Source organism: Coptis chinensis, chromosome 6, assembly GCF_015680905.1.
Source record: "Coptis chinensis isolate HL-2020 chromosome 6, ASM1568090v1, whole genome shotgun sequence".
NCBI lineage: Eukaryota > Viridiplantae > Streptophyta > Magnoliopsida > Ranunculales > Ranunculaceae > Coptis > Coptis chinensis.
Genome location: NC_141461.1, coordinates 6,578,341 through 6,646,923, shown reverse-complemented (window position 1 = coordinate 6,646,923; position 68,583 = coordinate 6,578,341). Strand labels below are relative to the sequence as shown.

General features: G+C 37.9%; 2 protein-coding genes and 1 long non-coding RNA gene across 3 annotated transcripts; all 3 read right to left on the bottom strand.

Annotated features, from left to right (window-relative positions):
- Positions 1-718: 718 nt before the first annotated feature.
- On the bottom strand, positions 719-2,893 carry LOC147491125 (uncharacterized). Its single transcript, XM_086567186.1, has 2 exons — positions 1,852-2,893; positions 719-1,084 (listed from the first exon to the last, which is right to left on the bottom strand). Exons 1-2 carry the CDS (start codon positions 2,833-2,835, stop codon positions 719-721), a joined length of 1,350 nt encoding a protein of 449 aa, XP_086423312.1. The 5' UTR covers positions 2,836-2,893.
- Positions 2,894-8,041: 5,148 nt separating this feature from the next.
- LOC147491124 (uncharacterized) lies at positions 8,042-10,782 on the bottom strand. Its single transcript, XR_015199691.1, has 2 exons — positions 10,617-10,782; positions 8,042-9,029 (listed from the first exon to the last, which is right to left on the bottom strand). It is a non-coding gene; the product is annotated as an uncharacterized LOC147491124 (long non-coding RNA).
- A 17,725-nt stretch (positions 10,783-28,507) lies between these two features.
- LOC147491123 (uncharacterized) lies at positions 28,508-29,656 on the bottom strand. Its single transcript, XM_086567185.1, has one exon. It carries the CDS (start codon positions 29,654-29,656, stop codon positions 28,508-28,510), a length of 1,149 nt encoding a protein of 382 aa, XP_086423311.1.
- Between the last annotated feature and the right edge of the window lie 38,927 nt (positions 29,657-68,583).

Sequence of the window (68,583 nt, the reverse complement as noted above, 5' to 3'; positions counted from 1 at the left end):
TGACAACCAAGTGTGCCTTGTACTTGTCCACGCTGCCATCTGCATTCAACTTGGTCTTATAGACCCACTTAACCCCAATTGATTTATGGCCTTTGGGAAGATCAATCAATTCCCAAGTATTATTTTTTTCAATTGCAGCAATCTCTGCATCCATAGCTTGCTGCCAAATAGGATCATTTGCCGCATCTTGAAAGGAAATGGGATCACAATCTGCAAATAATGCATAATGAACAAGTGGATCCATCTCGCAATAAGCCATTTTGCTCATTTCATAGTCTGCCGTCCAGATTGGTAGGCTCCTATTAGCGTTGAGACCTTGCTGCTATCGGAGATTCAGTTGTGTGTCTTGATTTGAAGGACTTCTTTGACGTGATAGAGAAGATATCGATTGGCTGCTTTGGGTTCCCATTATAAAAGTCCGGAAGGACTTGGTGAGCTTGAGAAGGTAATGTGTGGTGAGTGTTCTTCACCAACAAGAGGTTGAAGCGGGAGCTTCACTCCATCATCAAAACTCACGGAATGTCTTGCCTCGCACTTGTGAGAGACCACCTCCATGTCCTTTCTTCATCAAAAATCACATCACGGTTGATGAGAAGCTTCTTAGAAATTGGGTTATATAACTTATACCCTTTGGACTGCTCACTAACCCCAAGGAAAACACACTTCTGACCTTTATCATTCAATTTTTTTCTTTTTTCATCCGGTACATGTGCAAATGCTACGCACCCAAAGATTCGTAAGTGATCAACACTTGGTTTGCGTCCACTCCATGCTTCAAAGTGTCATCATTTACTGGACAGCTTTTTGTAGGACTCATATTCAAGATGTGAATACTCCACAAAACTGTTTCAGGCCAGAAAGTCTTGGGAACACCTGATGTGTTCAACATACTGCGCACCATGTCTAAAATTGTGCGATTTTTCCTCTCTACAACACCGTTTTGTTGCGGTGTATAGGCTGTAGTGAGTTGCCTCTTGATGCCATTTATCTCACAGAAATTGGCAAAGGCATGAGAAGTATATTCGCCACCACGATCAGATCGAAGAACTTTGATGGGAAGTCCGGCTTCTTTTTTAACAAGGGCCTTATATTGTTGAAATATGGAAAAAGCTTATGATTTTTCCTGCAAGCAGTAAACCCATGTTTTCCGAGTGAAATCGTCAATAAAAGTAATAAAGTACCTTTTATTGCCATTAGAACACGGATCAATCGGCCCACAAATATCAGTATGAATCAACTCCAAAGCCTTTTTGGCTCTCCAAGCTTTCCCCTTCGGAAATGGATCTCGGTGTTGTTTACTAACAACACAACTTTCACAAACTTATGAGGCATGATCAATCTGTGGAAGACTAGTCACCATACATTTATGTTGTAGAGTCCTTAAACCACTGAAATTTAAATGACCATACCGAAGATGCCATATCCAGCTTTTGACTTTCACCATGGCAGAAAAACAAGGAATATCACTCTTGATATACATAGGAAACATTCGGTTTGTTGTCATAGGAACCTCAACAATCAACCCTTTTGTCGCAAGCACAAGACGTCACATTCCTTCCTTGATAATAATCTGATAACCTTTTTCTTGCAACTGTCCAACGCTCAATAAATTGTTTTTCAAACCTGGGACATAAAAGACATTTGAAATAATTTGCTGAGAATTATTTGAAGTTTTGATATTCACAGTACCTCTTCCCATTACAGCAATAGTAGAGTTATCTCCAAACTTGATAGCGGCATGAAAAGAATCGTCCATGTTAGAAAATATGGATTTATCACCACACATATGGTTGCTGGACCAGTATCCAAGTACCACATATTTTGATGAGATGCTTTTGTGGTATTGCAAACCATAAGAAGAGAAATATCATCTTCTTTTTCAGCAAAATTGGATGATTCACCTGTTTCAATATTCAATTTAGCCCAACCATAATCTAATTGATAATGTCCATACCTTCCACAATGATAACATTCGATCTCTAACTTATCAATCGGCTTTGAATGCTGCTCACTTCTACGATAATGGCCACGACCTCTGTAATGGCCACATCCTCTGCCTCTCCCTCTAGTTTCAGTAGTAGTATTATCTCTTGAATTTTGATGAGGAGAATGATTACTTCGGTTACCTCTTCCTCTTCCACGACCGCGTCTTGGATTTCTGAAAGATGGAGTGGAAACAATGAGTTGTGGTTGCAGTGCTTGTTCTATTGGTACATGTTGATTCATTTGTTGCTCATGAACTATCAATGAACTCATCAACTCATCAATGGAAAGTGCATCCAGATCTTTGTACTCCTCAATGGAACAAACCACATAATCGAACTTTGACATCATTGAACAAAGAATCTTCTCGATTATAGTGATGTCTTCCATTTTCTCTCCATATATTCGCATCTTGTTTGCAATGGGCATGACTTTGGAGAAATAATCAGAAACAGACTCTGTCGATTGCATACAAAGAGTCTCAAATTCTCCACGAAGTGCTTGCAAATGTGCACGTTTTACCTTTGCAGTACCTTGATACTTCTTCTTCATTGCATCCCAAATTTTCTTGGAGGTATCTTTGCTAAGAATTGTCTCCAAAATCGAACGATCAATGGCTTGGAAAAGGTAATTCTTCACCTTTAAATCCTTAAGACGTTGTTCTTCCAACGTCTTCTTTTGAGCGTCTGTTAACGCCCGAAATGCAGCTTCACTCGCTGGTTCGGCTAATCCAGTTTCAACTAGATGCCAATATTCCTTTGATCGAAGGAAATTCTCCATTAGCATGCTCCAATGGTCATAATGACCATCGAAACGAGGAATGGAAGGTTGAAGGAAACTCTCTGTAGTCATCTCTCAAACAAGTAGTAGACTCTCCACTTCACTCTTTTTCTACAGAGAAGAGCTTCGGCTCTAATTGTTTAAATATGGTGGCTCTGATACCACTGTTAATCTAAGAAAAAGATATGGCAAAAGAACTTGATTATTCAATAAAGTCTTTGGTTCTTATAACCAAATAAAAGCTAACTGCTTAATAAGGGAAATAACTAAACGTAGTGGACCACTATACAAACAACTACTAGGACTCAGTTACATAACACAAAACAACTCAACTTAACTAAGACATGTAGCATAATAATACTTCAATCTTCCCTCTTCCAAGTTGAAGATTCCTATTGCATGTCATATGCTCCGCATACAACACCGACTCCAGTTGGAGTGGTCATCTGTAAAGTAGATACAATTTGACTTGCATTCAGGAAAGTTAGAAGCCGACACCGATCGACATGGAGGAATTGTTGTCAAGAAACAATGCATGCCCATCTAAGCTGTCAACCTCAATCCACCCGTCTCGAATGTTATCCAGTTTGAATACTAGCCTACGAATCTAAAAGTTTCGTGCGCTTTTTCCTCCTTTGTCCAATCCCTCTGCCTTACAATTTCCAACTAGTCCCCAGACAATTCTGCAAGATACCTCATATATAGTTAACTCTGATGATGGTGGTTTTGGTGGCGGACTGGCGGCGACGAGATCTCTGACCATGGGAAGACGATGATAGATGTCAAAAGAGAAAACATTTCCGTTCTTGTCAAAGGAATAAATCTTGTCCCTATAGTATATAACATCCATAATGCCGCTGCATTGAATACCTCGTCTACTCAAATTGTTTTGGCGAGACTTGAAGAAGGGCAATCTGTTATCACGACCATATATAGCAATTGCTACATAATTTGGGTTCAATGTCGGATCAACAGACAGAACTGCCTTGGGTGAAAGAAAAATGCGGAAATTTTCAAACATGTCCAACATGTCATACTCATCAAAAGAAGGAAGACGATACGATAAAGTGTGGAAAGTCGGATTTCATTGTTGACTGACAAGAAGGATTGAATATGGAATAGAATACTGATTAGACTCAGAACTTCCAGTCCTTTAACTAGTACCAGCCATCAGTGGCACTGCCACTCGGGACGAAACGGTACCTCCCAACTGGGGGAACACGCTAAATTTTCTGTGGCAAACTGTAGAAACATTGTGTTAAACAATGATCTTTGAGGCTAAGATGAGTAAGATGAGTAGGAATCATTAGGAGAAAGCTGATGACGGTGCATAAATTTGTGGTTTTTTTGAGATAAACAGATCGCCAATAGGGACAACAGCACCAAAATGAATGAAGTCTTCGATATCGTCAAGCTTTTCAGCAATGACGATTAGAAGATGCTCTGGAAGCTTAAACCAATCAACATCAACCTCCCCATTCTCTACATTAAGCTGCTCCATCTAGCAAATGCTATGAAATACCTAACGAGATCAATACTAAACCCTTGTGAGAACTAGCCCTCATATATATCCTGTGGTGCTCTAGGGTTTATACTTTATACATGCATGGCTCTAGGGTTTCGAAAGCGAAAAACAATTAAAAAAGGTATTGAACTTTACAAATTTTGACAATATGGGGACTAATTTTTTTTTTTTTTTCTGTAAATTTGGATACCAAACTTTTTAATTTTTGCAATGTGGGGACATGTGTAATATGACATCTAAATTTCTCACACGGTGTTTCACAATTCGAATTAATTTATATGGTCATGAGGTTGTAGCATGGTTATGAGGTTGTAGAATGTTAACACGGTGTATAACAATGTATGTAACTTGTGAATTATGAAACACCATTGTGAGAAATTTAGACTATACACCATAGTACAAAATATCCCGATATATCGCGATATTGGGGGATATCTATCTAGATTTTAGAGAAAGATATATAAATATTACGATATGTTTAGAGATATATACGACTGCAAATATCGGCAATGTTTGCGATATTTGTGATATTTAGAGATATTTTGTGATATTTGGTGATATTTTGTGTATATAACAATTTTATTTAATATTTACCATTATATTTCAAATAAATATAAATAATGTATCATGATATATTAAGAAATATCCACAATATTCACGATATTTATCGATATTTTGGATATATTCACGATATTTGCATGTGAAACAATGTCAAATATCCCCAAAGAGGATATATCCACGATACATATCTAGAAATTGAATATCGATAAATACCAATATCCTGATATTTTATATTATGTGTCTATTAAAAAGTTTGGTCTCCAAATTGACCGAAAAAAAAGTTTAGTCCCCGTCAAAACTTATAAAGTTGGATACCTTTTTAGTCGTTTTTCGGTTCCGAAAGGTACTACACGCGCTTAAGTTTGACAAGATTAGGTCAAATTGGATTGTTGTCCCATTTTATTTCTTTAGAAAGTTTTATTTGTCGGCTCGTAATATCTTAGCGGAGCCTTGAAGAAATTGAAGGATGACTTGAATACCAGCCCTGGGCTGGGCGGTAGTATTGTTTACGAAATTGATAACTGTAGCAGTAATTTTTATTTGTGAAACCGTTTAATGTTGAGATGGTTTCATCGATTCCACATGTTCACACTACTATCGAACAGATGGTTTACACTACCGCTTATGCCTAATGCCTTACCTGAGGTGATTCTGCTTGTTCATATAAAATTGATGGTTTACAGTAGTACCGCCTTATGCCTTACCGCTTATAATGATGGCAGCTCATCTAATTAACCATGTGTTTTTTTTTCGTACAGCTCCTTTACAAAATGTTCGTAACCACTAACCAGTAACAGACCAGTGTCCAGTTAGAGGGGATGTAAACTGTATCTTGAATTCCTACCAGGAGCCTAATATTCGATACTTTTGGAGCCTCCCATTTATATAACAAGTTAACAACGGGGACCTCCATCATGCATAAGAAGCTCAGTCTATCTGATCTGAAATCAAACTTTACCGCCAAGTCGGCTAAAAGTTTGGCTCATTCCATGCTGCAGTAAGGCCGCACCATGAGATCTTACTCATAGAATTTAGCCACCTATGAATCCACTGCCAAGGCAAGTTTCAATTTCCCAAAGTACAAATTGCAGCATAAGAATAAGACTATCCAAATAGAATTCCAACCTTACTGATGGCACCAACTTCCCCCCCCCCCTCAAGATCCACCCTCTCCCCCCCCCCCAGATCCAACGGCTATAAGATGAATTTTCTTTTTCACATGAAGGAGCATACCGTTGGATCTTACAATATATTTTGAGGGGTGGAGGCTGGTTTCCCTAATTGCAACTAAATTTTTTAGTTGAAAAAATGGGTAATGGGGTTAGGCTGGCCCTTAGACCTGCATTAGAATCTCATATAGACCTGGCCTCCAACATCATTATTAGCAACAAGCTCTGCTACATAATCAGCACTCTTGTTTACTTCCCTATATTAATGACAATACCTGACATCTGACAATAATGAGGCTATGTTTCTTATAGCCATAACAAGATTACAGACCATGGTGCTTCCTCCAGCCCTTTTAGAATGTGGCATTGCCCTTTGAGAGTCAGAGCACACATGGATCTTCTTGAGGTTATTCTTGAAACATATGGAGAGACCCACCTTCAGTTCTTGGTATAGAACAGACCTTCTGTGTCCACTGCCTGCGTCGGTAAGGATCACTCTTCCTTCGCAGTCAATAGTTATTCCTCCATAACCAACTCTTTGCTCTGCCATGGACCCATCAGTAATAAGCATGACATATCCAGTTGGGGGCCGTTTCCATTTACAAAGGATAGGGATTTTACTCCTAAACAAGTTGTACTCATACATATTCAGTTTACCTATCCAGTTTCTAGTTGTACTCATACCTTTACCGAGGACCAGGAAAATATTCCTTGTTGATTTCTAAATACTCCACCAATTCCACCAATCAGAAAACAAGTGCGAATATATATGCCGGAACACCAGGTAACTTATATTGATGTTTTTAGTATATACTGATTTAAATACTTCCCCATATCCCTGGGGATGGCATTGAAGCTGAGTAGCTCGCAAGCAGTTCGCATTTGTGTTTTTTATAACCTAGAAACGTGAATTTCAAGCATAAGACCTTTGTGTATTTTCTCGAGTCTACCTAACTGATCTGAGTGCAAAACAGCAAACACTAAATTATTTAGAATTTGATAGAAATTACTACAATATCTATACAGAACTCATAAGTGCAACACAATTCATTATCAATTGATTTATAGAGGACTATCAATTCGAATCCAGTAAGAGAATTTTACAGTTTCATGAGAAATATTACACTTACAAATTTCTTTCGTAGGCAACATCTTATACAAACTCGGAAGGCAAAACTTATTCAGGTCCAATATAATTATATATACACGTAAAAAACATCTAAATTGCTACAAGTAACAAGAGGTTTCCAAAAACCGTATGCAGTACCATGACACATGAGGACTATAACGATTGTGCGACCCAGATGAGAGGTGAAACTAACTCCCAGAGTAAATTTCATGATAATGTAGTTCAATCTTCCCATTTTCTAAGTCAAATATTCCTGTGTCATATGGTCCGACTCTACTGTTAGGGAAAACGATACCAATCGATTCCCACTAAAATAGTTTGCATTTGGACAATCTACTACTCCACTTAAAAATCTAATCTTTCACTACAACCTATAACCACAAACCTAAACTATGAATATAACTTCGCAAACAAGCAATAGAAATATTAGAGAAAGTAAAACATATCACAACACAGATGTACCGTGGTTCGGCTAATGATGTCACTTCCATAAGAGATAATCATTTTATAAGTATGGGAAAGAAGATTACAATCACTCCTCTCAAGTCTCTCCACTTTACTAGATCACTCCTCTCATCTTACAAGCTTTTCTCTTTGCAAGGGTTTTATCTTAATTTTGATTACTCTCAAAATTGGGTTTCTATTCGGTTTTCCAAAACCTAATTTTAGTTTTTATAGTAATATGCAATTTCGCGGTTACTATAGAAATATAGAAGTCTGCAAGTTTAGGTATGAGCGCGGGCACACTCTCAGATAGACAAATGAGCGCGCGCGCGCGCCCTCTTATTTTTTCATCCAAATTTTCAGTAAACATGTTTCGTGAGAGGTTGGTAAAAAAAAAAAAAAATAAAAAATAAAATAAAATAAAATAAAATAAAATAAAAAAAAAAAAAAAAAAAAAAATACTATCTTCTTTTTCGCGGCAAGAGCGCTGGCGCACCTTGGGCCAGGCTAAATTGAGTGCGTGCACACTCCGACATATTCACACGAACAGTATCTGTTTCTCTCATCTTCTTCCTCATCCTCATGTGATGGATAACTCCAACATCTACCACTAAAACTTCTAAAGTAATCATCCGTAAAGTAGATACAGTTTGGATTGCACTTAGGAAAGCTAGAAGTCGACAGAGACATGGATAAATTGGTGCCAAGAAACAATCCATGCCCGTCTAAGCTCTTCACCTCAATCCACTCTTCTCGAACAGTTCAGTTTAAAGACTATGAATCCAAAGGTAGCGTACTTTACTAATCCATCCTCTATCAAATCCCTCTGCCTTACGATTTGCAACAATTCCCCAGACAATTCTGCAAGACACATCCAATCATATCTTGATGGCAGTGGTGGCGGGGAAGAGCTTTTTAACACCTTTAGACGACAATGACTGACATCAAAAGCAAAAACACTTCTCGCCTTGGCAACAACATAAAACTGGTCCCTATAGTATATACCACCCATAATGTCCTCAGCAGCCGTACAGTCTATACCATCCAATTCCATAACGTCCTCGTATCCCAGTTCAGTCCAAAATTCAAGACCAGACTTGAAAAAGGACAAACTATCATCTCTGCCATATATATAGCCATTACTAGATAGTTTGGATTCAATAACGGGTCAGCAGACAGAACTACCTTGGGTGTATCACATATACGAAGTTGTCACCAAAGCCATAATGTCGACAAAAACGCCACCGACATGTTAAACTGGGAAGTCGGATTTCGTTATTGACTGATAAGAAGGGATTGAATATGGAGACCTCATAATCAGTATTATCACCGTAGTCGCCCTTTTTCACTAGTACCAGCCATCCGTGGGTGGAACTTGGCACTCCCACTCGGGACGAATTGGTATCTCCAAGCTACGGCAGCAAAAGCTTTTCTGCAACTGTAGAAACACCGGAGTTAAACAAGTATCTTTGAGGCTAGGATCAGTAGGAATCAATAGGAGCGGAAATTGACGGTGCATAAGTGTGTGGTTTACGAGATGAACAGATCGCCAATAGGGACAAACAGCACCAAAGTGAATGAAGTCTTCAACCTCGTTGAGCTTTTCAGCAATAATCTCTACACTATATGATAGCCGGATTTTTAGGTGGAAAATTTCTCAACCAAAGTGTATTTGACAAAACCAGCACATGAACCATCTCTCAACCCATGGTGGTTTTATGATTTTAGGATGACCACACGTTCAAGTGCCATCTTCAAATTATTATAAACAACAGCCCTTGAGCAGCCAAAGAGAAAATTTTTACAATATTTGATTATTGCTTTTCCACTGTTTGTTTTTAACAATTTCAAGTTAAAGTTTATATTCTCTAAAAATAAAGAATCAATATAGAGTTCCATGACTTTGATTTTAATTGTCCAAACCAACATCAACAAAGAGATATGCAGAAAGATTGGTTATCTTTAATAGCAATTCTGTTTTTCTTTATATTTCAATTTTTGGTGGAAAATAATTTCTGGTAGGAAAAAGAAAACCAGAGCATATTCCTTTTCGGTTTAATTAAAAGTAATTTTAATAAAAGTAGCTAAATTGCTCAAATTATATTACAAATCCCAGCATAACTTAATGTTTTATTTGTATATTTTATTTTTAAATTATATTCTAATTAGCTCCTCTTTTTAAACAATTTACCAGTTTAAAAATTTGAAAAAATAATTTAGAAAACACCAAAATTATATTCAACCCCTTAATGTTTTTATATTATTTTTAAATTATAACCCCACCGGTTTAAAAATTTGAAAAACGGTTCTCATACTATACTCGTGTTGTTTGCATTAAGTGGCTAGAAGATGGGCCGGAAAATGGTTCAACCATGGTTCTGACTCAATGTTTATTTAGTAAATTTTTAATAATTACCAAATTCAACCTTATACCATCGTTTAGTTTGAGTTCAACTCCCCACATTATCAATTTTTTCAAAAAAAAAAAATTAAAGGATGATCCGGTTTAGAACTGAACCGGTTCGCCGGTTCCCACCTAGCAGATGTGATGAAAGAACCGAACCGAAAATTTATTCCGGAAAACCACTAAATCACTAAATCTGAGAACTAGCCTTTGCCTCAAACGTGTAACTGTGTATGTTTTTGTTTGTACATGTAAGATGATAAATGGACTTAAATGGTTGATTTGGATTGTTGCCCCGTTTATTTTGTACAAATGTTTTTCTGTGTGGCCTCGTACCGACTCAAGCTCTCTACAGCAGTAACCCCTCCTTAACTTCTCTGATACAGATTTCTGGGCAGACGGAAACATAGAAGTTGGTTTCTACGTTTTACTATCTCTGAGGTGGGGCAGCATCTAAAGCAAAATGTTATAAAGAAACAAAAAATGAAAAGAAAATAAGACCTTATTTGATTATTGGAAAACATCATTATAGATTTATAAAATGGATCTTGATTGAAAATTTAAACAACTCAAAGTTACAGTTCTAAACATTTTGCCAGTTTAACTATGGAGATAAAATACCTCACACTCTTTCTTTTTCCCCAATGCATATATGGCGGCTGCAAGTTGTTCATCGGCTTCTTTTCCTCCCCTGTTTTGTCAGCAAAGAGATTCACATTGTGATCGTCATCTTGTCCTCAGCTGAAGCCTGAAAAAAGAGTATTTTTCATCTCGAGCATATTTTTCTAAGAACCATTTTGTTGTATTTGTTGTTGTTTTGCAGTGTAAATTCGACAAAAGAAATTTCAACGATCGCGATATTTTCTTTTACCCCTGTCTATTAAAGACACTCTTCGAAGCTGAAACTAAAAAGCCAAAACTATTGTGTTTTATAGTTTCGACTTTTCTACAATGTTCTTTCACAAATGTATTTCAACATTAACAAACTTGTTTACGTGAAACCCAAGTATTCCTTGCAACACAACCCAAGTATTCCCTGGGTTGTTATAGGCGACTCCAATGCTTATTTATTTTTGGATGGCATGAGGATATCCCTAGACCCACCAACTCTCCCTTCAGGTTCTATAAGATGTGGATCATGAACTTGGCCAAAGAGTGTTGGGGACAGCCTATTGAAGGAAATAGTTTTTTTGTCCTTTCTCAAAAGCTCAAGAGACTGAAAAGAACTCTTAAGCACTGGAACAAGAATGTATTCGGGCAACTAGGCGCCAGAATAGAAGAAGAAACAAAGAAGCTAGAGAGCTTTCAACTCAATTTTGAGTTAGATACTGATAATGAAGCTCTTGCATCTGTGGTAGCGCAACAAGAATGTTTGGTGGAAGACTTACTGCATCAAGAGGAATTGTACTGGAAACAGAAGTCAAGAGAGATTAATTTTATACCAATATGGACAGAAACGCTAAATATTTTCATGTTGTAGCAAACATGAGGAGAGCCAAGTCTATGATCAAGGAAATCAAGAACCAGGATGGGGATCTGTTGAGAACACAACAAGAAATTGGAGAGTTTATAGTCCATCATTATGAAGGTAAATTCAAAAAGGAGGAGATTGATATAGATAACGGCCTGCTGCAGCTAGTGCCAAGTTCTATTACAGAAAATGAGAACGGAGATACTGGTAAAGTTTCCTACAAATGAAGAGATCCGGAAAGCAGACAGTGCTCCTGGACTAGATAGTTTCAGCGGCATATTTTTTCAGCATTGTTGGGAAGTGGTGAGTAAAGAGGTAACTGGTGCGGTCAGATACTTTTTCAAGAAAGGCAGAGTTCCCACTAGTTTTAACTCCAATTTTCTTATATTGGTGCCTAAGGAGAAAAATGCAACTCAGATTGGAAGATATAGGCCAATATGTCTATCCAACTTCTCTTATAAGGTGATTACAAGGATACTAGCCTCACGGCTTGTTCCTGTAACAGCTCGAGTGGTGTCAAAAGAGCAATATGGGTTTATAGCTAATAGAAACTCTCACCAAGCTATCGCACTGGCTTCTGAACTCATGAATGAGCTGAAAGTGAAAAGGCATGGTGGGAATGTTATCATTAAACTCGACATCTCTTAGGCATTCGACATGTTGCACTGGGAATTTATCTGGGCAGTTCTTAAGCAAATGGGGTTCTCTAAGCACCTGGGTCTCTTGAATTCAAGGAGCTCTAACAAATAATAGTATATCAGTGATGTTTAATGGCGGACCCAAAGGCTTTTTCTCAGCTGAAAGAGGTCTCAGGCAAGGAGACCCTCTTTCGCCTCTTCTTTTTGCACTGGCAGAAGATTGTTTAAGCAAAGGCATTGAATGGTTGGTCTGCAACAACAAAATTCAAAAGATGGTGGTACAAACTCATTACTCTAGTCCTACCCATCTGATGTTTGCTGATGATATCATTATATTCTGCAATGCTAACATCAAATACTTGAAGAATTTAGTGAAAATGTTGGACAGGTACCAAGCATCTTCAGGGCAGTACATTAACAAAGAAAAATGCAGAATCTTTCTCAGCCATATGACCAATCTAAGAAGAAGCTCCATTCGGAATACTTTAGGCATCAAGGAAGGGGAGCTGCCCGAGACCTATTTAGGCGTGCCTCTCATTACTGGAAGGATTACGAAAGTAACTCTTGCCCCTCTGGTGGATAAGATTAGAAGCAAAGCAGTAGGATGGTCAGGCAAATTGTTGTCTTTCCAAGGAAGAATAGTGCTTGCGAGGCATGTACTAAACAGCATACCTGTACACAATATGGCCATATACAAGTGGCCTTCATGGGTCATCAAGGAATATTGTGACAGCATCATTAGAAACTTTGTCTGGTCCGGAAATCCATCTAAGAAGAAGCTCATTACTCTAGTGTGGGATAAAACCAGCAAGCCTATAGAGGGAGGTGGCCTGGGGGTTAGAAGATTCAAAGACACCAACACAGCTATGCTCATGAAGTTAGGATGGGGTCTGCTCAATGATAACTGTTATTTATGCTAGGAGATACATATGGTGGTTAGCTGATTAGGTTAAAGTGATTGAGTGGTGTAGAAGAAGAAGAAGAAAAGATGGAGGCACAAGGAGAAGGTAGGGTTTTGAGTATATTTTACTATAACCTACAATACATATATTTATACTAGTAATCGACTTAACTAAAATAGTAACTACTTAAATAAGGTACAGTTTCACACTTATAGAATGTGTGAGACTGACACTACATACTTCAACACCCCCCTTCAAGCTGGAGCATAGATATCACTCATGCCCAGCTTGTTGCCAATATAATTCAAAACTGAATGAATCACTGGTTTGGTGAAGATATCAGCTAACTGATCTCGAGAAGCCACATAAGGAGTACTTATCTCCTTTGTTTCAACCTTATGTCTGACATAATGGCAATCTACCTTTATGTGCTTAGTTCTCTCATGAAATACTGGATTAGAAGCGATATGAATGGCTGCCTGATTGTCACAATGAAGAGGGATCGGTAGCTGTACCTCAAAATCTAACTCATGTAAAAGATTACGAATCCACATTAACTCACTAGTCCTTTGAGCCATAGCTCTATACTCAGCCTCTGCACTAGACTTTGATACAACTGTTTGCTTTTTACTCTTCCATGTCACCAAATTTCCACAAATGAAGGTACAATACCCAGTGGTAGATCGTCTATCTGAAACAGATCCTGCATAATCAGCATCTGAATATCCAACAACATCAAAATTCCCATTAGAACGATATACCAATCCACGACCGGGAGAACCTTTCAAATACCTCTCAATGCGAATAGCTGGTAGTGAGGAATCTGTGGTGCATGCATATACTGAGATACCACATTGACTGCAAATGAGATATTGGGGCGAGTGATAGTAGCATAGATCAGCTTTCCCACCAATCTATGGTATCCCTCAATATCGGCATACAACTCTCCAACATCTGACTGGAGTTTGTCGTTCGAATCCATAGGAGTCTCTATTGGGCGAGCTCCTAAATTACACCTCCATTTCGAAAGGTCTAATACATACTTTCTCTGTGAGAGATGAATTTCACCAGGGAACCTTATAACTTCAATCCCTAAGAAATATTTTAGTTCTCCTAGATCTTTGGTCTGGAACGGTCTTGAAAGATTGACTTTAAGTCGATCAATACCCTGTTTGTCAGACCCTGTGACAATGATATCATCAACATACACAACTAAGACAATAATCCCTTGCTGGGTCTTTCGATAAAACACGGAATGATCATATTCACACCTAGTCATTCCATTAGCCATCAAAACCAGGATAAACTTCGCAAACCAAGCTCTAGGAGACTGCTTGAGCTCATAAAGAGACTTTTTTAATCGACAGACTTTCCCCCCTTGAGCAACAAAACCAGGAGGTTGAACCATATAGATTTCCTCCAGAAGATCTCCATGTAAAAAGGCACTCTTCACATCCAACTGAAACAGAGGCCAGTGATGATGAACAACAAGAGAAATCACAATACACACAGAGGCTAGCTTTGCAACTGGAGAAAATGTCTCGGAGTAATTAATACCATAAGTCTGGGTAAAGCCTTTTGTAACCAGGTGAGCCTTTAAACGAGAAATAGTTCCATCCGGATTATGCTTAATAGTGAAAACTCACTTACAAGCAACCGCTTTCTTCCCAGAAGGAAGATCTGTAAGGACCTAAGTGTCATTAGAATACAAAGCACTCAACTCCTCGTCCATTGCTTCTTCCAGCCAGGATGGGATATAGCGTCCTTGTAGTTAGAAGGGACAAAGACAGACAACAAGAACGTGGCAAAAGACTTGAAAGATGGTGGTAAATGATCAGTGGAAACATACTGAGAAATAGAATACTGGACATACTTACTAGGAAGACACATACTGGCAGGTGGACGTTCAAGTTTTCGTAGGGCAATAGGAACATCGAGGTCAGATGGAATGACAATAGGATTCACAGACACAGTGGGAAGAGGTGAGGGCAGCGGAGCAGTTGAACTTTCGGCCTCAAACTCTCGAACTGCAGCTGAAGGTACTGGGCGCGCGCGCGCTCTGGTAAGGCCATCAATGGGCGCGGCACGCGCTCCATCTACTGGACCTTGAACATCAAATGGGGAGGCGCTCTGTAAAAGGCCATCGTGGTAGGCGGCACGTGCTCCATCTACTGGAACTCGAACATCAAAGAGGCGACACACAGCCTCTGTAAAAAAGCTATCGTAGGCGACAAAGCGCCCATCTAATCGAACTTGAACATCAGTTGCAGTAACCGGATTATTAGCTCCCTAATTTACACCAAGATCATATTCAACAACATCAGATGGTAGAACACAATCCTCAAATGGTTCAGAGGACATCTTCCCTTCTCAAAAGTAAAACGGGACATCTTCAAACAAAGTAACATCAGCACAGACAAATGATTTGCGTAGATGAGGACTATAACACTTGTACCCTTTCTATGTACATGAATACCCAAGGAAAACACACTTAATAGCACGAGAGTCTAATTTATTATGACCCGGCTGAAGATTATGAACAAAGCAGACACAACCAAAAATGCGAGGGGGAAGATGGAAAGAAGGTTGACCAGGAAAAAGAGCAGAGTGTGGTGTTTTTCCGCTAACAACACCTAGAGGGCATACGATTAATCAAGTATGTGGCGATGGGACTGCCTCGCCCAATAAAACTTTGGGAGATTTGTTTGAAACATTAAGCATCGGGCGACTTCAAGAATGGGTCTGTTCTTTCTCTCAGCAACCCCATTTTGTTGAGGTGTATCCACACAGGAGGTTTGATGTGTAATGTCATGGTCATCTAAAAAACTCTTGAATATTGTAGAGGTATAGTCTTTGGCATTATCAGTTCGAAAAACATGCATGTGTGCAGAATACCGATTAGTAATCTCAGCATATAATTTTTGAAAAATAGAGAATACTTGAGAACGATTTTCCATAATATATACCCAACAAACACGAAAGAAATCATCTATAAATGTAATAAAATACTTGGCTCCAAAAGGCCGGACATCTACAACCCGGACATGGACTGGAAAGCGAAAGGGAGCACTAGAACACTTATTTAACCTATTTTTGTAAGTAGCACGACGATGTTTAGCTAACTCACAAACTTCACAACTTAAAGACTGAATACTAGAAGAAATACTGGGAACTAAACTTTGCAAACTAGCCAGAGGAAGATAACCAAGACGTCTATGCCATTGAACAGGAGAGACTGAGACTGTGAGAGCCTACTTCTAGTGAGAGTGCTCATAATCATCTTGAAAATAATAGATTCCCCCGTGCTCATACCCCCCACCAACTAGTGTCTTTGTATGTAGATCCTAAAACACAACATGAGTGAAAGAAAACATGACATTACAGTGAAGAGATTGGATGAGATAATGAACAGACAATAGATTAAAGGGGAAATTTTGAATAAGCAAGACAGAGACAAGTGATATATTACGAGTTAACTGAATAGTACCCCGACCAAGAATACTAGCCTTAGCCCCATTTGCTAATGTGACATATGATGGTGTGTGAGTATACTCAAGATTAGAAAACAACTGGGGATTACCTGTCATATGATCAAAAGCTCTTGAGTCAATAACCCAAGAGTTGTTACCACTTGTATGAAAACATGTTTTACGTTAATCGGCTAGGGTCGCAGTGGGGTGGTCGGATGAACTCGATGAACTGACTGGAATAGCTTGTATCCGCTTCATCAGGGCTACAAAGTCTTCTTGAACTCGTTGAAAATCAGTCACTTTCTAATCAACTACTATGACATTGTTGGCTTTGTGCAAAGGTGGGTGTCCTATTATATCCCAACAAAAATTAGAACTATGATTTGTGCGCCCGCAATACTCACAAGGATCAAACCGCCAATACCACGACCACAGCCACTCCCTTGGTTACGACCCCTTCTACCCCCTCTACCTCCATTACCACGACCAGAGAAGAGATTGTTATTGATGCTTGGAGGGATCAATAAAGCCGCACTATCATTGTGCCTTGGAGGAGGTGCAGTAATACGAGACAGACGAGAGTAAGCTTCAAACAGAGTAGGGAGCTTAGATTCAGCTTGAACTTGGGCTTTCACATTAGCAAACTCGGGACGTAGCCCAAATAGAAATTTTGAGACTCGAAATTCCTCTATTTGTTTCTTCAACTGATTTATGTCTGTAGTAAGTAGGTGATAAATATTCAGTTCTTCCCACTTGCTACGAAGAGAATTGTAATATTCAGAGATAGACATATCTCCTTGAGTGAGATCAAAGATGTTCTCATACAACTGAAAGATACGAGAATTATTCTGAGATTGAGAGTATGATTCTTGTAGATACTCCCAAATCTCCTTCGAGGTTTTAAAAAACCACACAGTATTACAAACATCTTTCTCCATAGTATTCCACAGGAAATTCTTAACCAAGGCGTCATCTTTCGTCCAGGTTGTCTTTCCTGTATCATCTTGGGGATCTGTAAGATGATTTTCCTTACCTTTTCTAGTAAGATAAACAGTAACTGCCTCTGCCCATTGAAGGTAATTGGCAACACCCTTCCAATTTGACAGAGGTCATACCAATAGAGAAAATAGATGTATTACCAAATTTATCGGATTTTGGAACAACATCAGTCATTGTAAAGAAAAGAAAAACTCACTTGATGGAAAGAACACGAAATTGCGAGACAAAGTACTACGAGCATGCGCGCTTCGAATACTCCTTAACTGAGCGCGACCCGTGCTTGCACGTAGAGAGTGAGAAATATAGCGAGATGATGATACCACACCTTCTCTTTATGAAAACCTGACGTACTCCTCTTTATCAATACCGAGAGATTGCGAGAAGCGAAACAATACTAAAACAACAACTAATACTAAAACTGAAACCTTGAAACTGAGGATCTCTCTCCTAGCATTCTCTAAACAGAGTTGGCTCCGATACCATGTTATTTATGCTAGGAGATACATATGGTGGTTAGCTGGTTATGTTAAAGTGATTGAGTGGTGTAGAAGAAGAAGAAGAAAGGATGGAGGCACAAAAAGAAGGTAGGGTTTTGAGTATATTTTACTCTAACCTACAATACATATATTTATACTAGTCATCGACTTAACTAAAATAGTAACTACTTAAATAAGGTACGGTCTCACACTTATAGAATGTGTGAGACCGACACTACATACTTCAACAATAACAATGATTGGTCTCAGTTCATGCAGGGTAAATATCAGAAGAAATCTGGTGACTGGTCCTCTTTTAAACATGTTTGGGTAGAAACTCGCCCAAACACACCAATGGTTTCGTAAGGGAGGTTGTAGCAATGAACTGTTGAGACTGTACCTTCAATGGCTGCCTACGTATCCAAATCGTTCTCTGGAATCAAGTCTTTCAAAATGAACGTAGTTCTTTGTTTCAGAGGAATGGGGTATTTATAAGATAATCATGATAAATATTATTTCCTTTATTGCTACATAATCTTATGTAATTATGTAAAGTTCTAATATGGAAGCGTATCTTGCCAAATATATTTTCTAAATATGAAACTGCTATATCTAGCTTAGCCATAATTTTGGGCAGACAGGCACGCCATAAAATTGGGCAGGGAGGCACGCCATAAAATTGGGCAGGCTGGCGCGCCATAAAATTGGGCAGGCTGGCGCGCCATAAAATTGGGCAGCAGCACGGGCCATAAAAATTAGGCGGCGAGGCACGCCATAATAAAATTGGCGCAGCGCACAATTTATTTTTTGCGTTAATTTTACGTTAGCCATGATTTTAGGCAGCGCACATGGTGGTGGGTGGCGCTATAACGGTACCCAACCCAACCGATTGTTTATGGGGTGCATATATGGTGGCACATACACGCCCCTCTTTGCGGATGGAACTAGTTCCTTGTGGTGAAGAATAATAAAAAAACTAGCTTTCGAGAGGATGTGTGGCGGTGGGCGTTATCTAAAGTACTTGACCCTATCCAAAACTTACCAAATCCAAATGCTACGACTCGAGTGGATTGTGCGATTATTAGCAGGAGAGGACGTCAAATTTAACTTACCATATGTAGCTATTAAGACCCATGCAAAATCTCATTTCTCTTAAAATGGGTTTAATACGGTTGCATGTGCGAATAGGAAGTTTTAGATCAAAAATGGGTTTAATAAGGTTGGCATGTGCGAATAGGAAGGTTTGTATAATAAGCAACCTTTGGCTATAGAAGTTTGAACAATATTTTAAGAAATAAGAAACAATAAAGGGTAAATATGTGGGGTTTAGAAACATTGATGTAAGGGTTGCTTATTAGTGAGGTCCTTGAATATCGAAATAGAAGGACAGGAACGTGAAGATAGAAAGTTGCTCCCCATGCCTAAGTTGTGAGAATCATAAGAAGCTTATATAATGAGGGTTGTTTCACGTGTATTTCATATCATAGTGATACTAAGAAAATTGAGGGCGTGGTAAGGTTTCAAGAAACACGTACAGGCCACAAAGTTGTGCCGTCGAAAGATATTATACGACCATATGGTGCTTGTGACAGAGAATTCTGGGGAGGTGAAGGCTAAGGTTGGCGTTAATGGGGCGAGATGGATGATGACTAGCTTGTCGGGCGAGACGCTGCAGCGCAGATGGGCAGAGCGCTCTTCCTTACCCACAAATAAATTTGCTCGAAGTACTACCGCCCGATGATCCAAGAGAATGTTCCACTTGAGGAACCTTTACGTTGAAGAACTTCGCCCGAATTTGACGGGGGACACGGTGTGGTGAAAAAAACGTTGGTGGTGGCGTTACGCCTCGCATTTATGGAGTATGGGTTGGTGCTTCCCCTTGACAAGGAGATATCTCGGGTATTATCTGTATGGCGCATTGCTCCGATTCAGGTGTCGATGTCACTGTGGTTAGTATTTTCGCGGTCACGCACTTTGGCTGAAGTATATCGTTGTCCTTTTGGGGCTGACGAACTGATGTTGTTAATTCGTCCAAAACGTACGGAAGAAAAAGACGGGTCAATAACGTATCACGTAGAATGGGTGTATCAAGATATGAGATTTAGAGGGCTCCCAAAAGGGTACTTTAACTGGGACAAGTATTGTTTCTTAGTACGAGGAGATTGGAATCCTCATGGGTATCGCGTTCCCAATAGAATCCTAAGTATGAAAAGATTCATAACTGCGTTATTTATTATAGATATATATTAATTATTGTTACTTTTTATTTTTAGTGATTTGTCTGTTTGTTTGTACTTGTAGATGAGCGACCAAACATCCCGAGAGCTGACGTGAGTCAAGAAGCTTTGGATAACCTTCAATTTTACTTCACCAAAGGATCGAGGCGAAAAATATTTTAGATTTGTCATGGCCTAATGAAATAGTCCCCGGCTGTCATTATGGTGAAGACAAAAGGTATGAAGCCGCTTTATGTGCCGAAGAGCCTTTATGGAACTAAGCTATTAACTGCCAAGCAGCCAGAACTTGAAGCTCAAGGTCAAGGTACCGGACAACATCAGAAAGGGAGAGATTCCCAAAGGAGTGTGTCTCCGAGTTCGGACGCTCTTTCGAAACCGAAAAGGAAAAGATTAAGTAACGAGGAGGAATTGAATGCACTAGAAGTACTTCATAAAGCCTCTGCTGCTGTAGAACGAAGGAGCAAGCGAAAAGCCGACAAAGGATTTAGCGTGAACCTGCAACCCGAAGTGGTCGCTGTCGATGAAGGCGTGAAGGTTGACACAAAAACGAGTTAGTTGTGGTCAAGTTGCGAAGATGCGATGCGTCAAGTGGACTCTGTTGCTATGAGCAATGAGGCTATAAGGAATGGTGTTCTTTGTAAGTGAAAAAGTGCGGAACCATGGAGAAACATTCTCGGTGTACCACGACCAAAACATATCCATGCCGCCCCCAATCATGCTAGTGAAGCTAGAGTTATGCAAGACATGTCGAGTGTCTCTTTACGTGCTGGAAATATTACACTGGAGTCGTCCCTAAATAAGCGTCCCGATGGTCTTTCTTGATGATGGCGTGATAGATCGTTGAAGCCCGCCAGATGACATAGTTTTCTCTAGCGAGATGGTCGAAGAGTATATGAATAACCAATTTGCCTCGGAAATTTGCTCAAGCAACGTGAAAAGCATAGGAGAGACGTCAGAATTGTGTATCATGGGAATGCAGAAATTGCAAGAGGTAAAATGGATATATAAATACCAATGTACTCCCTGTGTCTTTCTTTTTGTATAAATTTGAATTTTTGGACCTTATTTACAGGCTAGAGAGAGTTTAGCTAAGCTGATGGCAGTGTTGGGCCGAGAAAAGGAACTGACTCCAACGCCCTTGATGATGGATGTGTTAAAAAAAGAAAATGAACACGCAAAGGCCGAGGCTGTTAGGGCGGACGAGGAGGCACCGGGTCCCCGAAAGGAAAAATTGGGCGTGTTGACCTTTGAAAAGGACGGTTTGGTGCATCAAAATTCAGAGATGGCATGGCGATCATGGGGAAAGACAAAGAGTGTAGGAGAGTTATCCGAGAGTTCTTGCGAGGAGAGAAGTACACAATCTGAATTGAATAAAAACTCTCATCGGCCTTGCTTGAGAAAGCTCAACTTGAGGCTTTGACGAAAAAAATATGTTAACGATTTGAGTGGCGCGGTGGTGTCTTGAATGATGCCTTGCAACATTATACTTCAATGTACAATTGCTGCCCAAAAAGGAGATTTGTGGTGTAATCGATGCCAAAGCGCCTTGGAGGATGCAATTGAAGATCTTGGACTTGAAGATAGAAGCGGGGAGAGGCTCCGAAAGTTAACGGGGATGACTACGGCTCTCCTGCTTAACGTGGCATTCTATCATATTCTATGGGCAGCATTAGTAGGAATTTATTATCTATAGCTGGATAGGTGTTTGAAATGGCGTTTTCATGTTTAGTTATTTTTGTGTAATATAGTTTGGAAAAAGAGATTAATAAAATAACCTTGTTGCTCCACGTATCTCTTGTACTGCAAGTGCTTGCATATACTGCCGATTGATTGATCATTGTTATATTTATGCAAATGATTTTTCAGCAGGAAAACACTCTTTGTAATATGCAAAGTTGATTGGGAGGTGTGGGATTGATATCATTTCGATCTTTGTGCTATTGATGGTGAATGTCTTAGAGTGTTAAGCCGTGGAATTTAGGAGGTGGATTGCAGTGTCATATGTGATACATGATTATGGTGCCAATTGTTGGACTGTAAGCTCATACAATATTTCGGATGTGCAATAGCGGCAGATCTTGAACATATGTACGATCCACAGCTGCACAACAACACATGCAATCCGCGATACAAATTCAAGATCGATACTCTCTCTCGACATAATTTCTGAGGATAGTTGCACCTAGTTTTTGTAATGAAAAGACCAGCCTGAGCACTATTCTATACAATTTAGCTAAGTATTAGAAACGGAGAAGGAAACTTATGGATTGAGACAGATGGTGTGGTATTTTACAAGACAATGAGGGTATATATATATATATATGTGTGTGTGTGTGTGTTTTTTTTTGTCAAAAAAGTGGTGAATCATAATTCATGATTCATAAATGAGTGGTAGGTAGTTTACCTTGAGGGATGCAGAAATGAGATAAGATTACAATTGCAACCATTAGAGGAGAAACCAAGCATGTTGATAGTTTAACTTGTTTGAGCTGTTGGGGCTCTAATTTCTGTTCCATCATCTTCACATGTCCCTTGAAACAATTGTATCGTGCATCCTTTTCATAAAAAAAAAATTTTTTGTTCTTGTGACTGGTATTCCCACATTACCACTACTGACTTTATTGAGGGAAAGAGTCAATAGAGAAGAAGACATTTACACACGCTCAGCGTATTATTAGCATTTATAAAGGAAACTAAAGATAATATAAGACTTGGATGTGCAGGGATGCTGTATTTGCATTGTGACAAACTACTGCGAAGGAGGAGACATGTCAGTATTTGCAATTTGCATGCATGTAAATCTTTTGATGTTATAAGACATGATATTATTAGCCTCATAGCTAAGTGTCATTGTGGGTTGATCAGGGCTGACATGATTACGAAGGCTGTTTTGGGTATGATTAATTCCATGAGAAATGTTTGGCTTGTATGTAAGGGGTGGCAACTGGGAACTCCAAAATTCTTAACCAACGGCAAGCTCAATTTACCACTAGAGAAATGGCCTTTCAGAGGCGTGCCGTGGTTTCACAAATTTTACTATGGAGTATTTGTGAAGCCATAAACTTTACATTAACGCCTGAAGATTGAAACACTTAACAAGTATACAATGTTAAGAGCTTGGACTTTGGTAATCTATTTTCTCCCATATTAGTGGATTTAGAACTTTTGCACGACTACTAGGCAAAATGCCTCAGTACAAGGCAATGCATACGGGCATACGTCAACCTTCCCGATTTTCATCCTAACGAGTTATACTCGAGGACTACGTTATATGATTAGCGTTCAGGTCCTGGAATTGGAAGGCTTGTAATTAAGTGCCGGTGTGTGAGCAGTATCTTTTATAGTGAAGAATACCTTAGGTGATAATGCAAAATTTGGGGAAACAAAAATTCAATATTGTTGATAGACACTATAAACCATTTTGCATTTATACAGTCATTCCCACTTGATCAATTTACGCAAGTGTAATTTGTAATTGTAACTTGTAGTGGTTGGAATCATCAATAATGTTCACTATATATATATATATGAGTTTTGATGAGTGGAGTAAGGTATTGGAAATGCGAACTCTGTAATTTTTTTTTTTTTTAATATGTAGAGTAAGATGTTGTAAGTGCAAACTCAACGATTTTAGATGCGTGGAGTAAGGTGTTGCAAACGCCAACTCCACGACTTTCTGGTGCGTGGGGCAAAGTGTTGCACATGCAACCCCCCACGACTTCTTGATGCGTGGAGTAAGGTGTTGCAAACGCAAACCCCCCGACTTTTTGACCCGTGGAGTAAGGTGTTGCAAACGCAAACTCCACGAATTTTTGACGCGTGGAGTAAGGTGTTGCAAATGCAAACTCCACGACTTTTTGATGCGTTTGAGTAAGGTATTGCAAACGCAAACTCCACGACTTTTTGATGCGTGGAGTAAGGTGTTGCAAACGCAAACTCCACGACTTTGAATTTGTATAGGTTAAATACTAATCTCACCTAAACTACTGTAGTGGTGACTGAACTAGAGTAATCGACATACACTATGTTTGCCTTGCTGAATGAAAGTAAAGAAGTCAAATGTGGAAGAATGGACTTTATTGATGATTTGAAATCTGAAACAACATAGCTAGTTTGTCTCATGGACAAGTACTGAGGAGCTGTCAATTAAGCTACCAATGCAATTTGAACTTATGGGAAACAAATTTAACGATAAAACCGCCTAAGATGGAGCGCATTCCATGGTTTCGGGAGAGGGGTTCCCGAAATTGTGCGAAGGAAATATGCTCCCTTAGAAGCAGTGCGGTCAATGATTAGAGGTCCTTCCCAGTTTTCGCCTAGCTTCCCTGCATCAATGATCTTTGATTGTCTACACAAAACCCAATCGCCCGGATGAAAAACTTTCAAGCGAAGCTTCTTGTCATATTGCTTCTTCATCACAGCTTGGTAATGGAGGAGACGAGCAATACTGTCCTCACGCACTTCATCTAGATTGGCCTTTGAATGAGCTAGTAATTCATCATTATTGCCATCGTTTAAAGGCAGCGGTCGCGGGTTGTCCCAACAAAAATTTCCGTGGGTAATACCGCTTCTGCTCCATAAGCCAGGTTAAATGGTGACATTCCTGTCGAACGCTTTGGAGTTGTTCTATATGCCCATAGAACGGCTGGTAACTCCCTTGTCCACTTGCCTTTAGCATGTTCGAGTCGACGTTTGAGGATTGCTAAGATAGATTTATTTGTCGCTTCGGCTTGCCCATTTGCTTGGGGTGATAGGGTGCAGAAAAAATTGTGTTGAATATGGAGACTAGCACAAAGCCTGTGTATTTCTTCTGCATCAAATTGCTTTCCATTGTCTGATATTAACTCAGCGGGAATACCGAATCGGCAAATTATATCCTTCCATAGGAACCGTTTGACGTCCGAAGCTTGTATGTGCACCAATGGTTGTACTTCTGCCCACTTGGTAAAGTAATCTGTAGCTATGAGTAGAAAACGCACATTCCCTGGAGCTCTAGGTAGGGGCCCAATGATGTCTAAACCCCATTTTGCAAATGGCCATGGTGAGAAAATCGGGTGTAGCTCAGTGGCTGGAAGAGTACCCAAATGATAATGTTTCTGACAAGGAATACATGTCTGAGAAATGTTTTTTGCATCCAATTGCATATGAGGCCACCAATATCCTTGCGTCATTGCCTTATGAGCCAAACTTCGACCACCCGAGTGATTTCCGCATATCCCTGCATGGATTTCTTGTAGCACGGCTACTCCTTCCTGTGTTGTGAGACACCTCAGCATAGGAGACAATGAATTACCTTTCCTATATAATTGCAGAGTTCCTGTGGATGAAGATACGAGTATAAACTTCCATGCGTCTCTTTTGACGCTATCCGCGATCTTGGGCTCTGAAGGGACTATGCCATTGCGTAGAAATGCAATGACCGGTGTGCGCCAATCGTCGATGTCTGCCATGACGTTTGGGTAAGTGAAGTTGTCGGGCTCTTCTGCAATTTCGTCGTCACCTTGATTGTTACTTTCAGGTATAAGGCAGGAGTCTGCATCATTTTTTTGAAGAATCATGTTTCTATCTTTCTGGGAAGTGTCTTCGCTAGGCTTGTCTTGTAGGGGAATATCATACTTCCTTTTCCGCGTATTGACAATATTAATGTCTAATGGTAGATGTTCCCTATCAATACTGAAAAAGCAACACGCATTGATGTAGATGTCTGCGAGTTGTTCTAAGGACAGGTCAATGCTCGGGTCTTGCTGGAAATCAACGTTAACTTGTCTTGGTCCATCAATGTCTACTGCTGCGGATAGATATGCTAAAGCGCCTGCATGTCGAACATCATTCCGAGGCCTTTGTATAATTTGGATGGTTTCAAACTGGTGAGCAAGTCTGTGAATTAGATCTAGGTATGCTGCCATTTTATCGTCTCGGGCTTCAAAGGAGCCAGAGAATTGTCCTGCCACCAACCGTGAGTCAGTGAAAATTTGTATTTTTTGAACTCCTAAGTCCAAAGCTGTGCGCATTGCGTACATGACAGCTTCATATTCTGCTACATTGTTGGAGGCCTTGAACCCAAAACGAACTGAGCGCTCAATGGTTGATTTATCGGCTTGATAAAAACACACCCTAATCCAGAGCCAGATTTGTTGTGTGAGCCATCCGTGTAAACAATCCATGAATCGGATGAAGGGTCAGTATGCTTTGGCGGGGCTTCCTCGCCCCCAACTATAGCCGTTTCACTATAGATACTGTTGTCTTGGTTGACTTCGGGGACTAAATCATCGATAGGGAAATCTGCCATTAGGGATGCAAGTGCATGACCCTTTTCTGAAACGCGAGGTTCGAAATTGATGCTATAAGCACTTAAGTAGATGTCCCATTCCGCGAGTCTACTTGATTCCTGGGCACTTTGGAAAACTCTGCGTAGAGGATATTCCGTGTATACTTTGACCAGTCTTCCTTGGAAATACGGCTTGAGGCGTCTGGCAGCATGAACCAACGCTAGAGCAATTTTTTCAATTCTCGAATATCTACTTTCCGCCCCCGTTAGTGTTTTACTAATGAAGAAGATCGGACGACCGTCTTCTCCATCGATGAAACGACTTTGCTTTTGCGCGATATCTGTAGCGGCAAAAATAAGCTCCAACGGGTTGCCCCAGAAATGGCCGCCAAGATTGGTGGTGAGACCAGGTAGTTCTTGATTGATTGAAAGGCATTTTCACAATCGTCATTCCACCTTGCTAAGTCTTTTAACGTCTGAAAGAAAGGACGACACCGGTCCGAGTATTTAGAGATGAAACGATTTAGTCTTTGCTAAAGCGTGAGTTGTTGAATCTCCTTTTTGTTTTGGAGAGGGCATGGCTTGAATGGATCGGATCTGTTCAGGTTAGCCGATGCCTCGGCGAAGTCATCAAATACCCTAGAAATTTCCCTGATACCAGTCCGAAAGCACATTTCAAAGGATTTAGCCGCATGTTGAATTCATCAATTCTGTCAAAAACTGATTGTAAGTCAGAATTATGATCTCCACTGTGTTTGGATTTTACAACCATGTCATCAATATAAGCTTCCATTGTCTTGCCCAACATATCTCCGAATATGGTGTCGATCATCCTCTGGTACGTAGCCCCTGCATTTTTTAAACCGAAAGGCATAACTTGGTAACAAAAAATCCCTTGGTCAGTTATGAATGCAGTTGCTTCTTGGTCCTTCACAGCTAATGGGATCTGGTGGTATCCCGAATATGCATCCATAAATGATAATCGTGGGTAGCCAGACGTGGCATCCACTAATTCCGATATTCGTGGGAGAGGGTAGGGATGAATCGGGCAAGCTTTGTTAAGGTTGGTGAAATCAATGCACACTCTCATTTTACCATCTTTCTTGGGTACTGCAACCACATTAGACAACCACTGCGGATATGAAATTGGCCGTATAAACTTAGTTGAGAGTAACCGATCAATTTCCTCTCTAACTTTGAGTTTTCTTTCTGGGGCCATGCGCCTAGGCTTCTGCCGCACTGGCTTGATGGTAGGATCAATGTCAAGTGTGTGGCATGCAACTTCTGAGCTAATTCCTGGCATCTGTTCGACTGACCAAGCAAAAATCTTTTTGTTCTTTCTGAGGAGTGCTACCATTTCCTTTTGTTCATTTTCCGTCGGTTACGCGATATGAAAGTTGTTTCTCCGCCTAAATTCCCAATCTGAACTTCTAAGAGGCGGTCTATGGTCGGCGGTCCTTCATTTCTTGAACTAGCGATGTAAATAATCTTATGGGGCTGATTCTGATTTAGACACTTGCTTTGCGCATTCGAAAATTGTATTTCCCCGCATATCCGACCGACGATATTCCTCCAAGACCTTTTAAATTGACATTGTGGGGAAGCCATCCGTCGGCCAAGCACCTTACAAATTTTGTCAAGAGATGGGAACTTTACTGCCTGGTGAAATGTAGAGACTACTGCGCCCATGCTGTGGAGCCAGTCCCTTCCTAGGATTGCGTTGTAAGGGGATTTGCAATTCATCAGAAGGAATTCAATGTCGATTGACTTGTCCATTAGCGTGACTGGTAAAGAGACTCTTCCTACTGGGGTTGTTGCTGATCCGTCAAACCCAATGATTGGATTATTTTCTGCAATAATTAAATTTTCTGATAGCTGCATGTTCTTGTAGCAACCTGCAAAAACGACGCTGACAGAACTTCCAGTATCTATCATGATGCGCTGTACTCGCCATAATCCAACGAAAGCTGAGATGACGACATCATAATGAGGATGATGGGCGCCAATTAGATCTCTATCACTAAAACATAGGGGACCGGGCTCACGTAGTTTTACGAACGAATTCCTTCAACAAAATCAATGTTATTCACGTGATAAAATTCACGCAAGAAACCGAACTTAGCTCGTTGTTCACACTTTTGCCTTGCTCGTGAAATGTCATTGATTTTGGCATGACCAGCTAGTATGACATTGTGGCCCGTCATTGCTAAATTTTGCTTCACCGTTTTTGAAAGCAAAAACTCGTCTAATTGTCCCTTGTCGACTAGTCTCTGTATTTTTCCCTTGAGGGATCTGCACTCTTCTGTTTCATGACCAAAATCATTGTGGAAGTGACACCAAAGATTTTTGTCACGTTTAGACTTAGTGTGTTCAGGTAAGGGAAGCGGAGGAAAAAGTAAGTTGCGTCCCTTGATCTTCTCATATATCGCATCATACTTGGCATTTAATGGAGTAAGCTTCATTTCCTCACGAACTGTGTTAACCTTTTTGTATTCTGATTTTTGTTGTTGTCCCTCCGATATGTTTTGCTTCTGTTTGCCTTTAACTTCGTTTGCGTCTTTACTCCGAAAGTCTTTATCTCTGGAGGCTTTTGATCTAACATCTTCCTCCACGTTAATGAACTGTTGCGTTCGTGCAAACAAATCAGACTTTGATTGTGGGGGGTCCCGTACAAGGGAGTTGTAGATTCCATTTTTATCGAAATGGACTCCTTCTTTGAATGCATGAATGATCATTACGTCAGGGACATCGGTGACTTCTGCTTGCACTTGGCGAAAACGAATTACGAACTTTGCCAGTGCTTCATCCTTTTGTTGCTTCGTGTTTAGTAAGATGTTAACATCCTTAGGGCGTGTCCAATTATGCTTAAACCGATCTGTGAACTGGTTTGCTAATTCTTGGAATGACGCGATAGATCGAGCTGGCAAGCTGGAAAGCCAACGTAGAGCTTCTCCTTTTAATGTAGACGGAAAAAGTTTGCATAAGAGGGGGTCATCTCTGCGCCAGAGAATTAGCCTACTTTTAAATTCCATAACATGATCGTTCGGGTCACCTCCTGCTTCTTTGAACATAGGAAGGTCTGGTTGTTTGAATCCTTCCTGATGCTCTGCATTTTGTATCTTTAGAGAAAATCTCCCGACGACATCTTCATTCACTGCAAGGTCTTTCCATCGTGCGTCAGCGATTAGCGACACCCACATTGGTTATTGTTTTCTTGACAATGTCTTTGATTTGTTGTTCCGTGAATGGTGCTCCTATGACTTCTAGATTTCCGATTTGAGGAGTACGTTCACTACGTTGCATCTCATGGTGTTGTCGCCCCCAACTATTGATTGTTTCTATACTTGGTTGGTTCCTTGGGCTGCGAGACCTATGCCGATAAAAAGGGTTAGGCTGTCGAACTGGGGAGCTGCTTCTTTGGTGTCGTCGTACTCTGGGCTGACCTCTGTTAACCTGTCTGTATCGGTTTGCTGCATTCAAACCATGTCTAAGGTCATGTTGCAATTCGTCTCTGAGGTCCTGATCTTGGAGTCCAGCATTGCGTCTTATGGTGGATGTTATCCACCTTTCTGATGCGCTATGATCAACCTTCAATGATCTTGTCATGTTCTGACCACTGCTACGCCTATTGTTGTTGGTATTTTGAGATCTAGATCGCCTTCTTGAATGGGATGAATGTCTGCTTGACCTTGAGTGATTCTGATGATGCTCAGGGACAGGCTCCAATGGATGGGATGTACCGTATTTAGATTGTAGTCGGTTGAATACACTCCGTTGTTCACCAGATCTGGGGGCTCTTGCCGGTGTGGAAGATGCAGCATCGGCGTCATCCCTTTGTACTTGCTTCCCTTTGTCTAGTTGCTTCTGCAAGTAGTTGCTATGTTCTTTCTCTCTTCTGAACCTCTGACGCAACACTTCTAAAGGCACATCTTCATCTCCTATCCCCATATTCTCTGAGTCCGCTTTGCTTGCCTCTAGATCTTGAGAATGAGTTATTGGAGCTTGAAGTCGTGTACGTCTAGATCTGCGTTGTCGTGGCACCTGGAGGTTTGAAGGCTGAGCTTGTAGATCTGGAGCGACTGATTGATTCATCAAGGTCTGATTAGTCAGAACTTCGGGATTGGGTAAGTTGTTTTCTTCTTCTTGTTGTAATCTTGCGTTCTTGCTCACTTGAGATCTTGTTGTTTTTGCCATTACCGGATCTTGGAAAACAGAACGTGGACGAGAGTTCGTTAGTAAGAACCACAGACGGCGCCAATTATGTTTGGGTAGAAACTCGCCCAAACACACCAATGGTTTCGTAAGGGAGGTTGTAGCAATGAACTGTTGAGACTGTACCTTCAATGGCTGCCTCACGATCCAAATCGTTCTCGGAATCAAGTCTCTCAAAATGAGCGTAGTTCTTTGTTTTGAGGAATGGGGTATTTATAGGATAATCATGATAAATATTATTTCCTTTATTGCTACATAATCTTATGTAATTATGTAAAGTTCTAATATGGAAGCGTATCTTGCCAAATATATTTTCTAAATATGAAACTGCTATATCTAGCTTAGCCATAATTTTTGGCGACGACACGCCATAAAATTAGGCGGTGTATACATAATAAAATTGGGCAGTTAGGCGGCGCCATAAAATTAGGGCGGCGCCATAAAATTAGGCGGGCGCGCATAAAATTGGGCGGCGCAGCACCCATAAAATTGGTGCGGGCGCACGCCATAATTTTGGCGGCGTAAAATTACTGCACGCCATGAATTTTGGGCGTTAGCACGCCATGATTTTAGGCATGGTGTGGGTGGCGCTATAACGGTACCCAACCCAACGCCGATTGTTTATGGGGGTGCATATATGGTGGCACATACAAAACACTCGATAGTTTTTTTTAGGGAGGGGGGGGGGGTGTTAAATATGTTCTCAAGATGATCATACAAACTGGATCATTGGCAATGGCATGACATTAGTCTCTGGAGAGATAACTGGACTGGCGAGAAAGCTATTTCTGACATGGTAAACATCTACTATAGAATCTGGACAAGTCTTAAAGCTAAGTTAAGTGATTGCATTCAAGGTGACCAGTGGATATTCCCCCTGAATTTGAGCAATCTCTTTAGCATGTTAGGCATAAACACTCTACTCCTTCAACAACCTGATCCTACTCAAGTGGACAGAAGGATTTGGACACCTGCAATAGATGGAGAATTCACAGTGGCAACAGCTCATGAGCAAGTAAAAAAGAAGAATGCCAAACCCGGTTGGGCGTCATTTCTTTGGAAATCCCTTAGGCACCTAAGAACAGCAACAATTGGCTGGAAAATTTTGCAAGGGGTAATGCATACCGATGATAGCTTAGTGAAAAGGAAATTTCATGTTGCATCGAGGTGTTGTCTATGCTAAGAGCACACGGAGACTCGGGAGAACCTTCTTTATCATTGCAAGTATGCTAAAGACAGTTGGAACTTTAATTCTCACTAACAAGTTTAACATTGGGCAAGTTAGTGGCGACAATGAGCTCCTCATGCTATGTAAAAACAAGAGTCCATTGATAAGGGATCTCTAGTCTGCAGTGGCGATCACTTGTCTGGTGGAAGTTTGGAAGACTAGAAATAAGATCATGTACAACAAGGGTCAGGCTAATCTTTCCTACACTATCAAGCACATTATTCAAGCGGTGAAGCACGCATACAATTTGTCCAGAAGTAACATGAACAACATTGTATCTGACCTCGCCACGCTCCATTCATTTGGTCTGCAAGAGCGCCCAAAATTTTAGAGTGCTACTGGGCTCTCCCCCATGAAAACACTCTAAAGATTAACATGGTTGGTGCTTGTAGAGGTAATCCAGGCTTGACTAGTTGGGATTCTATTTTTCGCGACTACATGGGTCTTGTGGTGGGAACACTTATAGGAGGTCTTGGAGTTTCGACAAACTACATTGCTGAGTTTGTTGTTGTAGAGAAAAAAGACGTTTTTCTCTCCTTGGTGTTAGGCGCCTGCGCTCTATGTATGCCTGGACAAGGGAGCGCACGCGCTCCTCTCTTTGGCGACTTCCAAATTGTTTAGGAGTACACGCGCTCCACTTTTGCCTGGCCAGGGGAGCGCCCGCGCTCCACCGTTTTCAACACGAATTCGACTGTTTTCGGAAGTTTTCAGAAATAGTATAAATATAAGTTTTTTCTGTAAAAACTTAACCTAACCAAAACCAAGAAAGAGAGAGATTGTAAGAGAGAAATTCTTAGTGAGTTGAGTGTTCATTCTTTGTGAGTGAATTGAGAGATCTTGTAATTTGTTACTCTGGACATCTAGTAAAGTTTAGAACTCGCAGTGTGGACATAGACAAATTGCCGAACCACGACATATCTCATCTTGTGGTTTGTTCTTCTTTTACATTAAATATTCTACATTATATGCTTGTTTATTGACATTGAGAAGTATTGGGATAGTACTTGGAAGGTGTTGAATTTTTGTCTAGTGAGAAAGATCAATCCTTGTGTAAGGTTGATCTATTTGTTGTGGATAACATTGTTTCCACATTGATTTATCCACAACAATTGGTATCGGAGCCAAGTTTCTAACCTAGGATTTTGAGTTTTGGTAAATAACCATTGTGCTCAAAATTTGTGTAGACAAGGTGTTCGATAAAATTCCGAAGTGAAATTATTTTTTGGGTTATTGTGTGTGACTTGAAAAATAGCTCCCAAGATGTCAAATGCTAAGTTTGAAGTAGAGAAGTTTAATGAAAATAATAACTTTGGGATTTGGCAAGTCCAAGTAAAGGACATCCTCATCCAACAAGGTTTGCACAAGGCTTTAAAGGGGATTAAATCTAAGGTGGCGCGTATGAGTGAGGATGATTGGGAAGAGTTTGATCTACAGGCTTGTTCATCAATCCGGTTGTGTCTTGCTAGTGAGGTCATGTATAGTGTGATGGGAGAAAATACCGCTGCCGGTATTTGGCTCATACTAGAATCTATGTATATGACCAAGAGCATGACGAACAAGATGTACCTTAAGAAGCGTCTTTATCGGTATATGATGGTGGATGGTTCAATGATGCAAGAGCACGTTAATGAGTTTTGTCAACGCCTAGTGGATTATTTAAATGTTGGCATGAAGATGGATGATGAGGATCAAGTGACATGTTTAATATTGTTTTTGCCAGAAAGCTATGAGCATCTAATAACTATATTTATGAACAGAGAAGATGTTGATCTTGATGAAGTTCAGAGTGCACTTCTTTCATATGAGTTGATGAAGAAGACACGTGTAGAGAATAGCAATGATGTAGGACAGGGGCTAGTGGCAAGAGGAAGGTCGCATGAAAAGGCTTCTACAAGCAATGAGAAGTCTAGGTCCAAGTCAAAGAAGCCTTTGACACATGTGAAATGCTACAATTGTGATGAAAATGGACATTACACAAGTAATTGTCCTCACCCGAAGAAAGATAACAAGTACAATGCTAAGAAGAAAGGTAAGGCTAAAGTTGAGGCAAGTTTTGCTTTAGGCTCTGAAGGGGACGATGTGAGTCTCTGTGTGTCCACACAAGACTATATGGCCGAAAGGTGGATTCTTGATTTTGGATGATCCTACCATATGTGCCCAAATAGAAAGTGGTTTACTTTTTATGAGAGCATTTATGGTGGTTCTGCTTTGATGGGTAATGACGTTGCTTGTAAGACGGTAGGAATTGGAACTATACGGGTCAAGATGCATGATGGTGTAGTGAGGACTTTAACCGATGTGAGATATGTTCCTGAGCTAAAGAAAAACCTTATTTCTCTTGGTACCTTGGATTCCAAAGGCCACAAGTTTGTGGGGGAAGGTGGAGTCCTAAAGATTGTTAATGGCTCTTTAGTTGTTATGAATAATTAAAGACATGGAACCTTGTATACTTTGATGGGTAGTACGGTGATAGGCGATGTAGCAGTGGTTAAATGTAGTGATGATTCTGAGTGCACTAAGATATGGCATATGCGTTTAGGGCATATGAGTGAAAAGGGTTTGTCTGAGTTGTGCAAGCGAGGGTTCTTGAAGGACTTGAAGAAACCAAGTATGGGGTTCTGTGAGCATTGTGTCTATGGGAAGTAGTGCAGAGTCAAGTTCAGTTCAAGCAAGCACACAACAACATGCATCCTTGATTATGTGAATACGGATGTTTGGGGACCCTCCAGAGTGGCTTCTAAAGGAGGTAACCGCTATTATGTCTCATTCATTGATGATCATACTCGCTATGTGTGGGTATATGATGAAAACGAAAGATAAAGTGTTTAAGACATTTAAGAAGTGGAAGACAATGGTTGAGAATCGTACATATAGGAAGATCAAGACACTAAGGTCTGACAATGGTACAGAGTATACCTATGGGCCTTTCCAAGAGTTTTGTACACAACAGGAAATTGCCAGACACTGGACAGTCAGGGGCACACCTCAGCAGAATGAAATGGCAGAGAAAATAAATAGAACCTTGCTTGAAAGAGCGAGATGTTTGTTGTCTAATGCTAGTCTAGGCAAAGAGTATTGGGCAGATGCAGTGTCCATGGCGTGTTACCTGTATAATAGGTCACCAGTTCCAGCTATAGATCTAGATTGCAAGACGTCTTATAAGGTGTGGTCAGGTAACCCAGCTGATTATAATATTTTGCGATTGTTTGGATCGACTGTTTACTACCATGTGAGGGAAAACAATCTAGATCTTAAAGCTAAGAAGGCCATATTCTTAGGCTTCACAAATGGGGTAAAAGGGATACAGATTGTGGTGTCTAGAAGACCACAAGTTCCTGGTCAGTAGAGATGTTACCTTTGATGATACTTCCGTGTTATCTTTCAGTAAGCCGAAAAAAGCTGGGCAGAATGGTGAGTCTATAGAAGTTCAAGCTACTGAGCTTGAGTTGTCTAATGCAACAGATGATTGGTTGGTTCATGATGAGGTACCAGATCATAGAACCACGCAACAATAGGAAGAAGAGCATGAGCATCCACAACTTGTAGTGGCTGACCCTAGGCCAAAGAGACAAGTTAAAGAAGTGCACAAGTATGGGCACGAGAAGTCGGTGAAACACTATGGTCAGGTGGATTTAGTGGCATATGCACTGAATATTGAAGATGATGAGCCAGATAGCTTCAAGGAAGCTGTTAAAGATGCTCATTATAGAGATTGGTTGGTTGCTATGCAAAAAGAGATGGAATCTCTTGATAAAAATCACACATGGGACCTAGTTTTATTGCCAAAGGGCAAAAGGACTATCGACAATAAATGGGTGTTCAAAAAGAAAGAGATCCTTCCTGAGTCTGACAGTACTGGGTACAAGGCAAGAGTGGTAGCAAAGAGTTTCTCACAGAAGGAAGGAGTCGACTACAATGAGGTATTTTCCCCGGTGGTCAAACATACTTCCATTCGTGTGTTATTGAGTTTAGTTGCTCACTTCGACTTGGAGTTAGAGCAACTTGATGTGAAAACTGCTTTCTTGTATGGGGACTTGGAGGAAGAGATCTATATGAGACAACCTGAGGGTTTTGTTGTTGCTAAGAAAGAAGATCATGTGTGCAAATTGAATCAGTCATTGTATAGTTTAAAGCAATTGCCAAGGCAATGGTACAAGCGTTTTGACACATTTATGATGCAACATGAGTACACCCGAAGTAAGTATGACTGTTGTGTTTACTTTCGTAGGCTTCGTGGTAATGATTTCATCTATCTCCTACTTAATTTATATGGATGACATGCTTATTGCTTCCAAAATCATGGTGGAGATAGACAAGTTGAAATCTCAACTTAGATCTGAGTTTGAGATGAAAGACTTAGGTGGAGCCAAGAAGATATTGGGCATGGAGATTGACAGAGATAGGAAGAAGCGGCAGATAGTTGTATCTCAAAAGAAATACTTTTAGAAAGTAATTTCTCGTTTTGGTATGGAGAATACAAAGTCGGTTTCTACACCTTTAGCTGGGAATTTTAGGCTTTTAGCTAAGTTCTCTCCTAGTTCGGTGGAGGAACAAAAACATATGGCTCATGTTCCTTATACAAGTGCAGTGGACAGTTTGATGTATGCTATGGTGTGCACATGCCCAGACATTTCACAGGCAGTTAGTGTTGTAAGCAGGTATATGGCAAATCCTGGGAAGCAGCATTAGGAAGAAGTGAAATGGGTATTGAGGTACTTGAAGGGTACCTTGGATATGGGATTAGTTTATGGTGGAGGCACTTGTTATGTCAGTGGGTATGTGGATTCAGATTATGCAGGTGATCTAGATAGACGACGATCGACTACTGGTTATGTGTTTATGATGCATGGTGCACCGATTAGTTAGAGGTTTATACTACAGACTACAATTGCTCTATCTACTACTGAGGCAGAGTATATGGCAGTGGTAGAGGCATGAAAGAGGCATTATGGCTTCAAGGTCTTCTGGATGATATGGGTATTGAGCAGAATAGTGTTGCTTTGTATTATAATAGTCAGAGTGCTATTCATTTGGTGAAGAACCAGGTTCATCATGCTCGGACCAAGCATATTGATGTCCGTTATCACTTTATACGGGATGTCGTTGAGGATGGTGATATAGGACTTGAGAAAGTGGACACCCATGACAATCCTGCTGATATGCTGACAAATTAAGGTTGTCACCGGAGTTAAGTTCCAACAATGTTTGGATTTGCTCCAAATCCTACATACTTGAAGGAGCCCTTTGTGGGCATGGCCCTTCGGGGCGGTTGATTGCGAGTTCCGGGACTAGTACTTTTTGCTGGATTTGTTTGGCTCGGTTTATGTGCTAAAACCTCACCAAAGTGGAGAATGTAGAGAAAAAAGATGTTTTTCTCTCCTTGGTGTTAGGCGCGCCTGCGCTCTATGTATGCCTGGACAAGGGTGCACATGCGCTCCCTTCTTTGGCGACTTCCAGGTTGTTTAGGCGCGCACGCGCTTGACTTTTTCCTGGCTAAGGGTGCACCCGCTCCACCATTTTCAACACGAATTCAACTATTTTTGGAAGTTTTCAGAAACAGTATAAATATAAGTTTTTTCTGTAAAAACTTAACCTAACCAAAACCAAGAAAGAGAGAGATTGTAAGAGAGCAATTCTTAGTGAGTTGAGTGTTCATTCTTTGTGAGTGAATTGAGAGATCTTGTAATCTGTTACTCTAGACATCTAGTAAAGCTTGGAACTCGCAGTGTAGACGTAGACAAATTGCCGAACCACGATATATCTCGTCTTGTGGTTTGTTCTTCTTTTACATTAATTGTTATACTTTATATGCTTGTGTATTGACATTGAGAAATGTTAGGATAGTACTGGGAGGGTGTTAAAGTCTTGTCTAGTGAGAAAGATCAATCATTGTGTAGGGTTGATCTATTTGCTGTGAATAACGTTGTTTCCGCATTGATTTATCCACAACAGTTGTTATAGTGGAGAGCATAGGGAGAGCAATTGACATGGGCTGGACTAATATTTGGGTGGAGTCAGACTCCTCGGCAGCAGTCAAGGTTTTTCAAAGTGGCAAAGTTCATTGGTCAATCAAAGCTAAGTGGAACAAGGTTAAGCAACATGCTAATTGGATTAATGTAACATGTACATGGCAGGAGTTAAATTTTAGCGCGGATTGTTATGCTAAGAAAGGCGTGCTGCTACCAAATGGAATTCAACAATGGAACCGGACTTTCTATATAGGATAGAAAATCCTGATGTAACTTACTTTAGATTTACGCACTAATGAGGTCTAGAAGAGTCTATTTGGACAATTCTTCCTCCAACTTTTTTTCTTCTTTGTAATCTTTTGCTATTGATTAATATCAAATATCAACAATGAATGAAGATTGTAGTGAAGGATTTTAATCGAGTGAATCAAACAATAATGATATTAATATATCTACTATCATCTCTCTCTATATTAAAGCAGAGTACATCTTATGTGGACAATCTCTTTCCTAGGTGGCGCATTCTTGAGAGACAGAGGTCTGCCATGTAGACACTCTTAAATCATAAAAAGTTTCATAATACAACTTGAACTCTTAATCTTAAGAAAGCTTCTATATACATCACAACTCTAATAAGTCAATCAACATCTCGCAGGGAAATCTCATACAACTATGATAAGGAAACCTTGCTAAATCAACTCGAAATATTTACACTAATAATTATCACAGTCGTTGAATTCCTTGCAATAACAAGATAAAGAACTCGGTAAATAACAACCTTTGCAAGCAATCCCCCAAAAACGTACCTCCTTCTCTGATTTTACATGATTTGCTATAATATATGACCACTCTCTCACATTTTTTTTTCTTCATCAAGTTTTGCTTAAATTTATATTGTACGTGATGAATCATGAATCCTTTGCCAGAGGTATTGTTATAGATACTCTATTAATTCTATCAAGCACTTTAATCTTCAGTTATAGGTATTGTTACTTCTAAATTTTTTGTGCAGGTCTTTATCTTAATCAGCTACTGAGTTATAATGTTACATTGTCATTTGGTCTTGCAACAATTAGGGCTTAACCAGATTCAATCAGAAAATGTTATCCAAAAATATTATACCTATTAGCAGGTGAGATTGACTATAGTGCTAGAAAATCTTGAAGGGTTATGGAGCATATGAATTTTCGATCAAGAAAATGCATATATATGATGCTATATTTGTAATCCTTTTGGTGCAGGCAAAAGGTTTGTGATGCTATAACTGTATTTATTGTGCCTGTTTGTGTGATTTCATAATATAAGTGTTGCTATTAATCAGGGGATTCCTAATGTATAACAAATCTTACTATTGCTAAAATTTATAGAAACTGAATGTTCACATATGAGATTGAGTTGCAAATTTTGAATAGAAGAATTTTGAGCATTCCTGTAGTCCTGCTAGGTTTAATTCTACCACAGTCTTTGTGGTCTCTTATGAATACCGAATTGAGAACATAAATGGTTAGCAATGTAGCCAATTCAACAGCTACAACGCTATGCATATACAATTTGTGGCACAAAAAGTAACTAGATCATTGTCGTCATTACTGATACATGCAGCTTAGTATAGCATGAAGAGTTTTATAAGCTGATTAAAATTTAAGACTCGGAACTGATTGAATTGGAGTGGTTTTGTTGATTTTTACCTAAACAACTCACAGAGTTTAGGCTATGCTGCCACAATCAAATAAACCAATGAGCCATTACAAACTTTGTCGAGTAGAAGAACCGCGATCGCTCAAAATTACCACTTCACAAAAATAACAATTTTGAGGGCATTCGTGCATATTGGGAGCATAGTCACAAAAATCTCTGATTTTTCAAAAAAAAAAACGCAAAAAGTCTCCAAATTGACAGGTTATTGAATTTCAAAACGAATAAACAATAAAAAAATAAAAAAAGGGTAAAGGTCTCATAATTCTCGATGTTTACTAATTTTTAGCGTTTTTTTCCGATTTTTTTGATGATGGATAGCTTTCTATTCTTTTATTTTCTAAATTGCAATTATTTGTAGGATATCGTAAGATATACAAGACTCTATATATATTTTGCAAATTTTGAATTTGATATATGTTCGAAGTAACCTTGACATGATGCATAATCACATACTATTTTATGTTTTAATTATTTATGGCTTTTCCGATTTTTTCCAATTTTTTTAATTAATTTGTATGATGACTTAACAATTTCATCCTTGCCGAATTGAGGATGAATTCCAAATTTGTGACTATGATTGGGAGTACCTAGCTAGCGAATTTGTCACTGCACATAATAATATGTCAGAGGTCAAGATCAAAACAGATGGAGTTGATGAGGGCAATCTAGTATTTGAAGTAATAGGAGCATTTTATAGAGAAGGTTTAGATAACATTGGAAAATGATTGGCCAGGGTATCAACACTAATTATTGAGCTGAATGATGGTGAACTATACTCTTCAGTCTTCGCAAAGGTAAAAATATATACTTAAATCTTAAATATATAGCTTATCCTCTTGGAGTTTCGCTCTTTTAAGTATTATACGAAGATTTGCAATTGATGAAACCTTAAGTCACTACATTAAGGTTTATTCTTAAGAAGGCTTTTTATGGATTTGATATAGATGGTGATGAGTATAGGCAATCGAGTCGTTGTTTGTTGCAGATTTTGTCATACTCACCCCATCGAATGACACGGTTCCTTATTTATTCATATATATCCATACTACAATGAAGATATAGGTTTTTGTGTTATATTGCAGAAAAGATAATAATTGAAAATTATTAGTGCATATGTGAAATTATATAAATGCAGTTATTAGTATCTCTTACTCCTAACCAAATATCCTCTAAATTCATTGATAGTGAATACACACCATGTGTATGGAGTAGCAGGGGAGGGGTAATTGCCATGTTTGACCAATGTATGAAATATTTGACACAGTCTTCTTATTACCATATGTTTACTTCTTGATTGCATGTTATTTATTCATTTACTTCTAGGTTACATAAATTTTTAGCCTACATTGCCAACAATCTATTCATTATTCACTACCGTTTGTAACAAAACTTAGATAGGACAATATCTTAGTATAAGATGATCATGGTCGTCAGGTGCTTCTATACGTGAACTATTTGTAACAACGATTCCTAGCTTGACTGTAGGCATTGTGACTCTAGCTATTTGGACGACGTCTAATAATTGGTCATTGGGATGCAATGGTGTCCTTGGTGGATTTGTTGCAATCACCTCTGGATGCTCAGTGTTTGTCGATCCATTGGAAGCAACGCAGCTTCATGGTGGTTATGGTGCATGGGGTCTAATATTTATGGGTCTTTTCGCCAAGGAGGAGTTTATAGTTCAAGCTTATATTATGATGCAGAGCAGTCGGCGTGGTGCGTCAATTCGGAGTGTTGTTTGAGATTACCTATTTGAGACATTTGATTCTAGGGTGAACTAGTATTACCCCCACTAGATGAGCCAATTAGAGTCCCACTTGGGAAATTTTCCCCTAAATACACACAAAATTTTTTGTCAACCCACTTTGACTTTTTGTGTGTGTATTTAGGGAGACCCTATTTCTAGTGGGGAATCCTAATTGGCTCATCTGAGACTAGTTAACCCTTGATTCTAATGTGTGCATAGGTAATTAATAATCCGTTGTTAATAATCATCTCCTTTTATCTAATTTAATTATCTTCTCAATTTTGATGTTGCATTTTAGTTCTATAATTATCATATTCTCTATCTCTTATTTTTGGAAGTTTTATGAGTCTTTAAGTCTATTTTAAACATTAAAACTTAGAGTATCTTGACTTAGGAGGTTAAGTGGGGAATCAGGAGAACTAAATAAAGAAGTGTTCGTATGCAAGAAAAACCCAAACATAAGTTTATAACGTTACTGCTTTATATTTGGAAACGCAATCCCCGCAAATGAAATCGCACAAAGGTTTCGTTCTCAAGAATCAATCTTTCAAACTTCAAACCAAAGGATTTCATATTGATGATAAAGAACTATACACAAATTTGAAGGGTTTGAAACCAAGGAGGCTTGCAAGAAAGTTCAAAGCTATCATTCCATTATTTTTCTATCTATCAAAAGTCTGGTGAAATGTACTTTTTGTTCTTTAACTATCAAAAGTTTGCATTGATTCTCACTATTAAGAATTAACTACTTTTAGCTATTATTTTTAGTATTTTTGACTACTTAGTAAGATTAATTCTCCCCCAATACTATTTTTAATTGCAAATGCATTGTTTACATTCTAATCATTCGCCAGAAAATAACAGTGATTCCAAATTTCAATAGTCCATGTGATTATTTTCAATACTACATTTGTAGTAGGGACTTTAAATTATTAGTCCGGTTAAATAGTTGCTCCTGAAATAAAATTGTCCAATATGTTGTTACTTATTGGTGTTTTTTCAAATTGATGGGTAGTCAGGCATGTTGAAGCTTCCCTTTCATCTATTTGTAGATAGTTGTACTCACTTTTCTAGACAATTTGTTTACTTATTAACTAACACTCTTAGAATAAGTGTGATATATATGTCTTTGTGTTGGGAGTGGCTCACATAAACTAATTTCAATGTTTACCTAAGACTGTGTTTTGGTCCATGTCAGTAATGAGGTTCTATTTGCATTTAACGTTGAATTGCTCTTTCTTTCTTTTTTCACAGGTAAGGCCCCTATTCTTAAGCTTATCTCAAAAGAACTTTGTGCTTTGCCATCTTTATAATATTATTAGGCCCATATAACAATAAGCATGCAATGCTAGAAGATTGCTATGACAACATCATTTAACCTTTTAACAACTTTTTCATTTTTCATTTTCTTTTTTTTTTAGCTTTAGTGGTGTAAGGTTTATCAACGAATAAATGTCTACCCTTTTTGCAGAGTGCAAATAATCTAGAAGAACCAAAGCTCATTCAAAATTTTGTTGAAGATCACGCGTATACTAGCTAATAGTTCATTCAATATGCCTATATTAAATGTATAACCGGCATATTTTTTTTTCGGGTCTAACATGATATGCTTAATTGGGTCTGTTTTGATCGCCCTAATAATTATAATCAATGTGCATAATCAATCTTATTGAAATAAATCAGTGTTTAAAGACAAAAATTCCATTGAAGCACAAGCTAGAGCTGATATAGGAAATATGGAGCAGCGCTTGACAATCATGGACCACGAAAAGGTGTCAGGTTGATTGTTAGATATGAGAATGCTTCCGTTAAACTGATTTATTTCAAATGGGAGTGTTATATGATCACTTTTCCAGGTTCTATTATCATGGTCTATAAAGTTGTATTTTGATTTTACTTGGGTCTTTCAGAGTTGTCTTTCTTAATGTGTTTGATGTAGTTATCCATAAAATATGATTGTTAAAGATGTTCTTAATAGGATGGACGGACATGTTTATGCTTGACTTGATTGCTTCACTTTTTTCTTTTATGGGAAATGTTTCATTTTTTTTTGTGATATCTGAAAGAGAGCCCAGCCATATGGCCGGATAAAAAATCTTGTCTATAAACTAAAACAGATACCTCTAATGGAGGATTTTCTCTTTCCTATGTGTCACTCTAATATGAGAGTTAGTTTTTTTTTTTCTCTTATGTGGCACTCTAATATGAAAAATAGTCTTTTCTAATAGCCTACAATCTCACGTACATGGAACATCTTTGGAGAGTTTGAGTGTATTTCTAATTCTTATATTTGGAGAGTTTGAGTGTATTTCCAATTCTTATATATTTGATCAAATAAAAAAAATTGTTAAAAAAATAGATAATTTGTAAAAAGTAATTTCCTATTACGAATCAAACACTTTTAGTGTTCCAATTCTTATATATTTGATCAAATAAAAAAATTATTAAAAAATAGGTGATTTGTAGAAACTAATTCTTTATTAAAAATCATACAATTTTAGTGTCTATGATAAAACACCAACTTATTTTGAATATATCCTTAACACGACCTCAAAACATAGTTAAAAATAATTATACAAAAAATAACATCACAAAATATATAATAGAAAATGGGAAAAAAAAATAACGGCAAAGCAATAATGACACGTCAAAAACAATTAATGGGGAACTTAAAATTGAATGCAAATGCATCAAACTAACCTCAAATAATATTTAACGGAAAATCGGAAACTTGATGCAAATGCAAGTGTTAAACTAATCTTAAAAAGTAATTAATAGAAAATTGGAATATGGGTACAACTGTATTAAACTAACCTCAAAGAATAATTAACGAAAAATCAAAACTTGGATGCAAATACATCAAACTAACATAAAAAAATAATAAAAAAATAAAAAAAATAATAAATAAATAAAAAATTATCGGAAAATCGAAAACTGAATGCAAATGCATTAAGCTAACCCTCAAAGATTAAATTAACGGGAAATCGAAAACTGGATGCAACTGCATTGAACTAACCTCAAAGAAAAATTAATTATAAATTGGAAATATGATGCAAATGCATGGAACTAATCTTCACAAATAATTAACGAGAAATCGGAAACCGGATGCAACTGCATTGAACTAATCTCAAAAAATAAACTATATGCAAATGCATTGAACTAACCTCAAGAAATAATTAATGGGAAATCGGAAACTGGATGCAAATTTATTAAACTAACCTCAAACAATAATTAACGTGAAATCGGAAACTAGATGCAAATGCAATTTTATCAAATAATAAACGAGAAATCGGAAACTGGATGCAAATGCATTAAACTAATCTCACAGAATAATTAATGGAAAATCGAACTGGATGCAAATGCATTGAACTGACCTAAAAAATTAACAGGAAATTGGATGCAAATGTATTGAACTAATCGAAAAGAATAATTAACGAGAAATTAGAAACTAGATGCAACTGCATTGAACTGATCTAAAAAAAATAAATAACGGGAATTGGAAATTGGATGCAACTGTATTGAACTAACCTCAAAATATAAATAACGGAAAATCATACTAGATGCAAATGCATTAAACTAATCTCAAAACATAATTGAGTTATATATTGTGGGAATGTCTCGATAAGTATAGTTTTGCATTTAAAATGGTGTTTATCTTATATCTTTTTGTATGATTGGAAACTCCTTGCTATTCAAGTAGCTTCAATATATATTAGGCAATCTCACAAAACTTCAATCGAACTTCTATTATTAAGCAACAAAATGAAGTTGAAGGTTTTTATCAAAGGTGAGTTCCTTTTTTTTTAATAGAGAATGGGGTTTTCACGTTATAAAAAATTTGGTTGAGTGATTAATATAATATTAATATATAATAGTTCTGTATATTTGCAAATATTTTTTAGAATAATTAATATAACATAGTGAGTCATGTATAATTTAAAGAATAATTAATGGGAAATCGGGAACTGGATAATCTTCGATGATCCCACATAGTAAATCAAGCATAATTTACTTTTTATGTCATGTTTGTAAGGACACTACAGATAGATCAGTAGAAGTTGGTATTACACACCACATTAGATAATTAAAAAGAAATTGAAAACTGGATTCAAATACATAACTGAGCTCAAATAGTAATTAACGGAAAATTTGAAATTTTATGCAAATGCAATAAACTAAACTCAAAAAGTAATTTACTATAAATCGGAAACTGGGTGCAATTGCATTAAACTAACGTCAGATAATAACTAACGGGAAATTAGAAATTGGATGCAAATCCTTGAAAAATATTTAACGGAAAATCGGAAACTGTATGCAAATACATCAAAACAAACCTCAGATAATAATTAATGAGAAACCGGAAACTGGATGCAAATGCATTGAACTAAACTCAAAAAATAATTAATAGAAAATAAAAAATTGAATGCAACTGCACTGAATTAAGCTCATAGAATAATTAGTGGGAAATCGAAACTAAATGCAAATGCAATGAAATAATCTCAAAAAATAATTAACAGGAAATCAGAAATTGGATATAATTGCATCAAACTAACCTCAAAGCATAAATAATCAGAAACTAGATGCAGATGTATTGAACTAACCTTAAAGAGTTATTAACAGGAAATCGCAAACTAGATCCAAATGCAATGAACTAATCTCAAAGACTAATTAACGAAATATTGAAAAATGGATGAAACAGCACTGAACTAACCTAAATGAATAATTAACGGGAAATTATAAATTTGATGTAACTGCATTGAACTAACCTCAAAACATAATTAATAGGAAATCGGAAACTTGATGCAAATGCATTGAACTAACCTCAAAGAACAATTAACATAAAATCGGAAATTGGATGCAACTGCATTGAACTAACCTCAAATAATAATTAACGGAAAATCAAAAACTAAATGCAACTACATTAAACTAAAATAAGATATTAACTAATGGGAAATCAGAAATTGGATGCAAATGCATTGAAATAATCTCAAAAAATAGTTAACTGAAAATCGAAAGTCGGATGTAACTGCATCGCACTGACCTCAAAGCATAAATGTCCACTTTTTTAGCCTTCTCACATGAGTTATTAAAAACAAACTCTTACATGTATGCAAACTGTATAGAAATTGTAAACTATCGATTTAACCTAGAAAAACAATTAACGGGAAATCAGAAACTGGATGCAGATGTATTAACTAACCTCAAAGAGTAATTAACGGGAGATTGGAATCTGAATGCAAATGCAATAAACTAATCTCAAATACTAATTAACAAAACATCAAAAACTGGATGCAACTGTACTGAATTAACCTTAATGAATAACTAATGGGAAATCATAAAGTGAATGCAATTGCACTGAACTAACCTCAAATAATAATTAACGGGAAATCAGAAACTTGATGCAACTGTATTGAACTAACCTCAAAAAATAATTAATGAGAATTTGGAAACTGGATGCAACGTACTACATTAAACTAATCCCAAAGAATAATTAATGAAAAATCAGAAACTTGATGCAAATGCATTAATTGAACTAATAAACCTAAAACATATTTGTATTATATGTAGGGGGAATAAATGTCTCGACAAATATAGTTTTGCATTTTAAGTAGTGTTTATCATAATTCTTTTATTGTGATTGGGAATGCATTGATATTCAAGTAGCTTCAATATTATATTCGCCATATTGGGCATTCTCACAAAACTTCAATCAAACTTATATTGTTAAACCTAACAATAAAAAGAAGTCGATGAATTTTATCAAGGTTTGATGCTTCATTTTTATAGAGAGTGGTGCAAAAAATTTAAATGAGTAATTAATATAATTTTCATATCTCATAGTTTTGTATAGTTGCTAATATTTTTTAGAATAATTTAATATAACGACACCCGTTCGTAGGACACGTTCATGTGATAAATCTTTTCAAGTGGGAGTAGTGTATTCTTTGATGATATGGAAACAATCAATCTGTTTTAGTGATTTATACACATTAGTACGTAAGCTGAGCGATAATGATTTACCGCTAAATCACTATAAATCTAATAAAATTATTATACAAGTTAAATCGAGTTTAAGATAATTCCATTTGAAAATTATGAATTAATATCCTAAACTACAAAGTGAAGAGGCTATCTCAATTTGATCCCTTAGTTTTTAAGTACTTATGTATCATAACCACTGCTCATTAACGTATTTCGGTTTATTTTCAATAAAAATATATTCTGATTCGAAAATTTGATGCTAAATTACCATAAATTTAAGAAAACTATTATACAAGCTAGATCGAGTTTAAGATAATTCTATTAGAAAATTACGGATTAATATCTCAAACCACAAAGTGAAGAGGCTATCTCAATTTGATCCTTTAGTTTCCAAATACTTATGCACCATAATCGCTGCTCATTAACGTATTTCGGTTTATTTTCAATAAAAATATTTTCTGATTCGAAAAATCACCATAAATCTAAGAAAACTATTATACAAGCTAGATCGAGTTTAAGATAATTATATTTGAAAATTATGGATTAATATCCTAAACCACAAAGTGAAGAGGCTATCTCAATTTGATCCCTTAGTTTCCAAGTACTTATGCACCATAATCGCTGCTCATTAACATATTTCGATTTATTTTGAATAAAAATATATTCTGATTCGAAAATTTATGTGAGACATTTTGTAAAGCCTTTTCAGCATACAAAATATTTAATCGATCCCAGGCGTATGCCCGGGAAAAATCGTTATGATATTTAAAGCACAAAAACTCGTTACTTACCATACGCATGCAGAGACAGTCGACTGTCGAGACTTGAGAGTAGTTTTTCGATCGAGTTATGTGACTTGATTCGAAAAGCCCAATGGGCCTATTAAATAAAGCACATTCAAAACCCTACCTTGGGCTTATTAAGGGCATCGGAGACCATAGAGCTGCTTGAATTTCTTATTTGAACGGTCTATGGTGTGAATGTGTGATTGGTGTCTATGGTGTGAATGTGTGTCTATCAGTAACTTAATAATGTCAAGAGTTAAACCATGAAGAATACAAATGAGAAAATGGCATAAGCAAATTTATTATGATACACAATATCGATGCAACTAAAACTCATTTGTTTAGCATGAATATGATACCCGAGAACTTGGAGCGAAACCTCATATTTGATTTGTTAACACTCTATATATTATGTAAGTGTAGTTCCATGCTAAGTATTTGTATCGATCATCTAACAGATATTTAACTCTTCTATCTATATTTTAGACACGTTCTAAGAATATCTTGTTTTTTTGGTAACTAAGAATATCTATCTGTGCAGAGTTTTAGTTATTGCATTTTATTTGAGAGATTGGAGACAATTGAAAATTTGATTTTTGCAAATTGGATGTCCAAAACCATGTTGTAGTAGGTCACTACTTTGCTACAAGGATGGTTAAACTGCAAGGATGGTTGCGTATATGCAAGGATGAGTAATTTACATGGAATTACTCACCGCGATTGCATATATGCAAGATGGTTGTGTTGATAGTTTGGAATACCAAGATTTTAAAATTTGACAGAAGAAATTTTATACCTTGTAAACATGTAATTCGCAGCACTATGTTGAGGAAAGTGTCGTGTGGAAATATCGTGACTGATATTTCAACTCGGTCTTTTTATTATATATTGATATATCGATATAATGGTCGATATCTTTCTATAGTTGAATATTTGCAGCTATGAGCATGAAGAAAGTGGAGAAAAAGATTTGGATGACTATATAAAGACCAGAAAATAGAGAAGAAGATTTGGATGACTATATAAAGACCAGAACTTGAAAAGAAGATGATAATCTTAATCCCGCCAAAAAGTTGTAAAACGTGAGCAAATTAAAAGAGAGTAATTCTAAAGAACACCATTGTTAAGCAATAAAGTTTACTTTCATTCATGCATCTGAATCCCAGTTCGATATAAATTATTATTAGTTCTTTAGTGGATCATCTTTGATCACCACATTGGTGTCGTCCGTGCACCAGAAGTTTGATAGTTCAAGAGTATGATCTTTCTCCTTTTGTTGTACGATTTACTTTACTGATCAAGTTGGATTGATTCATTTTGAGAATTTACTTACTTTCATTCATCTCGAATCCCAGTTCGATATAAATTCTTATTAGTTTTTCAGTGGAAAGTGCAAATAATTACATCTACACGACCACACATATTCCCATCCGCACGGATATGTCAAGTGTTTTTCAACTTATGGGAAACACTTTCGACACCAACGAGCCTGTTTTCCTATATTATACTATGATAAATCAATCACCCTACTAACTTACTAAGAGTATCTCTAGGTGGTGGTAGTATACTTTTCAAATTTGAAGACAAAATTTGGAGAATCCAGACGCAAATTTTGACCAACTATAAGTGGTCACAAATATCGACCGCAAAATTGATTGTAGACCCCACCATGCGCGCCATTAGTAATGTCACGCGCCAGTACCACTGTCACGCACCATTACTAATGTTGCGTGCTATCGAGTAGAAAGTCAGGAATTTCACAAATTGCTTCATTCTCACCAAACACTCCAAAACTATCTCCACAACCATTTTATTTTATCATGGCTTCTTCTTCATCATTGCAAAAAACTAGCCAACATACCGACGTTGGCGAATCAACTCAACAATCATGTTATTTTGATACACTCAATCAAGAAAATTGCCAAATTTGCACCTCAAAAAATATTTTGCGTTATCATGTAAGTATCTGAATGCAAGGTGTCTTAAAGCACCACATTGCCAAGGTTATATGCTCATACATAGAAGTTGTGACGAAGATGGCGAAAAAGTAAGATTTTTGAAATGCATGTATGATATATGTCCTGGTATGAAATATATATATATATATATAGTTTGTTGATATGCACATGTTGTGGCGAGGATGATCATTGGTATAAGTATTGTCCCTATGCACAGATACCATGCCCAAATGGTTGTGATGGTGTTAGAGAGTTGAAAAAGTTCGCGAACCTTGAAGGAAAAAGGTCTTGATCTATTGAAGTGTTTAGTGTGTGGAAAATGTGAGTGGTTGGGTGCTGTAATGGAAAAGGTTAAGAGTGGTTAATCATTTTATTTTCTATGACTATGTAATGTAATATGTTTTTTTTTAATATGAATAAAATTTTATTTTATATAGATATATGTTAAATTAAAAAAAAAAAATATATATATATATATATATATATAATAAATTAGAAATTGATTAACATTGTTTATTGATGATTAAGAATAAATATGCATCTACGAAATTAAATTAAATTACAACAATCAACGTCGGTCACCCCTAATGCTTCATAGATGCTCGACAATGTCGTTTTTAAGTCTATCATGTATAGTCTTTGATTGAACTCGTAGAATCCCCTCAATGTAGTATTCCCGAGTAGGTGGGATCTGTGGTTGCCCTTTAGATCAAGAATGTACCTCCTCATTTCATAATTTTTATTCTTAGCTCCGATTATCATATTGTGCAATATGATACATGCTCTCATAACAATACCCATTGTCTCCAGATGCCATAATTTGCAAGGTTTTGCCAAAATCCCAAATTTAGATTGCAAAACCCCAAAAGCTTTTTCAATATCTTTTCTTGCAGCTTCTTCCATCGTTGCGAATCACTTCGTCTTTAGAGCATTAGGGTTTGAAATTGTTTGTATAAATGTCACATAGTCAGGATAGATATCATCAGCTAAATAATAACCCATACTATAGCTATGCTGATTTACATCAAAATAAATAGGTGGAGAAGTACCATTGATCACGTGCTCAAATACCGACGAGTTGTCCAACATGTTAATGTCATTGTGTGACCCTGGCATCCCAAAGAAAGAATGTCATATCCACAGGTCTTCGGTTGCAACAGCTTCGAGAATAACAAATGGTTTTCCATAATGACTATTGTAAGCACCTTGCCATCCAGTTGGACAATTATGTCATTCCCAATGCATACAATCAATGTTTCCCAACATACTCGACCATCTACGTATGGCAGAATGTACAAGCAAGCGTTATGTATCTGCAATATTTGGCCTTCGCAAGTAGACTGAATCGTACAATTTGATAATTGCATCATAGAAATGCCTTAACGCCTGGTTTCCACTTTGCTCGAAAATGTATAATTGATCATCAATTTGATCAGTCACCGTACCATAACCAAGAATACGCAAAGCTGCAGCCACTTTGATCATATGATCTATACCAGGTTTACCATCATTGTTAAATTTAGGCTGAAAGTATTTAAAATGAGTCTGAATATCGTTGAAGATGTGAAGGAATAAAGATTTTTTCATACGAAAGCGCCGTTTGAAATTCTTTTTCGGAAAAATAGGACGATTGACAAAGTAGTTGGCCTTCAAGATTTCCAAAGTCAAAGCATAGTTTCTATGTTTCACTTTTCGACCCTTCTTTGAACCACCATGTGGTGCCTTCGGAGCATGTACTTATGTTTGTGCAAGTACAGCCAAATGGTGCTTCATAAGGGGTATAGCGTTAACAAATTCTTCATCAAGACTATATGCAGAGTCTTCCCCTAGAGAAGATGGAGAAGAAGACGACGATGAAGATGAAGATGAAGATTGAAGGGGAAAAATCCCATACACTTCATGATCCATTTTTTGGCAATGTGTGTGTTGTTTGTTAAGGATTGATGTGAAATGGCTGAGTTTTTTTATAAGAATGTTTGATTTGAGTGTATGTAAAATGAAGAAGGAGATAAATGTAGATATATGAATGTAGAATTTCGGCCATTTTTTGCCCGTTTTTTTTCCGTTAGAGCACGCAACATTGGCAATGGTGCGCGACATTAGGAGTGGTGCGCGACAGTACCACTAGCGCGTGGTGCTGGTCAAAATCAAAAAAAAAAATGACATTTGCAATGGCGCGCGACATTACCAATGTCGCTCCGCATCCATATCCAAATTGCCAAATTTGCGAACAAAAATGCGAACGGACAGGTGATGCGACTGAATATACTACCACCTAGAGTTGGAATTCCAAGAAATTTCGAATTTTTTCTTCAAATTTGAAGATTTTGACAGGTGATACTATCACCTAGAAATGCTCTAAGTAACATATATTCTCTTATCATCATAAAATACTTTGGAAATGAAGCTCTTTATTGAAGGGGAACTTTGTAAGTGAAAATATTAAGTTTTATTGGCAACCATGGAATACATAAACATGCGAATTGCCCACAAAAAAAATAAAAAATAAAAAAATAAAAAAATAAAAAAATAAAAAGAAAAAGAAAAATTATGTAGAACTATACAAATTACTACACTTCGTATGTGTAATACTAGGAAATAATAATTGATTGTACTCACATGCATAAATAATAACGGTGACCCAAAGTGAAACTCTCAAAAAAGTGTAGCCAAAATCATTCGAAAAAATAATAATCATAGCCTAGAGTAATAAAAACGTGAAAGTTCATGGTGCAGAACAACAATTTTATCTCAATATCCAATCATATAATATCACTCTTTACACTAGTACAAAATATCGCGATATATATTGAGATTTTAGTAAAATATAAGTAAATATCGCGATATGCTTAGAGATATTTACAACTGCAAATGTCGGTGATATTTCGTTGATATTATCGATATTTTTAAGATATATTGTGATATTTTGTGTATGTAATAATTTTATTTAGCATTTACTATTATATTTCAAATAAATATAAATTATATATCATAATATATCAAAAAATATTCATAATATCCATGATATTTATCGATATTTTGGATATATCTACAATATTTGCATAAGAAACAATGTCAAATATCTCCAAAAAAGGAGATATATCCACGATACATATCCATAAATCAGATATCGATATTTTGCCATATCTTGATATTTTATACTATGCTATTTACAGCATATTTTGTTTTGGTGATCAAATATTGGGTCCTCAAATAGTTAGGCCTCTTAGTTCTGCCATTCATAAGATACCCATCCATCTTGATGCAATATAAGTGTATAAACTGACCACCCTCGACATCCGACAGGTGTTATCTCACTTAGTCACTTTAGGATAAAGAATATCTTTTGGACTTATTCAATTTTATTTTGCAGTTGATCGAAACTAATTAACCTCTCTATATAAGTTTCAAAATGTGGAAAAAGCCATAGTGGATTCTCTATAGTATAGACCTTTTTACATCTTTTTGTAACTCTTTTAAGAGCATACATGTTACTTTTTCTATTTATTGCATAAAACCCATGTTCAACACAAGCAACAAATATTAGTACAAGTTCTCCTTCCACTAAATGTCTATAATCTTGTTCAAAGATTGGCTTTCAATAATAGCTCATCCATTAACATCTTTTAACATCGAGAAGACTAGTTTTTAAAATTCCTGTTATTGTAATCATTCATCATTGTCCTGGCACGAAATATCTTAAACATCGAGAATAAAAACCAACATAAATTGGTTTTCGCTCATCCAATATTGGGTATATATTTCCACTAAAAAATATCAGCCTTAGAAGTAGAGAGGGAGATGGAGCTAAATATTCAAGGCACTTGAGTGGAAGAGAGCTGGGAGTACAAACTATAAAGACTTTTTTATAGGGATTTCTGGTTTGTTCAGTGATTATTGTAGAATTAACCAACCAATTAAAAAGACAAAACACAAGAATTTATAGTGGTTCAGAGCTAATGCGGCAACCTACGTCTACAGGAGAAGAAAAGTTTATTGCTTGATTAATTTCTTAGGTTTTCATTATAGAGATATATATAGGCACAACATAAGTGCACAAAATCATGTATATTCTAAGAATGGAGTCTTCCCTTTTATAGAAACACCAATATCGGTCGAACTTGTCATGAACCGACTGAGCGTGCACGCGCCTTCATCATGTGCAACTAAAGTGCGCACGCGCTATCTCTTTCTTCTCCCACAATTATTCCTCAAGTTATGATTGTAGTATCTTGTTTTTCTGGTTTAAGAGAGTTCATAACAGGGAGGCTCAAGAACTTGGCAAGTGGGCACTAAAATATACAACTATTAGTCCGCCTCTCTGTTGGACTAGGCAAGTGTGTACTCTATGTTTTCATGTTAAGGGTAATAGATGGGTAATTATCGAAAAAAAAAAACAGACTGCTTGAGCAGAGCCACCCCTTGCCCAAAAAACAAGAGCCTCTCCTGCGGGTAATAGCAGAGCTTCTCTTCCCCCCTCCCTTCTTGAATTCAAATTCAAACTCCAATCTTACTCTCTCTCTTCAATCAAACAGGGCTTTCGCGTGGGTTAGTTAGAGTATCATTATCATGTTCAAAACAGCTCATCTTAAATTATAAGTATCCAAAAGTGTATTATGAAACCCCGTTGAGACATATAAATTTGGTTAACTATGTGTTTAATAATCATGAAATAAATATGTTTTCATACTTTTGTAGGTATTCGCAGTAAACATGTAAATATGATTTAAACATGCGATAAAGCACAAGGAACGACATATATATGAATTCTTCCAAATCCGCACAAAAGCATCAAACTTCCGAAGCTCCTACCTCTTGAACCAGGACTCCGAATGCGACAAGTGAGATGCTCAGACAATCAGGGCGATGAACTCTACGCATAGACGGGAAGTTGTAAAATTGCTCAAAGACCGGACCGCCACTGGACTGCACATAGGACCCACTATGCGGGACCACAAGATTGGATGAGTCATCGATCATGGAGCATGTCAAGACAAAAATGACAAATTATTGGTGCAAAGTTGACACCTTGCATGTAATTAATTAGATTAGGTGTTAATAGTGAAAAAAAGGCAAAGTATCACTTTGTTTTAATGTGGTGGATAAAAATAAAGTAAATGTGGTTTGATGTTTCACATGGGAGGAAATGAGATGTCTCTCAAATGGAGAAGAAAACAAAACAAGGGGGGACACTCCATTTACTCCCTTGACTTCTTTTTCTTACCTTGTATTATTTTAGTTCCTTAGCCATTTTTATTATTTAGTTTTTAGTTTTGTAAGAAAGCTTGTAATAGTTTTTAATGGAGGAAACTTTGGTTTTCTTCTAGTTGGAAATAAATAAAAATCAAGTGAGTTTAGATAGTTAGTTTTCTTTTTCCTCTTTCTCTCTCTCTTTTTGTATTTCTAACTAGTAATCCTTTGTCCCAAGGATCATGAGCTAACTTCCCTTTAGGGGAGTTAATCCAACTCATGTGAGGGAAAATATTTGTTGTTGGGTTGGTAAGTTGTTTAGGAAAAACAACTAGACCTACATCCTATCCCAAAATGATAGTTGGTGTAGTGTCTAGTTAGGAATCAAAGTGATGAGCTTAGAGATAAGTCATTACTTGGTTCCACTTGCTAACATGTATGAGCTTAGAGATGAGCCATACATGCTAGGGATCAAGTTTTCTTCCATTATGGCTTGTCTATGAGTCTAGGAAGAATCAAATGAACCTATTCAAATCAACATCAAAAAGTTAGTTTCACATGAGGAGGATTGGCTCTCCACCTTTTTCTTTAGCAATTTGTATTTTGTCTTAGTTTCATGATTTCTAATCTTAATGTTTTTCTTTAATGTTTGTGTAGGAAAGAAACTTAGTATTTGTATTAACTTACTCACTAGTTCCCTAAGAGTAAAAACCAAATTGAAGTTGTCCTAGACTTTAGGTTAGATCGAATCTTTACTCCAACTATATGAACACGAAATTTTGTGAGTAAGGAAACTTTGAATTCGCTCTTTCGCCAAATTAGAGAGACAATCTCTAACATAGTAAAAAATGGATATCAAAATGGCGCCGCTGCTGTTCTAAAGGCATAGGACTTGCGCTACAGATTGGAAGTTGCATCAAGGGAGAACCCCCACTCTCTTCCTTTCTTCCTTTTCGTTATTTCTTACGTTTTTTTTGTTATTTTCATATTTTGTCTCGAAAACAACCTGTTTGCTCACGGATTTTTGGTTGTACTTTCAGGTACCAAAAGTTAGGACTGGGAAACTACACTGCAAGCGATTATAAGAGTTCTGTGAAAAGTTGAACTCATTGTGGCATCATTGACACGCGTGCGCGGTATTGGACACGCGTCCGCAGGTCTAACCCACGTCCGTGGGTGTATTTGTTTTGTTGGTGCTCATAATTTACCTCCAGTATCCCATAATCTATCTTGATCCATATCCAAGACTCACTCTCTGGACCTGTAACTGAAAATTCGACTATTCTATTGGGATTAATCACGTCGACGAATTGAAACGTCTTTTTCATTTTTTTGGGCGGACTAGCGGGAAGCTAAAGGTTCCAAAATTTTACTGTTTTTTTTTTTATTTTGTTGCATGAATGTCATGTACGTAGTTATTATAAATTAGTTTATGGATTATTATTTACGTCTTAGGCTAGAAATATGCATGAATCATGTTATCGCCAAAAATATTTATATGTGATTAAGTGGGTATGAATTGCATATTAATGTATATGTACATACCAATGGTACTGTTTTGCATGGTTATCTATATTTATATGTATAAGTCTCTATTATTGCATGTTTAGTATTTCTCTACGTATAAGTACACGGTATTGTCTAATAAGTCGATTTTGTCAAGAAAGAGGAGAACATTCCAACGATGGTTAAAATCTGAGTTGGATAAGTTGTTTCTAAACCCTACGGGGTAAAGCTGCTCTCTATATGACACTCACAATCTCAATGAGTATTGTCGAAATTGAATTATTATGCAATACAAGAGTCGTATTTTAGTTTATGTATAATACCTTGCATGTTTAGTTTTGTCGTATTTATCCAAGCGTGACGTCGTATACTATATATTCGCATGCTAATGTATTTAGATAATGTATGAGTGATTCAAATTTGCCATTCTTGTTGATATCGTTTCGTAATATCGATTTACAAATTAGTGTACATATAATGATTACTTATGTGTATATTTGCCTTTATGCGTATGGAAGTATTTATCGATGACACAAAGCTTGCCTATTCGTGATAGCTATATCGTGTATGAGTAGAGTATCTTCACATGCTACTGCACCTAGTATTGTATGAGTAGATTGTATTTGCATGTTTGTATTTTCACCATTGCATAAATCTTTAAAAAAAAAATAAATAAAAAATAAAATAAAAAACAAATTAAATTAAAATTAATATCGACTTTGCATAAATTTTAATTCCATAAATCTTAATCATATTCCAACTGTGTCTAAGAAACTTGAAAGATTGAGGTTACTTAATTAGAACCGTGCTTGCACGGAAAGCCTCCCTCATATCTCTCTTGTGACCTGGCTGTTGGTTTATGCACATATATTCCTAGCTTCACTGCTATGTTAGCAGCAGCTTAGGCCTACGTTGAATCAACTCTAATGCTTAAAGATAATAATAAAATTTGAGTACTACTAAATTCCTTCTGTAAATTAGATCTAATTTTATGCTTGCATGAGATTAAGGTCTGGTTCCACTAAAGAAATTGAACATACCTATCGTCAAAAAAAATACGATAAGCAATTGCGTAAGTTCTCACCTAAAAATTGTTCTTCTTCTGTTAATTACCTTCATCACGATCCTTCGTCGCCATTAACTTCTGTCGTTATGGCCAACGATCCTCCACCAGCTAAGAAGCCCCTATCGGACTTCTATACTGCATTACAGGAATGACCTTCTTCCTGCGTCAAACTTGAGGACATTGTCGGTGATTTTCGTATCCCGCCAAACGTTTTTAGTTTGTTACCTATATATCATGGTTTGGATCACGAAAAACCTTACAATCATCTTTGTAGGCTGCAACAAGTGGCCACAACATTTCACCATCCAGCAGTCTCTAAGGAACAACTCTTGTTTCGGTTGTTTCCATTCACTTTAGCGGAGAAAATGTCAATTTGGCTAGCAGGTCAACAACCACAATCTATAGACACATGGAATAAATTAGTTCAAGCTTTCATGCTTCAATTTTACACTCGAGAAGAAAACAACTGAAATGCTTTAAAAAATTCAATTCTTTCGTCAAAATCCTCATGAATCCTTTACGGAAGCATGGAGTCGTTTCACTGATCTTCTGTTAGAATGTCCTCACCACCAACTAGACAAAGTTGTCCTTGTTCGTTCATTCTTTAATGGGCTGTCTGATCATCAAAAAGAAACTCTTGATATAATGAACGGAGGTTGCTTCATGGACAAAGGAGCTACTGAAGCTTATACTTTTCTTGAAAAACAAGCGAAAAAAGGTACACACTGGGGTAACACTGAGTCGTCTAGGTCATCAAAGGACAATGTCACAAAGGCCACATCTATTTTTTAGGTAAAACCCGATCCCAAATTAAAAAAATTAATAGAATCCCTAACTTAAAAAGTAGATGCCCTTGCAGTTCAAGTAAACGATCAACTACCAAAACCAGTCATGAACGTTGACACCGCCCCATGTGTCCTTTGTCTTAGTCCTGACCATCCTGATGCATATTGTCCCTTGTTATATGTTTCCCCTACTCAACAATCGGAGGAGGCATGTGCATTCAACATTCCCAATGCACCGTGGAGACAACATCCGAATTTCGCTTGGCGCCAAAATAACCAACAAATGGGGGCTCCTCCAGGTTTCGCAAATCCACCTGTTCGACCTACCAACAATTTTATTCCATACCGCCAAGGAAATAATCAACAATACCAACAAGGTCAATTTCAAAATAATTCCAATGCTAATTATCAAACCAACCGCAGCCTTGTTCCAGCTAATTCAGATACCAATTATAATTAGCAACTTCTAAGCAATAGTCGAGAACTACTACCTGTTGCACAACCTGCACCACCCGTTACGGATAGGACAAACGAGACTTTCTTGGTTTATATGAACCAACAGTCTCAAATTTTAACGTCTATCCAATAATCACTTCAACAATTGGCGCAAGAAAAGAGTCAGAAAGGCGTGTTTCCTGCACAAGCAGTTCCAAACCCTAAACCAGCAAACATGGCCTTTGAACTCACTAATGCACCTGGTACAAACACCCCCAACCAAGGTGAGGTGCAGGCAATCACTACTCTACGATCTGGAAAAACAATAGAAAATCAAATACGTATGCCAGATAATCAACCAAAGGAATCCGAAGGTTCCAATGAATCTATTTCTAATAATGAACCTACGGAGGATTCCACAGATCCAATAAAGTCAACAACTCCGAATGTAGGAAACAAGCAAGTAGACCCCTGATAGAACGCTCTTTACACACGTTTATTGGCTTTTAGTTACTTATTTTCTTAAGTCCGAGGTCCACAGTCCAAAGTCCGAGGTCCACAGTCCAAGTCCAAAGTCCAAAGTCCAACGTCCGTATAGTCGTACGTTTTAGTCAAGTTACCTTACTCACGTGGGATTAGTAGGATAGGTCGAGTAAGGGATCGTCCAAACCTTAGGGCTCGGATAGGTTCACAACTGGAGTTACAACTTTAAGTGAGAAGGATTTTTAGGTTTCTTTTTAGTTGGTTTTTAATTAAAATAACGGTAATGCAAATAAAATAAATTACTACGGCGATTATATGTAGGTAAACAAAATGTAGAGAAACAGGGAGAGAGTTAATCATGCTCATGCAATAATCATTTCTTAACAGTTTTTATTACCAAATCACTACATCTCTAATTCGTCTCGTTTCGGAGACGACGTCGAGTATTGATCCCTAGTGCATGCCCACATCTCTAGGTCGCATTTCACTAGCATAAGGAGTTTTAATAATACCGCATCTCTCGGTATATTATTTCCGCTCGGCTCGATTTCACATCACCGATCGAATTGGAGAGTCATCGACACCGAGAGTCGCCACGACTGTCTGGAGCATCGCCATCAACTTTGTACGATCTCGATCATTTTGGGACCGGATATTAATTCTATGCCTAATTCCTAAGTAGTGATTCTAGAATATTAACGAGTCAATCCGATTTTTACACGAAGCGGATAACCCCCCCCCGAGGGAGGGATTAGCTCATCATCATAGAAGGAATAATAAAACTTGATGTATACATTAAGTAAATAAATGCGAGGACGTAAATTAAACTAGAAAAGAAATGGATTATTAATGGTAAAATAACTACTCGTATTAAGTCTTTGAAATAAAAATGGCGGAATGTAAGTCTTGAAGAAGAAGAAAAAAACTAAGCGTAGCTAAAAGCATTAATATCTTTCAAGACCTTATAATGAAGGCCGAACCCTCATATATATAGGCGGATGTCCGGAGGATGATTTAATTCGTTTTTGGTCAAGTTTCTCCATTTGAGACATTCAAAACTTTGAATGTCGAGGTTTTGTTTTCACGTGGCTTCTTTTTAAACCAAGTTTTGTTTACTGAAACAAAACTCATTTAATGTTTTGTCCGCTTGCCTTTATATTTGTCCCTTTGCTCAATTTCATTTCCATCTTGAACAGTGCGTGTCTTCTCTCATTGCAAGGTGGCATCAATTTGAAACCATTCTCTCACCCACCTATGCCGACTCATCATGCCTTCGGGCCCAGAGTGTGTCCACTTAGTGTCCAAGATTAATCGGCGCCGATTTTGGCGTTTTACGACTTTTTGTCCTTACAGAAGTTAAATTTGCCGAATTATTATGGCAGCTTACTAGCCAACGCGTCGACACCTAGATTTATCCGATTTGAGCTTCGGAAGTTTCCTGCTTCTTTATATGTGGGCTCGTTCTGCACTGGTTCTGTTCTTTTGGAAACTTTGGCTTTAGTCAGGCTTTGTTGGGCTTCACAGGGGTTGAGTGGGAATTCCAAATATTCCCGTATTCCTGTACTTGGCAGCTTCACTAGCCAACGTCGGCACCTAAATTTATCCGATTTGAGCTTCGGAAGTTTGCTACTTCTTCATATGTGGACCCGTTTCGCACTGGTTCTGTTCTTTTGGAAACTTCGGCTTCACGGGGTCGAGTGGGAAACTCCAAATATTCCCGTATTTCTGTACTTCGATGCATGTTTTATCACTATATTCATTTTAATTGCGGAAACCTGCAAAAGTACGAAAATATAATTATTACATGATTATTAAACACATAATCGAGCAAAATGTTATGTCTCTCGGGGTTTAATATTACAGTTTTGGGTGCTTATCACACCACCCCAAAACAAAGACTTTGATTGTCCTCAAGCAAAGAAGAGACATTAAAACGATAAGTGGTCAAAAATGTGTTGTCTAAAGCTAAATCTCATTTCAGCAGAGTGCGGTTGCATTGACCGTTATGCAACAAGGCCTTGAACCACTAGGAATTCCCTAGTGGACGAGTTATAGCCTCGTGAGTTTTTCCAAAGAAGATACTCACAAACTTCATTTATACTACAACGACTCAAGAACAAAGGCTTGTTTCCTTAATTAATCTCGTATCTAGACATCTCACTAAGCGGGGAAACAAAGATTTTATTCTTTCGAAATTCAAGTTAATATACATACAATAATCGAAACATCTACATATGAACATGCATGCAGTGATCTAATAATGAAATGTACGAAAGGGGGCCGCTTCGGATCCTTTGGATAAGCGTCCTTAAGTAGGTTCTCACAGTATGTGTCGAAACACAATTTCTCTTTATTTTTCCACTCAAGCTTTGCTATCTCCAATGTGCGTGGGCACACATTTCCTCACATACTCAATGACAGTCAGAGGAGCCGAGGTCGAGAAGTCACAACTACTACTTATTATCACACTATCTTATTCCTAATTGAGCTAGAGGTCTTTATTAGGTGTTATGGGGCTTAGGTGGTAGTGTAGAAGAAAATGGAATGGAAAGTTCAAAAAATGATAAGTATGAGAGAATAAGGTCTTCGAGATATTTATACTAAAGAAATCCTTTTTTCTTTCCTGCTTCTAACATGGTTTCCATACTTGGATTTTTGTATTCCCTTTTGATTTTGATCTTTGGGGAATTCTAACCTTGATATTTCTTTTGATTTTTGGAAACATATTTCTATTTTCTTTTCTTTTCTTACTCAAACAGTAACCCATTTTGATTTGTGACAAGGTTTTCTCTTCATTTTTCTCGCAAGACTTCATCCTATTTCTCATACTCATCATCTAGGTAGGCTTATTTATTTGTGGTTACTAGATGGGTAATGATTTTTTTGGTGAAGTAGAAAGGATTAATGAAAGGTTCAATTAGGCGACTAGCGGTAAAAAAATTCTGAGTCGCGAATTTTTGGCTATATCGATCCAAAAAGGCCTAAATTCTCGCCTAGGATTTGGGTAGTGATCAAGTAAGTAGACGTGTGAACTTCTCTATTCGAAGAACTACTCCTCTCGTGGTCATTACTCATATATCATACATTTTGAGGCTTTTGGTTAGATTCTTACAGGGATATGGAAACTAAGTTGTCTAACCGTGGGTCCCGAAAACTTATCTTCTTGTACACATTTAATGATAGTCGATTGTATGAATGCTCATGAAAAGATGTAAAAACTATTGCATACATATATTAAATTAAGTTTCTAAGAACAAGTCCTAATTTTGATGCTAGGGTGAGATTTCTAAATATTTTTCATCATATAAAGAGAAACGAGAATTTGTCACTAAATCGTTTATTTAGACATTAAGTAACTATATACAACTATGCATGCCTAATTTTTGCAAAAGGTTCTCACCACCCCCAAACAATGGACACCTTTGTCCCTCAAAGTGTTTAAGAGGAAGAAAGAGTATACCTGAGAGGCTTTGAGCAAAAATAAAGCTGACATCTTCCACAGAAACTTATTGTAACACACTATATATTATACAACATAAAAGTAGAAGCACACTGTTAGAGTAGCACACTGTTAGGTCATTTATTTATTTCATATCAAAACATAAAACAAATATGTACATGCATCAACTCACATTTCCCCAACCTTGAACTGGGGGATAGTCCTTCCTTTCCTCGTCCCTGTAGAAATGTCATTCCTTCGCATCCTGCCAATCTATCATAGCTTTCCAGACTTCACTCCACTTCCTTTTCTTTGCATTGTCTAGATGAGCTATCATTTTATCATCATTAGGGAAAGAATGAACTTTCTTGAGATACCTTGCAGGGCGTGTCCATGTCCGAAATCGCAAGAAACGAATTATCTTGTTTGTTGGACACATAGAGTCGACCTTTACCCAGTCTTGAAAGGTGGCTGCAAACTCAGGGAAATACGTCCTCACTATTCTGCATGCTGTAACTGGCAGGGTGATATAGTCTTGCCGAAAAGACCGAGCCTTCTTAAGATTCTCAATTACTAGTTCTGTAATGTCGAAGGTGGTACGCTTCTTTGGCCAATGCATGGAATGTCTTACATGCTGCCTTTGATGCCGTGGAAAAATGCCAATCTCCCATGATGTTCAGAAGAATAAATAACATGGCAGTTCCAACATTCATGGTCATACTGGCTAGTGGAATAGTGAATTTTGGCCATCGGCCAGCTTCGGCACGTTCTTTGACGTGGGCAAGGCCATCGCCATAGCGGGCAACAAAATCTTCCCTAGAGTAGTCATTAAGGTCATTCTCTATCATGTATTGGATGGGGAGATCTGGCTGAAGAGGAGGAAGGTCTAGAGCCATAGCCACTGTTGGCTCATAAAAGGCGTGTCGGGTGTTACCAATACATAGTGTAAACCCATTCAAAGGGAAACCCTGGACAGCTGGTAGATCTTCCATGTTATTATAAAAATAAGTTGCCAAACCTGGGGAGTATGTCTGCTCCGGGTGTAGAATGAGAGAGTTCCATCCAACTTGAGTGATGTAGTCTCAAAAGATGTCCATATCTTTGGAGAATTTAGCAAGGAATGGAAAGATTGTTCTGGAATCATCTTTGAAGCTTCCATTGTGAAAAAAAATGTGACCTGTTTAGACAAGGATAAACAAATATTAGAGCATGATGAGAATAATTAAGTAAAAACAAATTACCATACGAAAATTAAAAACTAAAAGGAAAATGATAATATAAAATTGCAATATTTAAATGGTTTTATTGGCCCAAGTAACGGCGAGGATCCTTATGTGGGAGGAATCCGTTTATAAGATTCTCTATGCCGTCAATCCGTGCAACAGCCTGTTGCAACATTTTGCTTTCTGTCTGGTAAATCTCGGCATGGTTCTCCATTATGAGAGTGTGATTTGCCAAGAATTGGTTGTGGCTGTGCAAGAATTGTGCTTGTTCCTCTTCGTTTATTGTCCGCAGGTCCTGAAATTCAAGAAGGCTGGTGATAATAATGTTCTGACGTTTGAATAATGTCATCAGTCCTTGTTGAATTAAGCAAAGCCCTTCCATGGGATTAAATACGTTGCATAAGGCATTTTCAGTAAAGATGTTGTCGGTGGAACAATCTTCGTCGGTTTCTACACCGACATGGTTCTTTGCAACGCGTCGGGGTTCCGTCCCGTTCCTACATACCGAAAGTGAATGGTAAGAATGTTAGCTGTTCGAAGAGGTGTGTGAGGAGAAGTACTCGAAAAACCCCAATGTATCATGATAAGTGTCACAATGGTTGGTAAAGGGACTGCCTTTTTCCTGGCACGTGCGATCGCATTCCATAGAAATTTAATAATGCAAAAATCATTGCAGTTAGTCTGCAACACCCAGAGTAAATGGAGGAGTGGTTTGGTTATTTCAGAAGTCTTAGATGTGCCTAGGACATTATGAGCTACCCATTGGATCACAGATAATTGGTTCTTTTGTAAAGATCGCTGATAAACAATACGGTTTTTTCGGTTGTATTCGCCGTGAAGGATAGTTGCAAACATCAGATGCCGGATATTATCGAAAGGTGAATCCTGAAAGTGTACTCCTTGAATTGGTTTGTAATAGGAATTTGAAGTACCTCAGAGATGATTTCCATAGTCAATTCATGCTCGCATCCGTTAGCACGGACAAAGAATTGTCCGTTTTGGAAATAACCGCTTTTATAAAATAACAAGACTAATTCTCTGGAATAAAATGTTTGCTTATGGTGTAAAAGAGGGTACCATCCTCGACGTAATATTTCAGTGTCAAAAAAGGGATGAAAAAGGCCATTTTGAAAAAAATTCATAAAATTTTGCTCAGGCACGAAACTTCGAGTGAGGGCCATTAAAGATGAAGTGGTGAAAAATTATTTTGGAAAAAGGGAAGTTAAATTTTTGAGGTGTCTATCCTTGGTATAAATAGGCACCCATCCGAAAATGTAAAAGATACGTTTCGAGGTGTCACAGGGTAGTTAGACCACGTGTATCTTCTAAGATATGCGTAAAAGTGGAAGAAGTGTGGATGAGAAGAATGGGGCATGTGACAAGTAGTGCCCCCTTTTTTTTTTTTTTTTTTTTTTTTTTTTAATTTTTTTATTTATTTTTAAACGTAAGTAGAAGGACAAGGAAAATGTAGATATACTATCACAATAGGATGTAAGAACGTACAATGGTATGGAAACACAACATAATGATACGATGACTTAACTACAAACCTAAATATTAGATAGAACTATATGCCACATTAACAACATGACTATAATAAAACAACCGAGCATGAAAACTTGAGTAGCATATTCAAGCTGCTGTTGCTCAAAATTTTCTAGTGCATCCATGAATCTTGAGCTTGGAGTGATCTAAAAACGGTTTTTAGAATAAGAAGTGTAGAGGGAAGAATATGAAATGAGTGAATATGGAGGAAGAGTTGAACTTATTTATAGAGAGAAAATTGCCGTTTTCTGACCGTTTTCTAGATGTGGTCATGACCGTTTTCTGACCGTTTTTTAGATGTGGTTCATGACCGTTTTTTAGATGTGGTTCATGACCGTTTTTTTTTTTTCGTTTTCATTATCGGTTTCTGAATGTGTTAGTTACGTTAAAATTTGTTGTTTAAGTATGACATGTGAAATATATTTATATATATGGATATAATTTATTATTACCAATATATGTTCCTACCTATATACTATTAGATATAGCTAATATATCAAGATAAAAATATTTAGGAACCATCTACTATTAAGCTAGAAAATGCAAACACGTAAATAAAATATCTGATATAAATATTATACAAGACCGGAAAAAAATAAATCTAGCTACTGATGATCCTCTGGTGCTGTAGCAGAATCCTCGGGGGCTGCAGAAGAAGAACCAGGAGTCCTGCGACGTCGTGCAGTACGAGCTCCCGTGGAGGCTAACTGCTCCTGGATATCACCAAGAGTATCCATCACCGAGCACGAAATCGATCTTTGGCTCGCCATGAACATTCACTGAACCGGTTCCGCGAGTAAGTATCTTGCCCCGAAATGCGATCATGGAGGCTCTCATTTCCTGCTAGAATTCACCCATGCCGCTCGTCATCGACTTCGTGGCGAAGTGGTCATATCTGTCCTTAACTTCGCCCAAGGTACGCGTCTCATCGATACCGGCGAGTGTACATGTCTCTCGGACCAGCTCACCGCACGTAGGGCCTCTATGGGTTGGGTGATCTTACTCATGGCGGTCTCATCAAAGTATGGTGGGTGAGAGGATCCTACGCTTAGCGTGCTTTCGGCAGCCCTAGGTGCTTTGGGGTTCCCAAGGGTCTTGTATGCATTTCTTAAAGACCAACATATTCTCATATTGTGGTACGAGGGAGTAGTGGGGTGGGCGCATGTAAAAATCCCAGATTAATCATGACTTGCGTTACTAGAACGGCAAGGGGCTGACCTAAGAGTGGCATGTGTGATAATATCGAAAAGAAAAGTAACGATCACGAAGTTACCCTTTCGCTCTGGAGGATCCGAGAAGGTGGAGGAATGTCTTATTGATGTCGGAAGGCTTCGAGGTGCCAATGACGTTCGATCCCCATTGAGTCATCGCTAGCTGGGTTCCGTCCGCGACCGAAGCCGATACAGCGCATTTCCCGTCGATGTTGTACTCTCCCTCGATAAGCGTGTCGAGCATTAGGTCGTAAGACTGCTGCCGAAGTCGATGCGACGTCGGGTCGCGATTGGAATGCCCGTGATCCCGAGAGCAACACCGGTGTGACTTCGTGGCGCACACCCTCGACGGTGACCCAAAAATGGTCGCCATTAAAGCTCCCATTGTCGTAGAATTTCATCACCAAATCTTTGGAATAAAGCCCTCCATTGGCATATAACAAACTCTCCCATCCTCTAGAGTGAATTTTGTGATCAAAGAATGGTGCAAACATCCCGTTTTCGAACAAATTCCCAAAAAAAATTTCAACACAAATCCGCCTGTTTCCGGCCATTTCTGGTTGTATAGAGAGGATGGATATTGATTACTGATGAGGGGGAGAATTGGGATGATCTGACGGAAGGGATTCTTGTTTGGAGCTGTGATGGTCTCGCGCGAGACCTGGTTTTAGTGTGGGCTGTCCCGCGCGAGGACCGATTCGAAGGGGCAAGATCCGGTTTTTTTAGGAAGACGAATCGTGGATTTGTGACGCGTGTTATCGGGTTGTTTGGGTTTAAATGGACCGAGAAATCGATATTTTAGTTGGGCCTAAAATTTTCTCGAAGCCCAAATCAAGCCTAAAGCCTGATTTAAACCTAAAAATCTAAATGCGTACCCGCAACTCATTTGGACTCCGAATTGGACGAATGAGATATCGAAACGATCGGCACGAAAAATTCTATCCAATTGTGTGAGTCATTTTTGAATGTCACAATTTTTTTTTTTTTTTAAGAGAAGGAAAGTGTAAAGGTTTTATTTACATACAAGGGAGATATACGTGAAAAACACTGGATGTCCAAGGGAGTCACCATCTTAAATCATAGACAATTGTCATGTCGGCTCTGGAGTGAACCCAATCTAGCCAGACTGTGGCTTCACCTCTATGTATTATGGGGTTAGGGGCAGGACGGTACCATCCTGGACCGTGCGCGCTATGGTCTAATAAAATTGCCCTTTTTACATACGGCTATCCTCAAACCGCCCCAAGGGACTCAAAGTAACCAATTCTAGGGTTGGTCTAGTGGAATCCATTGCCCGTTTGTGTTCCAAGTATGCAACATCTGAGGTTTGACCACGAATCCCTTTGTGCAAAACTTAATGCAAAGGGAAAAGGTAACAAAATAATCATATTTACAAGGTGAGTCTTTTAACGTCCGATCCTCAAGATGAATCCCACACCGGGATAAACGGCGGCGGCGACGAAGATTATCCTGCGCAACTGGTGTTAGACAAAAGTATACCTTAAACTGGCTAGTATCGGATAGGAAGTCCGGGCCTAGACAGAAGGGTGTTTGGCAATGCATACACCAGCCCATCCTTCGCGCACGTCGTTTACGAGCAAAAGAACTACGACCATTTCCTATTCGTGATGAGTGAGACTTACACCAAATGATTAGCTGAAGTTC

Excerpts from the sequence above, each read along its gene's own strand:
- LOC147491125 (XM_086567186.1), bottom strand. The coding sequence starts at position 2,835 with ATGACTACAGAGAGTTTCCTTCAACCTTCCATTCCTCGTTTCGATGGT. Across the intron at positions 1,085-1,851 it reads ATGATATTTCTCTTCTTATG|GCCCTTGTTAAAAAAGAAGC; the intron begins GTTTGCAATACC and ends CAACAATATAAG.
- LOC147491123 (XM_086567185.1), bottom strand. The coding sequence starts at position 29,656 with ATGTGGGTGTCGCTAATCGCTGACGCACGATGGAAAGACCTTGCAGTG.